This window comes from Lygodium microphyllum, chromosome 21 (assembly GCF_053477565.2).
Source record: "Lygodium microphyllum isolate KBCC chromosome 21, Lygodium_microphyllum_v1.1.10, whole genome shotgun sequence".
NCBI lineage: Eukaryota > Viridiplantae > Streptophyta > Polypodiopsida > Schizaeales > Lygodiaceae > Lygodium > Lygodium microphyllum.
In genome coordinates this window covers 76,732,460-76,804,548 of record NC_141155.1, presented here as the reverse complement: position 1 = coordinate 76,804,548, position 72,089 = coordinate 76,732,460, and the positions used below count along the sequence as shown (strand labels likewise).

General features: G+C 40.8%; 1 protein-coding gene and 1 non-coding gene across 3 annotated transcripts; one reads left to right on the top strand and one right to left on the bottom strand.

The window, feature by feature from the left end:
* Positions 1-33,601: 33,601 nt before the first annotated feature.
* On the bottom strand, positions 33,602-33,704 carry LOC148018172 (U6 spliceosomal RNA). Its single transcript, XR_015687802.1, has one exon. It is a non-coding gene; the product is annotated as a U6 spliceosomal RNA (small nuclear RNA).
* Positions 33,705-34,150: 446 nt separating this feature from the next.
* On the top strand, positions 34,151-51,537 carry YKT61 (SNARE-like superfamily protein). 2 transcript variants are annotated; one of them, XM_087661803.1, is made up of 7 exons: positions 34,151-34,308; positions 34,590-34,847; positions 36,023-36,120; positions 47,598-47,702; positions 50,849-50,914; positions 51,045-51,131; positions 51,214-51,537. In XM_087661803.1, the coding sequence occupies exons 2-7, from the start codon at positions 34,658-34,660 to the stop codon at positions 51,262-51,264; spliced, it is 597 nt and encodes a 198-aa protein (XP_087517929.1). In that variant the 5' UTR covers positions 34,151-34,308; positions 34,590-34,657; the 3' UTR covers positions 51,265-51,537. The 2 variants fall into 2 exon arrangements, with proteins under 2 accessions (XP_087517929.1, XP_087517930.1); XM_087661804.1 differs by lacking the exon at positions 47,598-47,702.
* The last annotated feature ends 20,552 nt before the right edge of the window (positions 51,538-72,089 follow it).

Here is a 72,089-nt window from a genome sequence, read left to right as displayed (position 1 = left end):
GAGGGGAATTTTTAAGAATTTTTGAGAAGTTTTTAAGAATTTTTTTACTATTTTTAAATGAATTTTTGACATTTGTTGGTAATTTGTAGGATCAATTAGGAAATATTTAATTTTCAGAAATTTTGGGGTTGGAAATTTCCAGCTGACAAATTCCCAAAAATTGGCAAAAACGAAGGGAATTTTGAGAAATTTTTCTGAATTTTTATGATGTGAAAATTAACTTACAAATTAATTAAATCAGGTAAATCATGTTAATCTGATAAGTAAGTTGAAAGTAAGTCAGTTAAGTCTTGTTAGTCTGTGTAAGTCATGTAAGTCTGACTAAGTCAAGTTAGGTTAGTCAGATGGAATTAGGTTAGTCTAGGTGAAGTTAGATAAGTCAGTTAGGGGGACTAAGTCAATGGAGACTAACCTAAAGGGGGTTAGTTAACCTAAGGTGGGTTAGGGTTAGGGTGGTAGGTTAGGTTAGTGGTAACTAAGGTGAGTGATAACTAACTAGGGTTAGGGTTAGGGAGCCTAACTAGGGTTAGTTAGGGTTAGGGTTAGGGGGGTAGGTTAGGTTAGTAGTTACTAAGCTTAGTGATAACTAACTAGGGTTAGGGTTAGGGTTAGGGGGGTAGGTTAGGTTAGTTATCCTAACTTAGGGTTAATTAGTGTGGAATTAATGTTAATTAACATAACTAATGTTAGGTTAGTCAGATGAGGGTTAGGTTAGTCTAACTAACCGTGGTTAGTTAGGGTGGAGGTGGAGGTGGAAGAGGAGGAGGACGGCGGCAGCTTCGGCGATCCGGCGGCAGCGGCGACGTCGGGCGGGCTGGCGGCAGCGGTTGCGTCGACTGGTGGCGGCATCGGCTCTGTGGCTCGGCTTGATGAGCAGCGGCACAAGGCGGAGGCGGCGACGTCCAGGCGCCAACGGGCGGACGACGAGCGGCTCCGCGGCTCAACTCGGCGGGCAGCGGGCGACTCTGCGGCGGCGACAGACTCCGGGCGGCCTGGGTGACTCTGCGGCGCAACGGGCGGACGACGGGCGGCGCCGCGGCTCAATGGGCGGACGACAGGCGGCTCCGCGGCTCAACTCGGCGGGCAGCAGGCGGCTCTGCGGCGGCGACAGACTCCAGGCAGCCTGGGCGACTCGGCGGCGGCGACAAGACGGAGGGAAAGGAGGGGAAGGAGAAGGGGAGGAAGAGGAAGAGGAGGAGGGGGAAGAGGAGAAGGCAGGGGAAGGGAGGGGACGTGGGAGAAGGAGGAGGCATGAGGTGGAGGAGAAGGAGCGGGAGAAGGGAGGGGACGTGGGAGAAGGAAGAGGGAGAGAGGGGATGGGAGGCGGTTGGGGTGGGGAGGGGCAGGGTAGGGGGGATAGGGAAGGGTGTGGGGGGGGTGGAAAGGGGGGAAGGGCCATGGGAAGGGGGGGTGGTCATAGGGGAATGGGCAGGGGCCCATAGGAGGAGGGTGCCCGAAGGGTGGGGCACCCAAGGGGGGGGTAGGGGTAGGGGGTAGGTTAGGGAGGGGCCCAAGGGAGGTGGGGGTAAAAGGGGGGGGTGCCTATAGGCGCCTGAGAAGAGGCCATGGGAAAGAATGGGCGGGGGGCCCATGAAAGGGAAAGGCGTACCCCCGTCCCATGCCCATGCGCGGGACGAGGTAAAAAAATTTATCGTGACGGGAGTGAAATAGCGTCAGAATGATAGCACGGGCCATGCAAACACGACCGGGGCGCGTGGAGACACGTAAAATCGAAAAAGTGCCCGTTCACGCGCAAGATGGAGCGCGTGAAAACACGTAAAATATAAGAAAATTTAAGATCTCCCAATCCGGACGTCAAAACGAAATAGCGTAAAAACAAAAAGTGGGCAGGACAGCAGACGGAAGACAAGAAAAATATGCGAGGGAGATTCTGGGATGGAGAAAGGGTGGTCACGTGCAAAAAACACAAAAAATAAACCAAAAAACGCAATTAAAAATTAATATCAAAAGATCCGTGTATCGAAACGAGGTGCAAGAAAAAGGAAAACTATGCAGAAAGATGTGCCTAACAATCCTATCACATCAAAACAGAGTTTTGACTCAGATAAGATGCGATCACATGGAAAAAACCCAAAAAACAGACCCAAAAATGGGATCGGAAATTCATATCGGACGAACCGTGCACCGGAATAACAGGCAGTAAGAAGGAAAAATGTCTGTAGGAAGGAGTGGCACAGGGTTATCACCTTAAACTGCAGTTCCAGGGGAAGTAGGAGGGGTTCACATGCGAAAAACTCCAAAAATACTCCCAAAAACTGATTTAAAAATTAATAAGTAAAAATCCAAAAGTCGAAAAAGGGTGGAGGAAAAAGAAAGAAGGCGAGGGAAGACACAAGGGACACGACTGTCAAAGCAAATTGGAATTCCGATTCAACAGGACAGGTTCACATGGAAAAATGTCAAAAAGACTCACGATAAGATCGTAAAAAACCGGAAAATTAATAATGGACAAACCGTGTATCGGAATGACAGGGCGTAAAAAGGAAAAATATCAGGGGGAAAGTGGGTGTCAAGGCTATGATGTCAGATCACGGTTGCGCAGCAAGAAAAGTGTGTTCATATGGAAAACCGGCTAATTTACGCAAAATACTTCAAAAATTAATAACTCAAAAACCGTGCACCGGAACAGGGGGTAGGTAAACATGAAAAATGGTTAGTTTAAAGAGAGGAACAGGGCTATGAGGTTGGATTTGGACTTCAGTGACCGTAGGATACATTCACATAGTAAGACCTTAAAATCAGGGAATGAAGGAAAACTGCAAGGGAACAGCCCCAAGGGTGGGTGGAAAATGAACGGGGGGTGGGAAGGGACCCCATCAGGGTAACAGCAAGGCATGACAGACATGCATGAGCAGGTTAAGGCATATGCAGAGGATATGCAATGTAGACGCGCAGGGATGCGTCCCCACACTTAAAACCTCAATGGATAGGGTTAACCAAGCAACAGGGACCTAGGACCACGCCACAAACCATCCACTAACGTCCCCACACTTAAAACATGACCGTCACAAAGAAACCAAAGTGGGAGGGTTAGAAAAACTTGGCCCATTTCGTCAAGAAGCAAGGTTGAGTGTCGATGGTACGTCCAGTGTTGTTGTCGGCGCTGGAGGTACCAAGGCATCTTCTCGGCACACGTCCGTCATGGAAGGGACCACGCAGCAGCATCCAGGGAGGTAGCTGATGGAAGGAAGCGCAGGAAATTGATCGATGATGAGGGATATTGCACTCAACTCACAGTCACTCAAGTGGAATGAAAGAACAGTCACGCGCTCCATGCTAATATCACTCGAAGAAGAATGATGGAACCCCATATCTCATACCCGATTGAGGAATCGACAAGGAAATGGTGCAGAGAGTTGTATGCCAGGGTGCATAGTTGATGGTGCATTAGTGCGTCCAACCCTGTCTGGCATAAGTGCAAGGAGGAAGGCAAGGGAGCCTTACAGTGCAGTGTACAGAACAGGGTGACGTGTCTTGTGTTGACGGTAAAGACCCATCCCGTGGGTGCATAGGAAAACGGGAACATACCTGACTCCAAGTGTCGTAACGTCCCTCAATCTCACCTCTCAATATTTGATTGAAGAAACTCCAGTCACACTCAGCCCACCCTCTGTCTCACTCTCGGTTGATAGACACAGGAGGGCAGCCTTTTCCTGAAACCCATTGATGTAATCCTCACAGTCACTTGTGCAAAGGTTGTATGCCTTGTGTGCATTTGATGGTGCAACGGTGCATCCCGCCCTGTGCCGGCATACGGTGCGAGAAGGAAGGCCAAGGAACCTTATGGTGCAGTGCACAGAACAATTTGGGCTTTGTGCATAGAGAGGCCCACCCCGTGCATGCAACACTTCATTCACACTTCTCACCTCTCATTTAATTTGAAGGGAAAAGACTGGTCACTCGCCCCACCCTCTGTCTCACTCGTTGTTGATAGTTACAGAGGGCAACCCATACTCACTTCCTCATCCGGTTAGGATGAAAGCTCACATCACTCGATTGTTTGTCGATGAAGATCGCGTCATCAGTTGTTGAAGAGGCGTACCCAGGGAGGTAGCCCTCAAATCGAACGTTGTGTTGGACTTGAATATGTCGTCTGCGAGAGGACAGTTAGGCGCTTGGCAGAGAGACCCATGACACAGCGTACCAAGGGAGGCAGCTTCGGAATTGGATCTTGGGAATATCAATTAATGAATCCACTTTCGGGACTACTGGGTGTTACCACCTTTTCCACAGCCAGCTTCCCGCCCAAGGGTGTTTACCACCTTTTCTTGGAACGAGGCCTGCTATGACAGGGAATTGCTTCCTTTTCTCTCATAACAGTTTTTTTTTTCTTTTTCTTTTTCTTGTTTTCCCCTATTCCCGAGGGTGTTTCCACCTTTTCTCGAAGAATAGGTCGGCATGACAGGGACCTAAGTCCTTGTCTCCCATGACCGATATGTATATTTTTCTTCTCTCTTTTTTTTTTTCGAATTGAGCAAGGGAATAGTAGAAAGACCATTTGTCAAGACCAACCTCGCCACTGTCACTGGTAGAAAATAGAGGATAAGAGATCAAGGCTGGAAGGGGGGTTTGAGGGGACAAAGGGTTGCGTCCATTTCATCAGGACTGACTGAAGAACGGCTATCAGAAGTAGCATCATAAGAAGGACAGTGCCGCGCCAACGAGGGAAAGGATCAAGTGTCCGTAATTGTCAAGATCCCTAAGGAGGGAAGTACTTCTTCAGGCGATATCCATTGATCAGAAAGGGATCATTAGAGGCATCAACGGTCTGCACTTGGACAGAGCCATTAGGGTTGACGGCAAGGACCTTATAGGGGCCCATCCACCGCTGTTGGAGCTTGCCAGGAAACTTGCCAAAGCGTGAATCATAGGCTAGGACCAAATCACCTTCTTTGAACTCCTTGTGCTTGATGAAGCTATCATGGTAAGCCTTACGTCGAGCTTGCGTGGCTTCCATGCACTGTAGAGCCATCCTACGAATTTCTTCCAAACATTCCAGGTGCAAGAGACGGCGTTGCAGTGAATCATCGTTTCCCAAACGCTCTTTGATGGCCACTCTCAAAGAGGGTAATTCCACTTCAACAGGGAAAACAGCTTCTGTACCATACACCAGCTGGAAGGGTGTCTGTCATGTTGCTGCTTTATGGGAGGTTCTGTACGCCCAGAGGGCCTCTGTAAGTCGATCATCCCAATCATGACAATGCGTGGCAATTGTTCTTGTCAGAATCGAGCAGAGGATGCGATTGGTGACTTCGACTTGGCCGTTGGCTCTAGGGTAATAAGGAGTGGACTTGCGATAGCGGATCTTATACAACTCTGTCAACTCTTCCATGACTTTGTTAAGGAAATAAGTGCCTCTATCACTTACCAGCTCTAAGGGACTGCCAAAACGGGTGATGATATTCTCATACATGAACAGGGCCACACTGTTACCATCGTCCCGCTTTAGGGCTTTAGCTTCACACCACTTTGTAACATAATCCGTACATACGAGGATGTATCGGTTCTGTTTCCTTCTGGTAGGAGGATCGATCGGACCTACGAAGTCGATGCCCCACTTCTCAAACGGCTTCAACGGAAGGATAGGTTGCAGTGGCATGGCACTTGTCTTGGTGGGTTTCCCCATTCTTTGACAAGCATCAGATCTTTTACAGTAATCATAGGCATCTTTGTGAATTGTAGGCCACCAATATCCTGCTAGCAGAGCCTTCCTGGCTGTAGCTTCTCCTGCAAAGTGACCTCCACATGGCTCGTCATGGCAAGCCTTCAGAACAATCCCAATCTCATTTCCTGCAACACATCTTCTGAGCACTTCATCTTTGCCTTGCTTGTACAGTGCGCCACCTAGCAGGGTGTATGGGGCTGATTCTAGCATAAGCTTCTTCCTCTCCCGACTAGAAATGCCAGGAGGGTACTGTTGGGTTGCTAACAGATTGGCAATGTCTGCATACCAGGGAGTTACAGTTTCTACCAAGAATAGGGAAGCATCAGGGAGGTCTGGATCATCCTACTCCTCGTCTGCAGTTTGTGGGATATGCGACAGATGATCAGCCATAACATGGGAACGACCGGGCTTAGTAATCACCTCAAAGTCGAACTCTTGGAATAAAAGGAGCCATCTCATCATTCGTCCTTTCACGTCCGCTTTGTTCATCAAGAAGGACAGGGCCTCATGATCCACATAAAATTTAAAGTGGGTAGATAGGAGGTAATGGCGGAACTTCTCTAGGGCAAACACCATTGCCAAGCACTCGAGCTCTGTCACTGTATAGTTTCGTTCCCTATCAGTGACTTTTCGGCTTGTGTAATAGATCGGTTGATCCAACTTCGAGGAGCCCTTCTGGCAGAGGACAGCACCTAAACCTTCAATTGATGCATCAGTGTGTACATGGAACTCTTTCGTCCAATCAGGAGGTTGCAGAATGGGTGCCTCAATCAGACACTGCTTCAGAGTGTAGAAAGCTTTGTCACATTCTTCCGTCCAAGTAAACTCTACATCTTTCCTCAGAAGCTTGTGCAAGGAGGTTGCCTTTGTTGCAAAATGGGCTATGAACCTTCTATAGTAACCCACATGCCCTAGGAATCCCCTCAACTGTTTGAGGTTGGTGGGTGCTGTGAGAGCTGCGATCTTTTCGATCTTTGCAGGGTCTGTTGATATCCCTTGTGCAGAGACAATGTGGCCCAACAAAACTCCGGAAGAGACCCCAAAGATGCATTTGTCAGGGTTGAGGGAAATCTCATACTCCCGGCATTGGTCAAAGCATTGTTCTAGGTGTTCCCAGTGTTCACGGATCAAACTATAGACACAGAAGTCATCCAAATATACCTCAATGAAGTTGTGTAGATGATTTTGAAATGCGGCCATCATGACTCATTGGAAAGTAGCAGGGGCATTGCAGAGTCCAAATGGCATCACTCGGTAAGCATAGGTCCCCCATTCTGTGGTGAAGGTTGTTTTGGATTGGTCTTCCTCCGCGATTTGGACTTGGTTATATCCACTGAATCCATCCAGAAGGAAATAAAGCTCATGTCCTGCCACTGTGTCCAACAGTTGGTCTGTGAAAGGGATAGGAAAGTGATCCTTCTTTGTTTTAGAATTGAGCTTTCGAAAATCCACACATATTCGCAATTTGCCATTCTTCTTGGGTACAACCACGATGGGTGAAACCCATTCACTATTTGCCACTGGATAGATGAACTCGGCTTCCAGAAGCTTCAGCAGCTCCGCTTTCACCAATGTGGAATAATTCGGGTTCATTCGCCTTTGTCGTTGCCGTACTGGCTTGGCATCAGGCTCCAAGTCAATATGATGTTGACATATTGTGGGATCAATCCCCTTTAGGTCTTTGTAAGACCATGCAAACACGTCCAAATTTTCTTTCAATAAGTTGTACAAGGTTGACAACTCCTCTTCTGGGAGACTGCTACCCACCTTCAAGTGGCATTCAGTGCCTTCTGCATCCACAAAGGTTAAATGCCTTTCACCTTCTACTTCACGGATGAAGGTCCCACGGACTGCTTCTGGATACAGATCTAACTCCTTCAAGGGAGTGATGTCCTCTTCTGATGTCCCACTAGAACCAACTTCTTCTTTTGGTGGAGATTTAGGTTGCTCCTTAAGATGTTGAAATGGAATTAGAGCCGTTCCGGGTTTGGTTTCAACATTAATTACCTCTTGGCTTGAAGACTCCTCTTCTGAACATGACACATCCAAGAACGTCACATAACAGGAACCCTCTGATGCCTGTTGGGTTGGTGGGATTGGTGCTTGTTGGCACGGTGCATCATCATCATCTTTCTTTGGCAAGGATGGGTTAGGACGGCATGAGCCATTGCTAAAAGACGGCTTGTTCTTCTTAATCCATTTCTTATAAAGATTTTGTAGATGAGAAGATCCATTTACCAGACCAAATGGTACCATCACCATCCTGTCCCATAGCATGAGCTCGTCTGTTTCTGATGCTTCTGGAACTTCTTCTTCAAATGTATCCTCTTCAGGTGGGATAGACTCTTCCGTTTCACTTTCATAATCTTCTTCGTCCATATCATATCAATCCTCTTCTATCTCTGTCTCTGTCTCTGTCTCTGCTTCTGCTTCTGTTTCTGTCTCTGCTTCTGTAGGAGCTCTGTAACAGAAGAACAGATTCTCTGTTTCCTCTTCTGCCTCTGTCTCTGTCTCTGCTATGGCCATGTAACAGGGAGAGCAGTACATCCATGCTTCTATCTCACTGTCAGAAGTGATTTCAGAAGTCATTCCTGGTTCAGGCAGGAAGTATTCACCCATTGATAATGGCTTTGCATCTTTTGGAAGTCGGCTTACAGTATCCACTGTTAAGGAATGTGCCACTGTTTTCTTGGGAAGGATCTGTTTGACAGCATCTTCCTCTGCTGATGTTCCATCTGTAGCCTCATTAGGGGAGTTAGAAGATAATTCCAAGGAGGTGGATCCATGTCCTTTTTGAGAACCATACAGTTTCAGCACCACTTTGTTGGGTCCTCTACCCAAGGTCAAGGTTCCTTTGAACCAATCCGTCCTTGCTCGAGCTTCAAAAAGCCATGGTCTGCCCAGTAACAGAGGATAGGATGTACCATAAGAGTTTGGCTTCACCACCAAATAGGTTAGCCAATAATCTTTTCCAGCCACTGTAGTCTTCACATATGGGAGAATGCCCAAAGGCTTGATTCTACTCTGATCCGCCAGTCTGATGAGCCATTGGGTGGATTGCACACCTTGTAGGCCTAGATCCTTCATTGTAACATCTGTAATAATATTCACTGATGAACCTCCATCAATCAGTGCATTTGCAATGAAGCAGCCTTCTATCCACACGCCAGTCTCCGGGGTACCCGGATCTAGGAAAGCGTTAGCTACGTCCACTTCGTTTACAGGCTCTGGAGCCTTGTTGGACTTTGTTGCTGTTGAGGAAGCAATCCTTAAGCCACGTCTTCTTGTCAGTATACTTTTGAACCTTTTCCGGCAACTGGGAGACAACATCAATAATTGTCGGAATGTGAGGTTTGGTTTAAAGATATCTAGATCTCTGACCAAATCATATTCCTTAATAGGATCCATTGGCTTCTCTAACCGGTTAAGGAATGGGGCAACACCCATTTTCATTTTTCCTCTTTTTTCCAACAGAGGAATTACCAGAACTTCTTCTGCCACTTGTGGCACTTCCTCCTCTTCTGTATCCTGGACCTCTGGTCCTGTCTCTGTAACTGTCTCTGTAACTGTCTCTGTAACTCTCTGTGGCACTGTAGTGCTCTGTACGGCACTGTTAGGCTCTGTTCTGTTCTGTTCTTCTGGTGGAAGATTGAACTTCACTGTTCTGGCAGGAGGGTTATTTTCTTTCTGGATAGGTGGTTCCTTCTGCTTTGCACGCGTGATGGCAGCAACTTCCAATTCCACCAAATTGGAGGTAGGCTCTTGAGCCTTGGCCGAACTATCAGTAGCACTGTTTTTCACTGGGGCTGGGCTTGGACAGTCTTTTGCAGTGTGGCCTTCTCCTTTGCATCGACTGCATAAGGGCTTGTAATCCACTGACCTTCGAGGATTTGGACAATTTGGTGAGATGTGTCCCTTTTCTCCGCATCTGTAACATTCCACTTCTGATCTCTGACCACAGCCAGACTGTCTTCCTCTGTAACTTTGAGAGGGAAATCTTCTGGGTCCGAAATTAAGACCAAACTCTCTAGGCTTGGGTCCAATATCCTGTGTTGTCATTTTGGTATCCAGCAAGTTGAATCTTGCGTCTTCTTCCTTCCTTCTCCTATCATGCATCTCCTTCAGAGAGCAAATGTCCTCTGTATGGTTCTTCCGCAAACAGTAGGAACAGAAGGCTCCAGGAATGGTTGGTTTTCGTGTACATTCAGTGGCTAAATGGCCTGCTTGATGACACTTACCACACCAAGTATTTGACCGCATCACATCTCTTCCTGCTCCTGCAATGTTGGATATGCTCGCGGTATTCACTTTCAACGTCTGTAGCTGCTCTGTAATCACATCCATCAACTCCTTTTTGATGTTTGCAACTGAGTTGGATAAGTAGTCCTTCAAGCTTTCACCTCCTGAGGCACTGGCAGTAGGGTTTTGAGGAGTCTCTGTAATCACTGCATAAACCGGTTGGGCTGGTACAGAGGGGTCTCTGTTCTGGTTCTGATTCAGAGCTCCTGTTTGAACTGTTGGCTATTGGCTCCAGTTGGTAGGGTTCCACTGTTGCTGCTGATTTGGCATGGAGGAAATTGGTTAGGACCATTGTTGTTGTGGTTGAACCACCATTTGAGGCATGGATGGTGGCCACTGTGGATTTGGTGCACTGTACTGTGATACTGGAGGCATCTGTTGGTAGGGATAGGGAACAGTCCCTGGAACTGCATTTGGTGGATACATCATTCCTGGCATCAGAGGAGGTAGGACTCCTCTTCCTGTATTCATCGCCAATCTAGCTTCCACTTCATCGTATAGTCTTGCACCTTCTGTTGCAGCTTGCAGGGTGGCTGGTCTTTGTAGCTCCACAAACTTACGGACTTCTGGTTGTAATCCTCTGAGAAACACCCCCTTTTGAATGCCATCATCTAGATTATGGTTAGTTCATCTCTTCAGGATGGATTCCATTCGTGAGACATAGGCTTCTACTCTTTCTCCAGAGGACTGAATTAAGTTCATAAATTCCTCTCTCATCCGCTCTTCAAAACCTTCACGCTTGAATTTAGTGAGGAAGGCCAACTTCAAGTCGTCCCATGTGCCAAAAGTTCCTGCTGCTTGTCTCTCATACCACTGAAATGCCGCGCCCTTGAAAGTGGCGGGGAATATTGCTAACCAATGCTCAGGGGTTCTGGCATTGTTAGCCACACATGCTACCATAAACTCTGCTACATGAAGATCGGGGTCTTCATTGTACTCTCCCTTAAAAACTGGCAATGGGACTACATTCGCTGGCCTGTCATCAATATTTCCAGGACGGATCTGGCTTGGAAGTGAACCTCCAGCAGGAGGAGGAAGGGCTTGATGTGCCATTGGGGCTTCTGTAAAGAGTTCCGCAAGGGCGTCAAAGGCGGCTTCTGCTGCGAGCTCGTTCTCAGCCTTGATTTTTGCTTTCTCTCTTCTCACGTACCTCTGGACTCGTTCTAATGCTTGCCTCTTTATTGCGTCATTCATCAGGGGGTTGGCTCCACTATGTTGTTAGTGCTCCATAGAGGGTTAACAGAAGGATTCAGTCTCTGGAGGACTCTTTTGCCAACATTTCTTCTACTTCTTTCTTTTCAACGTCCCTGAATTCTGCTTTCATTCCACTGCACAGAGGAAGGTATTCGGTTCTGAAGGTGTCAAAATGCATACGTCTGAGCATTGTGGTGGTGCCATCATCATAGTAATGCCAGCTTCTGATGGTTTCAACAATGTATGTTGTGAAAAACACTCTGTCTACTAACTTCCAGTGGGTTGCTAATTGAACCAACAGAAGATTATCAGTACACCAAGCATCCCATGTATCTTGCTGTTGAGCATCCACGAACAAATTCCAACTCTTTTCCTTCTTGTCTTTGTAAACCTCTATAGACCAAGACTCCTGAAGCTTCTTCACAATCTCCCACTTGATGTTATCTGGAAACTTATCAATGAATGCCAAATCTTCCATGGATGGTCATTCTCTCTCTTTCTGCTCTTCAGTTTGTTCCCAAACAGTTTACCACCAAGATGCAAGTTTCTGCTGCTTCAATAGGAAGAGAAAACTGTCCACCACATAGAGCATGCATCATGATGGTGATGTGTTTCCGCCATTGTGGGATGAACTTCTTGTGAAAAGTGGCTTTGATTATGAGAAATTCCAACTCTTCAGTAGAAGAAGGAACTTTACAAACATCTATTGAATTCTTCTCTTCTTGGCAATGCCATTTCCTTCATTTTCAGCCTCTTCTGGTGCTTTTTGATGGCAAGGTTCCCCGGCTGCGCACCAAAAACATGGAGCCCCGAAAGGAACACCAAGGAAAAGGGAATTATCTTGCAAGAAAATCTATCTTGTAACATCAACAAGCTTGTTTATCATGTTTCATATGATCACAATGAAGAAAAGAACACCAGGCACAACAAATCTTCATGCAGCATTATGTAGATCTCCCACGGATTTGGTAGAATCAACCATGTTCTTCAATATCTTCACAAAATCCATCAATAGAACAAAGAAAACAAATGAATACACCATCTTTGAATGGAAATACATCACATAGTATTCATCTTCAATATCTTCATAGTCTTCTCTCTCAATCTCTCATATACAATCACTCTGTTTCAGTAGAATTGGCTATCTCTGACTCTCTCTCTCTCTCTCTCCATCAATAATACATCATATCCTCACTACAATCTCTCAAAATCACTCTCAATAATCATTCTTAGGTCATGGATACCCCTCCCAAGAGGTATGTCTGATATGAAGAGTCATCAGAGCCACTACAGTGTCTTTTCATAGCTTACTACTGTCACTTCACTCTAGTCTTCACTTGAGTCTTCAGCAGCTACTTCTTCCACTTCTTTCAGCTCTTTTGCACTTGTATTCACCTCTTTCCAAGGCTAGAAAACTTTCCCAAGCTACACTCTCATCCATCAGAACACATACAGAAGCATACAGAACAGTCACAGAATAGTACCAGAACAGCTGCAGTACAGAATAGAACAGAACAGAGACAGAGGCTCTACAGAAGACCTACAGAAGGTTACAGAAGGTCATCAAAACCACATAACTCATACTCAAACCATTCCAAACTCTCACAAACCATTCAATAAGCTTTCACAAGATCTCAATCTTCATCAATCAATACTCCATCCCTCCTTATAGAAGACAATCAGAACAAAACAGACCAAAACAAAGCAAAACAGAAGGTATACAGAACCAATCAGAACCTATCAGAACATCACAGAACCACCAATAAACATCATGAACTTCCAAAACACAATCAATATCATCCAAAACACTCTCAAACCACTTCCAAATCAATCAATCATCTCATAAAATCAACCATTCAGCTCTCAAAAACAACAAAAATCAGCCAAAAAACAAGTCATTTCAACACTCAACACAATCTCAGAGGAGCGATTGGCCAAATGGCGGTCTCAACGAGACCCAACCTATGTGGCACCAACTTCCTTTCGAGTGCTGACTGCCATTCGAGGTATGGACTTAGCTGAACCTAGCCAAGAAAACTCTCTGTTTGATAAGGTTCTCACTGAGAAGGAGTTACATGTTGCCAGTAGACTCGGACAAGGTTCCATGCTACTCGATGTTGCAAAATACCTATCGGTATTGAATAAGCTGACACGAGTACTAGATGCGTGTGCCACACTCCAGTACAATCCGAAATTCTACAATTGGCTTTTACCCTCGTGATGTGACAAGGATTTGTAAATATGTACATAAATAAACAATAAATTTTGTGACCCTGTATAAACAATATCAACACACACAAGCAATGATAGTCAAGCGTAGGGAGAAGAGTTGGGTTCAACAGGCTAAGCTCCTCAAGTCCTCCTCTCACCACACATTTAGAAGTTGGGTGACCGTTCCCGCCTCCAAGTGGAAGGCATGCAACCCTCATTACCACCATAGGATGCCATGACCAAATCTATGAGGGTGTAGATAGGGTATTGTCCCTTCCTGTACACCTTTCCCCCTTTCCGATCTATCATTCCTAGGACAAGCCCTGCTCCACTCCATGACAACCAGTCCACGTAACTTAGCATAAGCCAAGATCTACTAATGGTTGGAGGCCAAACGAACATCATCACAAGGGCTATCCCTCTACCACAACCACTGCATGCCTCACCTCTTCCCTCCTCGTCATAAGCGCTTGATAACCCACACTATAATCCTCTCCATGTGAATGGTTTTATCATGTATCAAGGCCTAACCCTTGGTTCGCATTTTGCAGGCCCCCCTACGTGGAAGACATGGAGCACCCAGGGCAGCTAGCTTGCAAAGACGTTGTCCGCCGTCGAAGGGAACATGCAGCACAAGCTCCTCCGCGGGTGCGCTATGTGCCTAGCCTCAAAAGGTATGCAAAGAAACAAGGTCCCAAGCGACACCACCCCGGACGTAGGCCAAAAAATCCCCAAGCCAAGGGAATAGGAGCTCAAGGGAGCACACAAGGTATCGCAACACCGGTTGTGCGCACCCCCAACAAATGCTTGGGCACCAAGTGCTCGAAAGCAGAAAGGGTAGCTCGAGATAAGGAAGAATTTGATGTGTTGTTCCAAAGCATTTCAGAAACGGTTGTGGCCAGAGACTATGCCATTCAGGTCCCGGCCGACATCTTCCCTGCCAACCTCACAGGAGCCCCTCACCAGTAGAGTCTTAGCCGCCTGACCACCCGGACTCACCCCGCCTCGTGCAAATCGAGTAGCCACAATTATATATAAGCAACTTAGCAAAGGACATCCTGCCATAACTTTTTGTCTTTTGATGGTTAAAGGGGCAGGCTCCCCACTTGTACACACTTTCCTCACCTATTGCTAATATATGCCAAGTCTTTAACAAGCACTGGAATGGGCATCGCAATCAACATCATAGGATTTTGAAAAAGTAATATCTTGACATGATTGCATTTGTTTGTTGTACTTGATGCATGCGACTTGCATATACTCTCAAGAAGTGACAAGTGGATACAGGATGACACAGTGCGAATGTGTTCAATGCCCAAGTCACCACAAGACCACCAACCTCACAAAGAACCGCAACAAAACCACGCCGCCGAACACGAAGCATCACCCTTACGAGTGCCGACATTGCATGACCCAAAGCATAGTCATGGGCTATGCTCTCTTTCTAGGGTCAAGCTCTACAGTTGGCTCACGACAGTTGTTACCTCAATTATACCGACATCGCGTGTCGCAAAGAGGTTTGCAAGATCTCAAGTGTATCTCCCCATCTCAACAATTGCTTCTCTAACAACGAGGCTAGGGCGCAATCACCACTGTAATATCCATTTCCTGAGCCTTTGAAGCTTGACATTTTCCAACCCGTTGAAAGGCTGATAGCCTCAACATATTGCAATGGTTGTACTCAGGCAAGTCCAAAAAAAAAAGCATAAGAAAAAGAAACAAAAGAAGAAAACAGAAAAGGAAAAAAGAAAAGAAAAGAAAAGAAAGAGAAAAAAAAAAGAGAGAATGAAAAGATAACAAGCATCCACGATCACAGCACAGCACTTAGGGGTCCTCAAATTAGGTGCGTCTAGTGACCTTGGTCGACTGGCTCCGTCCCTAGTGCCCTAGCCCCTTAGCATCACCCACAATTGTTCAGGGCACACCAAGGTTAGGACATACCTAGGGAGCTTGTCTCGCCTATGATTAGACCTGTCACCTTGACCCATTCACACAATTCCCTCTTGCACTCTACCTTAATACCATTGCAATCAATTGTGGTAAGCACCACAAAAATGGCCATGAGAAGTACATTATCCTCATCACACAAATCTAATAGCTACTAGCTACCGATAGTGCAGTATCCCTGTGTTCAATTATGTTACGTCATGCAGTCACAATGCAAAGGATGTCGCATACACCTTCACCTGTATTTCTTCTCAACATGAACGACTTTGCTTCATCCACACATCGTTATGAGAAACCAACCCGCGGTCTTCTAACTACATAATATCTAAGTATGCACGAGCACTCACATGATATCTGCCCCAAAATATATACACAGTTTGGGTCCTCAAGTGTAGGACAATACTCTCAGCTTGCTTAGAGTTCGACCTATCTCCCAAACTAATTAAACTATGTCTTGTGCACGATAGAGAAGACTAGCACTACCCCTAGGGAGAGACCACTTAGGAGAGGTTTTCAATTGCAGGTATTGAAGACTCCAACGAAAGTGTCATTCGCTCTTCATCAACATAGCTTTGAATTCCTACCCTTTATCATCCTACAAGCCCACCAAGAATCGTCATGTGCAGAATCCCCAACAAACTGCCACTTGTACTCCATCAGTGCAATCCCCACAAAGAACATCCCTACCACCAACTCCAATAGCCCTACCACTAGCCACCTAGGTCCCCAACGACCTTCCTCCCCACCACTACCAACACTCCTCCATGGCAACCATAGATGTCCTTGCCACCCACGTCTTCGGTGCACGCTAAAGCCTGCTACCTACGACGGTGAGTGCCATGGGACTGGCGCTCGTCTAGGAGGGGGGTAGCGTTAACCCTCAGACGAACAAGGTGGAAAATCTGAAAAAGCTAAAGCTGAAGAAAAAGGCCAAGGCAAAGTGAAACGGAAGACAAAGACGCACAAGGAGAAGAGTCCTAAATAAGAGAGAAAGGCGCACAAGAAAAAGCGCAAGTCACTACTTTTGTAAAAGAGCGCAAGCGCATCATGATTTAATTTAAGGAGTGCTGGGCTCTCACCCGTGTAATTTGTAAATGAAGATGGGCGGTGGAAAGGAAGCTAGGAAGATAAAAGGACAATGGGAAAAAGGGCCTAGGCCACGACCGGCCATGTAAAAAAGGGGATAAGGGGATGACCGCCCAAAAGGGATTTAGGGTTTTGTATATAAAGTTGAAAAGTGAATGAGAAGCTCATTCTTGTGTGTGGCCAAAAGTGGCTCTCCTCTTCTTCTTCTTCTTCTTCTTCTTGCTTGCTTGCTTGAGCTTGTGCTTGAGAAAGGGAGTGTGAGAGTGTGAGGGAGTGAGTGTGTGAGGGTGAGGGACCGGGGAGGAGAAGCTCTCCATCTTCTCCTCTCTTCTTCTCTTCTCTTCTCTTCTCTTGTCTTGCTCGCGGCAATGGGGCTTGGAGCATGGAGCTTGTTTGAGGCTTGTACTTGGATCGTGGAGCTACCGGAGTGTGTGGGAGAGGAGGTAACTCGATCGGCATGGATGTAAGCTCACTACACCCGTAAGGTAGGCATTACACGTCGCCTATGTGAGAGGTAGCCATTAGTGCTCGGCTTGGAACGCTTGAACAATAAGCAGTCCGTGGGTCTTGGCGGTTGAGCGAAAGCTCCCACACTAGGAATATTCAAATGACTGTAGCAAAACAAATTATCATTGAATCTTTGACAAGTAATGGTTCAAAGGTGGAGGGAGAACAAGAGCTTACAAACTTTTTGGAGGAGTTGATGCCATTAGTTCAAAATCAAAGGTTAGTTTTGGTTATTCAAGTTTGCAAACTATGGTTTGTAGCATTGCTATTAGTTTAACAAACTTCCTTTTGTTGAGGTTACAGGTTCAATAGTATCGTGACATGCCAGAAAAAAAAGGAAACATGTATTGTTGGAGATGGCTTTGATAACATTTTGGAGTTGAAAAAAAGATGCATGTTTCCTTTTTTTCATGGCAGTAGATCTCCAAGGCAAGGAGGGGTGCATGAAAAAAGTTACATTTTCAAGATGTCTACTAAAGGACCTGGCTCTGGAGTGGAATTGGTAGGTCGAATGCGACGCTCAGGAAATGGAGACCTTTGTAAGTTTTGGGTTCACTTTGACTTTACACATAGAATAGATGACTGGGCAACAATGTCTTGTTTTGTGTACGATCCATGGTTTGTTTGGGAACCTTACTTGTTATCAATTTTCGTTGACATATTTTAATTGCTAATCACTACATTTTTTATTGTAGCTTGAAGGGGATCATGGTGATTGCTATTTGTGATACAAAGGAAGAGGATACAGAAACACAAATTCTCTTTTGGAGATGCCTTAATAATGTGATGCTCGAGTGTGGACACCCTCCTGCAGACTTTGCAGGTTTTATGGTGGATGAAGCAGGTGAAAATTGGATGGCAATCCGCACTATTTTCAATGGGGGACCTGAGAATGTATTGGAACGAAGAGAGCGATCATGTTTGTTTCACTAGGAACAAAGCTTACAAAAGCACACAATAAAAATCTTCGGAAGCATCACTTGAATTTATGTGAGAGGTGGCGCCTTTCAAAATCCATTGAAGAGGGCAAGAGGAATGCCACAACTATACAAAATTGGTGGCAGCAACAAGTAGGACTACCTCGAGATAGTGCAGTAGCATTGAAGAGATGGATCAAATGGTGGGAGAATAGGATAGACCATTGGGGTAGTACTACACATGTAAGTGTTTTTATTTGTTTCTATTTGTTACATGCACATGTACTAATATCATTGGGGTGGGAATACCCAAGTACAAGAACAAAATAGACATGTAAGAGGAATTGTTGACTCTTTTTTTGGGTTGCAGGCTTCCTTGAGTCCTTGGAAGAGGGCTTGTATTCCCAACACAAATCTTTCTAAGAGCGTGCATGCAAGTTGGTTGGCAGGGGAGGATGGAAAGAAGAAAATTGGTTTATATGATGCATGCATCACTGACTTATTTAACTCATATATTCAATGTTCAAGGCAACTGGCCTTCACAACTGGAAGATACTCTAGAAGTGGTCCCGACATGGATGCTCTTATTAATAGGGTGGTTGCAAGAAACACCCCTTCACCTGCGTTCATATCTCGAACAGTTCAAGGATCAGTTCTTGGCACCCCCATGTATGGAGAGCCTTTCATTTCTGGGAACAAAGAAACAGTTCAAAGGAAAAGAAGAGCTCTAGATGGTTGTAGCTCTCATAAACCTAGCTATGCAATGGAGTCAAGGGATAGAAAACAAAAAGGATGACCATGCAATATAAATTTTCAAAATAGAAATGACCAAGCTACAGAAGTAGGCTTGGACCATGAGGTGCATGCAATGCCAATTGAAATGGATCTCCCAACTAATATTGTCTCAGAGAAGGAAATGCATAGAAGTTTGTGGGCCATTTGAAGAATGCCCATTCATTGCAAACGAAAATGTTTTGGTATTATAAATAGAAAGAAGTGTTGCAATGTGATAGAAAGTAGATCACCTGGGTTACTATGTCCTTCATTTTGGTCAAAGAGGGAATTTCAAGGTAAGTCTATTGCACAATGGTTCTGGTTTTGTAGTCATAATGTGGAGCATACATGGGATGTTAATAAACAAGTTAAGCATGTGCCCTTGTGACCAAGGATTTGGTCTATTGACAAGGGCACCAATGCTTCTGCAGAGGAGATTTCAATTCTTATAAAAGGAGGTTTTTCATTCAAGCATGTTGGCATTCCACTTACCCCCAAAAATACTACAACCCATGGGACATGACCACTTACCTCTTTAAGTGGCAAGTGAAGCAAAAAATGGAGACATGGTATTTCTAAGGATGCAGAAAGAAAACACATTGGCCGAGGCATTGGATGTAGTTTTCATGGAAGAGAAAGTAGTGGTGAAAAATGAGAAAGTTATATTTTATGTTATGCCAAAGCATTTGTATGAGGTGCATGTCAATCCCGAGCCCTTCTGCACATGTCCTGACTTTCAAAAGAGAAAGTTGGAAAGTAAACCCTTCCTGGCTTGCAAGCACATGTATCATGTCTACATTTGTGTGCTTGGGATGGACAAAAATCAACATATGATGATGCATCGACCTTCCCTTAAGCAAATTGATTTAAATTTTATGCTTGCCCTTCCTCGACGCATAAAATGCAAATCAAAGACTTGAGAGGTTTATTTTGGCTACTATTCAATGAGATGGGAACCATGCACTAGTAAATGGAAGATTTAAAGGGCATATGAAGAAGTGGAGGTGGACATTCATTTTGGATACATGATGTGAAGGGACCACATATTTGGTATTTTTCTTTTTGAGCATAATGAGAACTCTAGTAAAAGTAGACATTATTAATCATGGACCAGTTGTCCATTTGTGGACATGATTGGACGAGAATCTAAAAGTGGAATTATTGATCATGCTTTTTTGATTCATTGAGGGGGCCATCTATTTATAGGTTAGGGATCTCTTTATAAACTATACTTATTTAGTATGCAAAGTAATTTTATTTTTCTTGATTTTGATGCTCCAACTTCATTTTTGTTTGAGCCAAATTTTTTTCAAGCTAATCTAGATCTTGCTCCTTTGCTCCTATTATGAAAAGCATGCAAGTTTATTGTTTGCCTTTTGCTATGAAGAATACATCCATAAAGCTTGGTATTCACTGAGGGGGCTACCTATCTGTAGGTGATGGATCTCATTATAAATTATGCTTATTTTGTGTACAAAGAATTTTTTTTTCCTTAGTTTTGATGCTCCAAGTTCATTTTTGTTAGTTGTGACAATTTTTTTCTCAAGGTAATCTTGATTTTGTTCCATAAAGCTTGTTGATCATTTTATTTTAATTCCCCTTAGAGGGTTGTCTATATCCCTTCTAGATATGTTAGAGTTAAAGCTCCCTACAACCATTGCATATATGAGAAGATTTGGAGTGATTAGTGAAGAAGATAAGGAAGATATTGACCTTTGTTGCTGCCAAGTCCACATGTTGATACTATATAATAGTTATATATAAGTGGCTTTCATAATTTACCTAAATAGTTGCAAGAGAAATAATTATATTTTCCTATATTGAGTTCTTTTTGTGTTTTGTTTAGATTGATTCATTATTTTAGAGATTAGTTTGATTGATAAGGGTACTTTTTGAGATGTGTGATAGCATCCCAATTTTGTTAATTTTCCTCTCTTCGGTATATTTTGAGAGTTTGGAAAACATGGTCCCTTGAATAGCTTGTTTAATACAAATTTTCAATATGGGTAACAAGATAATCCCTCATAAAGTTACAAATTTTGTGAAAAAACTCCAAGATTTGGCAAATACATTGAAAAACTCCAAGTTTTGGAAAATTTTGTGAAAAAACTCCAAATCGAGAGCTTGCTTTTTTAAATCCCCCACATTGAGGATTGTTTTAAATATCAAGGAATTCACACAAGATGAGATAAGCTGAACAAACCCAGTAGTAGGAGGAGACTCCTAGATATTGAATAGTGGCCAAGGACACCAATCATCGAATATTGAGAGACTTGAATTGTTGAGCTGCTTAAGGAGCAACGACATGCATGATTAGGAATACACCTCTACCCAACTTGATCAATCTAATGGATGCCCTAGTTGCTCAAGAAAACAGCAACATTTGAGGATCCAACACCAACCCCGAAAATGACGAGGTTGACTTTGGAGAATTCCCAGTCAACATCTAGCAAATGATAACCTGATATAACCTGCAAACCAAAATGGAGCATCATGGTAGACCAACAGAGGACATCACAACCAATCTTGAGGAAGAGAGGAAGTTGGCAAGGAAAGTGATGCAAGGCATACCTACCTACAACCAAGAGCAGAGAGCTTAAAAGCTGAGGCAAGATACAGAAATGCACAAAGTCCAATGCATCTTAATGCTCGCCAACCGAAATAGGACAAGACCAAACACTAAAAGAGAGAGAGAGAGAGAGAGAGAGAGAGAGAGAGAGTACTAGAGGCCAATCTAACGCTAAGAGAGCTTCTCATGAAGAAATGATTCTTAGACAACACAGTTGCAATAGAGCAGGGTAGCCCTAGAAACTTTGTTGCTAGCAGGACTAGGAATCACCCTGAATTCCAAATGCCAAACCAAGATACATGTGATTGCTAAGCAACTCGACAACTATCAGCCCAACAATGACCCATATAGCTTTATGGAGCAGTTTGAGTGAGCATGCAAGGCAAATGGCCTCACGGACCTTGCTCAACACGCACAAGATTTTGGACTTTGCTTGGGAGACACAAGATAGACATGGTACACTAGCCTAGACTATGTAGAATGCAATAACTTCAATATCCTCAAGAGTCTCTTCGTTAAGAGATTCTCTGATGCATGTACTCTAACAAACTCATCATCAGGCTGATGAATGCGTGCATTGTAGAGGAAACCACTTCCAACCAAGTGCATGGATCCTAGATCCAGACTTTGTGCCAATTGCAGTAGGTTTGACCATGATGCAATGCATTGTCGATTATCAAGGTGATTGCCACACTCATAGCCATACAATCAACCTTACTATACCTACAGAATAGATTGCCACATTTTGGAAGGGGAGCTCCACTAGCTCTCCCAACACCCAATGATTCAAAGCTAGTTGTTCTTAGGATGGATACCAACCCCACAAGGACACCTAGACAACCTCAACCCATCGTGACCCATCTAGCAGCGGCGAGCAATGCTCTGATATATTATGTAGAGGAGCGAAACGAGGCCAAAGTATATGTGAGCCCCTATGTCTCGTACAACAAAGAGGATAATCCCATCTTGATGGATTTCAGACTAATGTTGGTGATATCATTGGACAGGGGAAGAGATTGAGGTCTAGGAGGACAGTACCAAGAACCCATCGCATGTTGGACTTGCGGTCACCCAGGGCATATCTCATCTCGATGCCCTAAAAGGGAGCAAGCCAATTGAGACAAGGCCAACTTGAGATGCCCTAAGTGTGGGATCACACACTTGTACATTGAGTGTCCTAGGTGGAAACCTTCCACTAGTTCACCTATCATGTCATTCTGCCATTGAGGCTGTTTGGTGGTACTTGATGGTGAAGCCATGCCAATTCTATTGAGTGTCATGACCCGAGCCATGAGCACAGGCAAAGCAGACCGATATTTCATTACCCAGACCTAGCAACCTCTACGTAGCTTCAATAGGGAAGAAAAGCAATAGAAGAAGGAGAAAGAGGGCTGAGACAAAGATTACGCTTAAGATACATAATGCCACCATGTTACCAAAGGGGAAGCAAGTCACATATGCAAAAGTAGAGACATCTGCTTCTAAGACAGTAGAAAAGGGAAATGCCAAGATTGGATAATATCCCAGTTCAAGGCACTAATTAGAAGTGGTTGATAAGGTTAAGAAGTTGGTGAGAGAAGCCCAAGCACACCTAAAGGATGCGAAACCCATTATCGAAGACAAGATCAATGAGCTTTCTAGCGTGAGCACACCATTCTCACCTAATTTGGTTAAGATTAAGAGATGCATTTGCACCCCACATAGCATCACATAGATAAAGCCTAGATGCCACACGTGGGCATACTGCCTAAGATCATTGGCAAAATAATGTAGAGCCTAATGAAAAGCATGCATTTTGCAACTTGCTCAATCATGACATTGATATTGGCCCCTATGACTTTGCCTTTCGGAGAATTGCTTAGGTAGAACCCAACCTTATGGCAAGTGCTAAAGTAGTGGGTAGAAAGACCAAATGAGCTTGGAGCGACCAACTTGCTTCATGACGCAGCCACACAAATACCTAGCTTGATCCTAAACTTAGTGCCTAAGTTCTTATACATGAATGATTTCTGGGAAGGCATGAAAATGCATGCAGTCCTACATGTCATAGCATTAAGGGATGCCACAAGAAAGGGTGTGTGTGTGTGTGTGTGTGTGTGTGTGTGTGTGTGTGTGTGTAATAGATGTGTCTATTTGCGTGGTCTCGTAAAGATGTGTCCAACATGTGGGTCTCATCATTTTGATTTTCTCTTCTTTGTTTTTCTACTTTCTATCTCTCATATTTCTTCATCTCAAATGTGTGCATGTTGTGTCTGTATGTATCTATGTATGTTTATGTAAGTATGTATATAGATATATATACATATCTATATATGCATTACATGTATATATTTGTGTATGGATATATGTGTTTGCATATGTGGGTGTGTGAATGTTTGTAAGTGTATATTTAATAAGTGTATCCATTCTCTATTGTCAAGAAAGAGACTTGAGGGGAGAGTGCAGAGTGCAAGAGTACAAAAATTTTGGGGATTATAAAGAATTTTGGTTGAAATGAAGACTGAGAAATAGCCTCTTCAATGTACAACATCTAAATATCTTCAAAATGATTTCTTGGCCACAAAATCTTCTTGAAAAGATGCATGTAGCCAGTAGACAGCTTCTTGTCTAAAACAAACCTTGTTGGACAAAATATGAAATAACTTTTTATAGACTAATCTAAATGGGGCATGCTACATAGACTCTGAAAGGTGTTTGGGGCATTCTCAACCCAAATGGCATAAGCAAAATGTGATAAAGCCCTCAATGAACCCTGAATGCTATTTTGCTCTCATCACCCTCTCCTATGCAAATTTGGTGGTAGTTTGAACATCCTTTACTGTGATATTGTGAAGGTCCTTTATTGTGATATTGTGGAGGTTATTGTAATCAATGCACATCTTGAAGGAACCATCTTTCTTCTTAACCAACAAGATTGGTGAGGTGTAGGGTGAAGAACTAGGTTCAATGAATCCCTCTCTAATAATTCAGCAACTTCTTTGAGCTCACATTTAGATAACCTATAGGGTGGCTTGTTCACTAGTTCTAAGTGAGGCTCCAAATCTATAGGGGGTGATCAACAGCTCTCTTAGGAGGTAAAGCTATAGTAGGCACCTAAAATAAGTCTTTGTACTCTTAAGAGGCATTAGATCAACCTATGAAAAGTTATTTTATATTTTGTCCAATAGGGTCTCAAATATCTCAAAATAGACCTAGTTCTAAACAAAACATTTCAGACCTTACTAGACAAAAGATGTGAGGTATAGCTCTCAAACATTTATATTGCACTTAAATAAATAGGAGCCTTTTTTTGATTGATTTGGTACCTCTTTATTTAGGTGTAATACAAATAACTGAGAGCACTTTTTAAACTCCTCGAGCTACTTTCTAGTGATAAGCTAAAAACTAGATTTGTTATGAATTCCTTGCAAATAGATGAGCTATCCCTCACTAACAAACTCCATATAAAGTTGTGAGAAATCCTAGGGAGTAGACTAGCCGGTGGAGAATCCCTAGCATTAAAGTTAGAACAGAAAGAAAGAAACCTACCTCAAAATCTTCATTCATAGGGTTCGATGGGGCATTAACAACCCTCATCTATGAGGTAATGGGAGAGGTGGTAGGTGAAGAAGAAGTAGGAGAGACATCGGAGAGGACACCGCTTCAGGAGCAAGAATAATCTAGCGAGAGAATAGTAAGCAAGAAGGAAGAAAAAGAGACACAATCTAGCCAAGGATGGCTTAAAAAGCCAAAGAAGAAGACTCCTCATAAGCCAAGCAACAGCAAGAAGCCATGGAGAGAATGACAAAAAAAGAGAAGGCCAACTTGCAAAAGACACAAAAAGAGTCAAAGAAGGCTAAAAAAGAGAGACTAAGGAAAGAAGAAGCCAAACTGCAAAGGATCTAAGAGGAGTCTACTAAGAGAGCCGAAGAGGAAAGAAATATGAGAGCTAAAGAAGAGGCTGACAAGCTACGAAGAAAGGAAGGTGAAGACATGGCTCTAGCAACACACATGTCGGTAGAGCAGCCCTCTAGGTAGGAGGAGTTGGCTGCCATGAGCCCGCAAGGAGAAGAAGGCCCAACCACTAGTGCCCAAGTGCCAAAAACCGCAACACCACTAACAATAGAAGGCAAGGGCAAGAGCCCATTATATCCAATCCTAGCCGTTCTCATGCCTACTACCCCAACCATCACATCCACCCAAGGCACCTCAACCATGATGGATGGGAGCAATCTCATGGAGTGGGTGCAATTCCTAGTAAATAAGGTGCAAGAAGTAGCCCCAAATTCAAGTAGAGGAGCCTCGACAACTGGAACAAAAAGATTGGCAGTTGCACATGCCGAGTCAAGACAAGACCCAAAGAAGCTAAAAGCAGAGGTATCCACAATATCCATTCCTACAGCAGTGTTGCCATTAGTGAGCTATGATGAGTACATTAAAGAGCTCCTCTCTCAACTAAAGAGAGCTAAGTAAGGAAAAAAAATAGTAGTGGCCGAATTGGAAGTGGAAAGAGAGACACTAGCAGCCTTTCAATTGGAGAGGACTCACCAAGTGGTTGGTTATCAAAAAGAGATACAAGAGCTGAAGGCAACCAAAAAAAGAGATGAAGACAAGTGGCAAGAAAGGCTCATAGAAGAAGCACAATAGCTACTTGGATTACAAAGACAGTACAAGCTACTAACTGTGCAACACAAGGACTTGGCAGGGTAGATGAGAAGGGTTCAAGAAGCCATGGATAAGCTCGCATCAGGAGAAGCAGAGAGAGCTCAAGCAAGAGAAGAGCATCAAAGAGAGGTGGAGGAAATGAGATATAGACTACTAATGGAGATAGAGGAGCAAGGAAGGCTGGAAAGAGAAATTGAGTACTTGGAGGAGGAGAAGGAAAAGGTGACCCAACATTGGAGGGATCAAGAGCCAACGATAATGGCCTTAGCCCAAAGGCAGAGTGAGAGCCTAGAGGAGATGAAACAAAAGGCCAAAGCATGGGTGACCCTGAGTGAAGGAAGAGTAAAAGACCTAGCAAGCCGTCTAGCCCGTTCAGAAGGTGACAGAGCAATAGCTAAAAGTAACGCAGAGGTTGCAAAAACGAGATTGGAAGCCCAACAACATGCCTTTCTCAGTACCATCTTGGATGTCACACAATCAAAAGAGAAGGAGGCCATTGAAACTCTAAAGAGGAAGCTAGAGGTCACCCTTGTAGAGCCATAAAGCATGGAATGTGTGTCTAGCCCTGAGCCAACAGGAACAACGAGAGTATCTATTAAGGACAAGGTTGATGGTCCAAGAGGTGGAGTTGTTAAGCTTTAATGAGGAACAACGACCGCAAGAGCCAATGAGAGAGGAAGAGTGGCAGGTACTGCCAAAAGAAGAGGGGCAAGATTTTGAAGTAAGGCAACAAGATGAGGAATGGGTCCCCTAACCAACCTCTCCAAGATGACCGAAAGCCCAATAGGAAATACAACCTGAGGATGCAATCATTGTGCATGGCCTCCATGCAATTAAGCTTTACTTAAGGATTCTTTGAAATTATCAATTGTACCTTGGCTATGGATTTAGTGACATGTTCCATCTGTAGAGCATTTAATTCCTACTTGCCCTAGTTTCTTTTCAATATATCCTCTAAGAGCCATTTAAGGATCCTGGTTGAGTAGGTCAAGGTTTTGTTGTAGGTAAAGAGATGATGAATTAGCTATGCTATCACCCTCACCTCTTCTTCTAGAATCACTCTTAGGAGAACTCCTTCATTGACCACCGCCTTTACTAAGGCTCCATAAATTTTCATCATTGAAGTGGGGGGTTTTATGCACTTTGATGTTCTAATCTTAATGCCCAAGGTCTCTTCTACTAACTTTGGAGTGAACTCAATGCTTACTTCCTGTTCACTATAGCTCCTATTAGTTTTTAGGTTGTAAATAAATTTTCTTGATTTGGTGGTTGTGTCATAGTTTTGGATTAGTCTAGTGCAAGTTAGGAAGTGGATATGGATTAATGTGGCTCTCATGTAGTCACCAAGGCCATAGTTGGCTATGAGTTCCTTTGCAGTTTGGTATTTCTTAGTCAAATTTTTGAGGTTGGTTAGAACTTGGAATTGTAGGTAGCTCACTCCCCCCCTGGTTGGCTTCAAATTTAGTTCATGTCTCTATTGGGAAGAGCACCAGCTTATCCTCATTCAGTGGGTCTCTAATAGGTACGGATGTGTGGTTTCCATCTACAAAAAGAAAAGAGAATACACATTAAACATATTTGTAGAGAAAAAGTCACAAACCTTTAATTTACTAATCCCCTCTTTTACAAGTTTTAACCTTTACCACACAATTTTTACTTCGGTTAAGGTCAAGATTGGCATGATGGGCACTTTTCTCGTGTGACAAAGTTGATTGTCACTTCTCTTGTGTGGAGGAGTTGAAAGAATTGGAGAATGCTTGAAGCTCTCCTCTCCCTTTGCAAAAAAGAATGCAAATTTCCAAGCTTGGAAACTCAGTTACAGCATGTGTAAGATTTGTGAGGGTTTGATCAATTAGTAATGTTAGTTTTATTGATATTTATAGTAAGATGGTATTATTTCTATATAATGGGTTGTTGGGGGACCCACCAATCATTTTAAAATTCTAGATTGTATCCAAGCTCAGTGAGAGAGTCCAAATTTGTAGGCCAAACCATTAAGATAATTCATCTGCCACTTCATAACTTGAGTGGTAACATCATGGCATTTTTAAATTGCTCAAAGGAAGTGGCTTGCATGCATTGATCTTGAAGGGTAGCTTGTTCGGGTCATGTCCCAGAGGTGAATTGACTAAGGTCGATGGCATCGTTTGATCAGAGGATGTGAGGTTGCGAGGGTTGGGAGCTAATGTTGGTAAGAGGAGTTGAAATCAATGTAATCGATCTCTTGGGAGTGAACTTGACTGCAAAAGGCAAAGATGGATGTCTCTTTAATGATTTTACAGTCTTTAATTTTTCACCTCAAGTTGCTATGGTTATATCTTAGGATTATTGAGAAATATGTTGAAGGTTATGTTCATATCCTATGTATGCATCAAATAAAGTGAGGCTATGTGTAAAGTGACCTTAAAGTCAAAAGAGTATATATCCACTTTGTGAGATACTCATAGTGTAGCGTGTGGAGAATGGAAGGAGAGATTGAATAAAGAAGAAGATGGATTGAGCCTCCATTCCTTTCATTGCATGTCTATGTTGATTGTTTCCATTTGGTATCAAAGTACGGGTGAATTTTTGGATTGAAAAACATGTCGAATGAGGTCTACATTGAATGAAGCTTGGTGTCTACAACTAAATCAAGTACAAATCTTTATCTAATCAATCCAAAATAGGTGTTTGGATTGGAAGAGCCATTGTAGTTTGAATTTAGGGGCTCTAATATGACTATGGATTTAATTATCCAGGACAATCTCTAATTTTATTAGCTCCATTGAAGCAAGTATCTCTAATTATCCAGGACAACAACAATCTCTAATTTTATTAGCTCCATCGAAGCAAGTATAAGTGGCCTAATGAGTTGAAATTAACACCTCTAGAATTCCTAGACCACCCGGCTCAATCACCACTCATCCCCTAAGCAATGCACCTATCCATTATGTTGAGGAGACAATAGAGGATAAGAAATACACCAACCCCTTTGTATGTTGTTGTGATGAAGAAGGTTACACAATCCTGATGGATTCTAGACTTGTGCCTATTATGATGTTAGAATGGGAAAGAGGGCAAGGAATGATAAATTCTAGAGAGACATTCACTTGCTAGAATTGTGGACAGTTGGGAAACATATCCTTGCCTCATCCCTAAATGACAGCAACAACCTTAGGAAAATGAAGTAGATCAACAGTGCCCAAAGTGCAAAATCACTCATAAGTACTAAGAGATTGCCCAAGATGTAAAGCTAGCAATAGTAAGGCAATTGTACCCTTGGTACCATTGATTCTCTTTAGGATGATGATGGTATTCCTATTCCTATCAATGCCATCACCAAAGCATAGAGTAAGAAAGTTGTTATTTCCATTGAGGGACAACCATAGTAAATGGGTCAAAGAAAAATGCTAAGAAAAGGAGGAGGTGCACTAAACTCAAACTAAAAGGTGAAGGGCTAACCACTCCCCAAGGAAATGCTTGCATGGCTAATGCAAAGAGTGCCTGAATAGCACCAAGAGCCAAGAAAGTCACTTAGAAAATGATGAGAAATATCCCAATCTAGAGCAAAAATTGGCCACCATAGATAAAGTTAAGGAATGGTTCAAAGTAGCACAAGCGGAATTTTTATTAGCCAAGGTAGCAATGGAGACCCTTAGTCTCCTAACCTCTCCCATGCTTCACATGCAGCTTCTCTTGCTTTACCCCCTAGACCTTTGCAAATCTACCAATGAACCATTATATTTTGGGCAATACTCACGTGAACAAGAGCCTATACAACTGAATGATACATGATACTCTAAATTTCAATATTAAGAGATTGAATCTAGTGTCGTCTCAACCCTCACATTTGCAAATGTCTCGATTCCACTTGAACTCCCAATGAAAGGAAGTCTGGCCACATGGTAGACATTTAAACTGTGGATGGATAGAGTTGAATTTGTCCAATCACCACGAAACCCACAATCCAATCCCTCAATTCCACCAACCTTGGGAGCTTTGGGGGTCAATTCCACCAACCTTGGGAGCATGAGTCTAGTTGGTGGGCCTCCCCATCAATAGGGTATACCTAGTTAACAATGCTAATACTCAAAAGAAGCTGCAAGATCTCCCAAAATGATTTACATGATACAAAAAGGAGGCCAAGTTATTATATTGCTTAGTGCAAAAAGGGAAGGAAAAATTGGTGAGCCCATCAAGGGCCTAAAGAGGTTTACATTGTTGAACTAAGGAAAACTGCTAAGCCAATGTACATAGCTAAGGATCTTAGTATAGAAGATGAGCAATGATTAATCAGTCTACTCAAAGAGTATTGTGATGTATTCACTTGGAATTACTTTGACCTTAAGGTCATTCCACCTTAAGTCTCAACCCACACTATTCCATTGAAACTTGATGCCAAACCTAGTAAACAATGATCCTACTCAATGAATCCTTGCTATGTGCACTGTGTGAGAAGATATTGAGAAATTGCAAAAAAAAGGATTCATTTATGAGATCAAACATATGGACTAGGTATGACCCATCGTCGTGGTACTCAAGAAAAATGGCAAGATTCGAGTATGTATCGACTACAAGAAACATAATGCTACCATGAAATGAGACCATTATCCACTATCTTACACGAATCACATGATGAACATCTGGTAGGAAAAAAAGCCTATAGCTTCTTGGATAGTTTTTTGGGATATAACCAAGTGCAAGTACACTTGGACAATAGGCCTAATACTAAATTTGCCATTGAATGGGGTTGTTTGCCTACATTATCATGCCTTTTGATCTAACTAATGAAGCAACCACCTTCTAGAGACCCATTTGTATTATCTTTAAAGGCATTGTAAGATGTTGGCTTGGAGTCTTTGCGGAGAACCATCGTGTCCACTCCAGTTGGAATGAACACCTCGAAAAGCTTCAACTAGTCTTTAAGTGATATAGGTAGTATCACCTAACTCTAAATCCTTTGAAATGCCAATGCTTGGTTAAAGAAGGCATCATTTTGGGCCATATGGCATCTAGGAACAACATTGTAGTGGATACATAAAAGATTAAAGTAATATGGATCTTGCCCCGCCCACGAACCATAATCCAATGTTTTATTGGATATACTAGTTGTTATTGCTTGTGGAAGCTCTCGCTCGACCGCCAAGACCCATGGACCGCTTATTGTTTCAAGCGTTTCAAGCGAGCTCTAATGGCTATCTCTCACCTAGCCGACACGCCTCCAAACCTATGAATGTAGTGAGCTTACCTCGATGCCGAAATGAGTTGCCTCCTCCTTCGCACACACTGATAGCTCCAAGATCCTAGATGCTAGCTCAAGCATCCGCAAGCCTCCTCCTTCAAGCTCCATCCACCATAGCCATGCGCGAGCGAGAAAAGAGAAGAGAAGAGAATAAGAGAAGGGGGAATGGTGAAGACTTCACCCTCTTAATCCCTCACTCCCACGTGCTCACTCCCTCACCCTCTCAATCTCCCTCTCTCTATATCACACACACACACAAACAAGAGAAGAGAAGAAGTCAAGGAGAGAGGTCTCTTGTTAGCCACACACCAAAGAATGAGCTTCCATTCACGTTTTGAACTTTATATACAAGTCCTAAAATCCCATGGGTGCCCATCCCTTTTTACATGACCGGCCTTTGTGGCAAGGTCCTTTTTCATATTTCCCTTTTCTTGCCTCATGCCTTAAGTCTACACCCGTCTATTCTTTTACAAATGGCGCAAGAGGGAGCATGGCGCTCTTTTACAAGAGTTTTTAGAGTTTTTTGAGGTGCTTTTTATTTAAAATTGCACTTTTGCCTCGGCTTAGCTTTTAGGGACTGCCTCTGCGCCTTTGCTCTTTTTCTATTCCTTTTCCACTTTTTGTTTCATATTTTTGCCATCTTGAACTAAGGTTAACATTGCCACTTTGTGCTAAACTATGCAACCATAACTGAGGATTGCCAAGCATTATAGAAGACTCTTATGAGACGACACTAATTTTACAAGCCTTGAATTGGATAATCACCTTCCATGTGCATATCGATACATCCAATTTTGCAATTGGAGTTCTGTTGTGGCAAACCAACAAGCAAAATATAGACTTTTTGGTGAGCTTTGCTAGTAGATAACTCATTGAGGATGAAATGCCATTAGTCCATGATGGAACAAGAAGGGTTAACGATGGTGTTAGTTGTCAAGAACCTTTGACACTACTTGTTAGCTTGTCCATTCACATTCTTCGTAGACAATCAAACATTGCTTTATTTGGTCAACAAGTCTTGCACTATAGGTCATGTTGCTAGATGGCTTGTATGCTTGCTAGAATTTAATTCTTTTGTAGTCATATGCAAAGGAGAGCAATATTTTATTGCTAACCACATGTCTTGTGTCACCAAAAATAGTAGGAGAATAAGTAGTCATAATTAGTAGATAATCCACATTTTAGAAAATAGCTTATCGGAGCGGGCCATTGAAAAATTATGATTCACTTGTCTTCTATTCAAGACTCATCCCAATTAGATGATTGCCACTCAATAATATCACCAAGGGCAGGACAATTTTCTTCAAAGATGTGTAGGCTAACTCTCTTCGAAGACATGGCATGTTTCATTAAACATTGTGATGAGTGTGAACGTACCAAACTCCCCATTAGGAAGGATAAGATGGAACTTTCACGTGTCATCCCCCCCACGAACCCTTCAAGAAATGGCGAATAGATTCATGGGACCAATTAGCCCAATTTCCCAATATTCTTAGGCATGCTATGCTATTGTTGCCATAGACTACATGACTAGGTGGGTAGAGGCTAGGGCCACTACGAAGAAGGATGCTAGAATCATGGCAAAGTTATTATGGGAGTATGCCATTTCACATTTTGGATGCCCCATCAAGATTATTAATGATAAGGAACCCATTTTTTTAATGAGGTTATTAAGCATCTCTTGTCCACATTCCTCATCCTATATCGAAAGTCTAGCCCTTACTTCCCCCAAGGGAATAGCCAAGTAGAGGCGACTAACAAAATCCTTGTTAGCATCTTAACCAAAATAGTCTCAACCTCATGTTCAGACTAGGATTGTAAGCTCAATGCATCACTATGGACTTATTACATAGCATATAAGACCACCATAGGGAGCAAACTCCCTTTAGGTAGACCTATGGGATCAACACAATTATGTTGGTCATGTTCCTTATCTTGAGTTTCTGTATTGCAAATTGCGAGTAATTGGAATGCACTAAAGCTTGGGCCAAATGACTCATCACACTTGAATGCCTCAAGGAAATGTCTCTCCTTGCAATCATGCCCTCCTAGCTGAAAAAGCTAGATGAAAGGCTTGGTTGGATAAGCATGTTACACATCAATCTTTTGAGAAAGATGACCTCGTACTACTATATTTGATCAAAGGCCATAAGCATCCACTAAAACTTCAAGGCCTCTACCCCTACCACATTGACATCATCAGTAGAATCAGTAATGTAGAGTTAGAAACCTTGGGTAGGCGGAGTATCGGCCATTTTAACAGTTGTCATATCAAACGGTATCACCCTCCTAGCCATTATTTGCACGATCCATCATTGTGACTGAGCAAACATGGTATGAACAAATGGAGCAACATACACAACTCACTCTTTGTCACCAACCCATGACTAGTCTTCTACCTAGAACCTTTAATGTTAAAGTTGCTGCTATTAGTAGAGTAACATGGGAGCAGAGGATGATATTATCATTCCACCGGCTCTCCTTGAGGTGGAGACCTCCCTGGAAAGAGTGCAAGTTGGAAGTACGATTTGGATGTAGTAGTTCTAAAAAAATTGAACCATTTCTTGATTTGTGCATGTCATTCTTGCCCAGGGACCATGCTAATCTTCTCTATATTGTTCCAAATTTATTAGATGTCTCCAAAGAGACAAATTGACACGGCTTTGCCCCTCTCAAGGGGAGGCTATAGTGTTTGATTGTTGTAGGGGTTGAAGAATTTACGCATGAAGGAGATTGTTTTAGAAATTGGAGAATTTTGATTGGCCCTCCCATGTTAATAGCACAATGTTTGCGAGAGGTGGTTGTTTCTATCTCCTTCCCTTGATTTTCCAATTGCAAAAGGTTTCCTTTTCAGGTGCCACTTTTGTTGTTTTGATAACGAGCTGATAATAATAAATGTAGTTGCTAAGTCCGATTTAAGATTTAAGATTATTGTTATTAAGTAATTATACTCTCTCTCATTATGTGAGTATTCTAGAGAACGGGCAGGCATTTTGATAAAGCTTTTGGGGATAATTTGTTTTTTTGGTGTATTCCCCAAGTCAAGTCATGGCGAGAGACACAGAAACGAATGGCCAAAAGGAATAAAGTGACTAGAACACACGAATTGGGAATAAAGGGATTAGAAAACACATGGACTTAGTACGAGGCCTAGTTTGTTAAGTGTAATTTAGCAGAGGCTCGGAAGGAGGTCCGAGTTGTCTGAATCGCGGGAGCAAGAAGGAGGAGGACGAGCAGGGAGAAAGAGCAACAGGTAAACGATCGATGTTTCATTTGTGCCGTCATCATTCCCTGGATCGCACTCTGTGCAGATCGATCGTAGAATGGCTGTTTAGGTTTTCCCTGTTTGGCATTCCTTGCTCTGTACATCCCCCCCCCCATTAAAGGTTGTTTCGGTTTTCCTGTTTGGTGTCATTGACATCAGACCCGCTTTGCGTACTCTGTTGCGTTTTGATCACATTAACGCCTGGTGTCATCCATTCTTCCTGTGGTGCTTGATCCTGCCATTGATTCTGTTTGCTGGCTGTTTTATAGAAAACAAAGGCGCAGAAAAGCTTGTGCCCTGCAGAGCGTTCCCCCTCCCTTCCTGAAAGGGGCATCCGATGAAGATTACTGCGATATTGGTGTTCAAGTGCGATGGCGGATCGGAGGCGAAACTTCTGGCCAATGCATCTGACGTGAGCCACTTTGGTTATTTTCAACGATCCAGTGCCAAGGAATTCATTCTCTTTGTTGGACGCACCATTGCACAACGCACCACAGGCAGACAACGTCAATCTGTGAAACAAGATGGTGTGTATGGGGTTGATTATGCATTCACTTCCTGGATGTCAGTCATGATATAATGTGGGTACTCCTAGATTTTGTAACATCATCTGTGCACAAGTTGTTTTTACTTCTGCCCATGCAGTTTTTGTGACCTATCCCAAATTGCCAGTGAAAGGAAAGGAGATTATTATTTTTTGCAAGCCATTAGAGTTGACCAATGTTCCTGAACAGGCTCCATGATTAAGTGGTTTGGCTGAAGAGCCATATAGCTGCAAATTTGAAGTTTTCGGCTAGTGTTGCGAAGTTATATGGTAGAACAAGACTGTCAATGGGCCTAGTACATCACTAGCTGGAGGAATTTGTGATGCCAAATTTAAGTAAATTTGGAATCTCTTTCGTCTGCAATACTTTGAGTAAACATGATATCTGCTGTTGATAGAGGTAATATGCCTGAGAGATAAGCTACTTACTGCATATATAGCCAACCATCACATGTGTAACTATACTTATCTTGCAACTAGTGACGATAGTATGGTGTAAGACTTTTGGAAATCCAACCTATATTTCTAGATTAGATCTCCAAAAAGAAAAATCAAATCAACAAATAAAGACATTGCTTCATAGGTGGCGCCATTGGGCAGTATATAATCAACCAAGATCCAGATTGGTGCTAGAAAGATGATGAGATTTATAATTAATTTAGCAGCTTACCCAGCATAAAATTATTGAGAAGGCATTGTTGCAGTAAACTAGTGAGCATCCGATTGGGGATGAATATCAGCATATCATAAGGCATAATACAGTCACTTGTGTCAGTTTGGAAGACCACCTTGCCTGCTTGCTGCATGACATTTGCAGCTTAATTAGCATTTTGATCAGTCAAGTTTCCTACTGCTGCATTTTGGCCGGCTGTCCTGCTCTGTGCTAAATTTTCCTGAGTTCTTGGTTGGTCCGCACCTGTCATTCTGAACTTCACTGTTGTTTTTCCTCGTGTTTCATCTTTTTCTTTCTATCCACATCATGATTTCCTTTATTTGTGTGTCTATACTCTCTTTGTGCTTCATAGGAACTAGGCAGATGGTTGTGAGATGTACACCTTGTTTGATCATTTTAGTCAGTTATTGCATGATATTAGATTCCATCATCATGATGGTGTTTGTATCATAACTTTATTTTATTTATTTTTGGGCTGATTGCAGATTATATGGTTCATTGCTACAATCGCAACGGACTTTGTGGGGTGGCATTTGTGGATGCACAATATCCAATGAGAAGTGCCTTCTCAGTCATTAATAAGGTATGCTACTTCTGAGACATGGACCATGCGTGACGTTTGGCAAAATGTATCTTTTGACATGCAATAGAAGCAGCCTCTTGTAGTGGTGCTACTGAAATGCCTACTCTAAAGCTCTGAGAGGTTTTGATAGCCATGTTTGAACTTTATAGGTTAGGTTAGATAACACATATACAGATCTTTCATCTTAATAGACTCATGACTTAACATCAAACTAATTATTAGTTGGAGTTTTCTCTGAAATCACTTCAGCCAATGGAAGTATCCACATTAAGTGGCCATTATTGAGGAGCAACTCAAATTAGACATTTTAACTAATTCACCATTTTAGAGTACATTTGAACAGCGATTATTTTACAATGGTCACAATAAAATACAAAGAGGAGAGGTTGTCGACACACAAAGGGTCGTGGTTTTGGGAATGTCCCAAGGCTAGATAGGCTTTGTTGCTATGGGGAAAGATCAATAATTATACAATGATTGCCATTGTATTCTAGTTTTATTTTCTTTATAATCCTAGGAAGTTCATACCACTAAACATTGATTAGTACACACAAAAAGGAAACCATGCTCATCTCCCAAGTGTATTTTCAGATTTGCTCAGCTCCAAAAGATGCTTGCTGTCCTAAAATTGCTATAATGTTACAATAAGTAGATGAGGAACATTAGTACCACAAAGCTTGCTCCAATTCATATATATTTACTTGTTTGTTGATGTGCAACGAGTTATGTAGCTTAATTTTTGTAAACACGTATAGATATGATTGGAATTTCATACCATAACAAAATCCGTACAATGGTATTTACCAATTTGACAATGCTCTTTCACATAGTGTCATGTGTGCTGCTATGTGGTGTGCTATGTATCATATGCCTCCCATATGTCACCTACCAAGAATGCTAATGTTTTGGTAGATGGGTCTCATTTTTTGATGTCCTGATTGTAGCCTTGTAATCCATTGCACCATTTGAGCATGGATAAATTGTCAAAGGTACTCATTTCCTTGTTTACTTCAATTGTAAAGTTACTACATGTCCCCTTAGGATTTAGTTATGAATGCCTTGTAGTTCTAATTCTGCACATACTTCAGAGGATGTGATAGCATATATAGCAAGAAGACTAATAGAGTGCTCAAAAGAGTAGGAACATTGCAAATAACAAATGTATGCTAAGATGAATGGAATGGAAATTGAATAAATGCACAAGTGAAGCACTACGAAAGCTCAAGGAATGTTGATGAAGGGGAGTTGACAATTGCAAAATAGCTGGAGTGAGAAGGGAGGCTTGAAGCGAGAAACTTACATAGGCCCTTTGAGACTCGAGATTGGGCTATGTAGTGTGGAAGGTAGAGTGGAAGATGCCATGAATCAACACATTGGATCATATTGTCACTTGTGAGAATCCTAGAGAGGAGCAGTGAGCTAACACTTGATATCAGAATAAAGGAAAAGCTGCTGGAAAGCTGGGAATGTTGAAATTAGAGTCTTAATTCACGAGAGCATCAGTGGTGTGCTCTCAGCTATGGTTTTTGGTTGTGCTTGCTGCCTTGTCCTCAATAGCAAGAAAGGATGATTGAGTGTCAAGTTTAGCTCATCTTTGAGAAGTTCGATAAAACAAATTTCAAGCTAGAGCTACTAGTTTCCTTATGGACTAAGGCTCATGTTAGTATGTCATGAGAAGCGCAATGCATAGTTAGTGGGTATTGTACGTGCAATGCCAACATATTTCAGCACACAACTAAGATCATGTGTGGTGACAACAAGGACAGTGATATATTTTGTTAAGTCATCATTCTAGTGTAAGTATTATGATGGTCATTGCATGTAGGCTCCCAAGGTCACCATGAATTTGTTGTATATTTGACATTAGCTTACCTACCTAAGAAAAGCTTTGGACTTTGATGTGCACAATTGCTTCTTGAATCTTATGGTGATATCACTAGATATTTCCATGTTTTGGTACCATAGGTATGGCCATCTCTCTTTTACAATTGAGCCATTATACAAGGGGGACATTTAGACCGTGCCACATGCTGGTTTTTGGTAAAGGTTGTTGGCATTGTGCACCATCCTTTGAGCTACAATGCAACTTCAGCCATTGGGGATATTCCTTTAGAGGAGTGGATTTTTTGGGAAAAGTTGCTAGCATTGTGCGCCATCCTTTGAGCTGTAGTCCCAACTCTAGCAATTGAGGATATCCCTTTAGAGGATCTTTCATAGATTTATGGCCTTGTGTTTGTAGCTTTGGATGTGATACCCCTGTGCATGTCCTAGATTGGGAGAGGAGGAATTCAATGCGGCATGCCATACACGAGACATTTTTTCATCGGCTACAATACCAATTCCAAGGTCTATTGACTTTGGATTTGGAGATTGGTTGTTGTTAAGGCAAGATCTGTTTTAACTTTTGTTTAATGAGTACCCTTTAGAGGCAGCTGATTTTGAGGCCTCTACTTTCTCATCTTGACATTCATTAGATTCAGCTACAACACACTCTCTCTCTCTCATTGACTACATTCCTCGTCTCTTTTACCTCATTTTGGCACCCTCATTGATAGTGTGCAAGGGGCTGATTGTAGCAGCCTTGTGTTCATCATTTTAACCATTGCAGATTTGTTCATTCTCTTTGCATTCACTCTCTCTCTTCCCTTCTCTCTCCATGTTCATGATTTGCTTTTGTTGTGCACTCTCACATGGTATCATTGCCAAAGGAGAGGAACTGAAGTTGCTACAAAGAGGAGACTATTGAATTGCTGTGATTGACACCAGATTGCAGCATTTGCAGCCTTCTGTGGTCATCCTACTACTAGGTGATATTAGAACAACTCATTTTGGGTGATTGTCTCAACTTCCCTGGCTCCAAAAACTCCTACAGCAGGTCGCCTTCTTTCTTGGCCATTGTAGCAAGCCACTTGGGCGATTTTCGTGACCTCTTCAGCTCCAAAGACTATTACTACAACAGGGTGTGTGAAGAAACATTGTGGAGTCATTGCTAGGGTTTGTACTGAGGAAACACAAAGTGTATGACCACGGCTGAAGCACAATGAGACAGATAGACACAAAAAGCAAAACTCAAACCCTAAACGCAAAACTCGAAACTCAAACACAAATAGAAGAAGGGTGAGAGAGAACACAACTTTGAATGCTGTAAATGAATGTAAGAGTGTATAGTGTGCTCAAGGGTAGAGCAATGTCGGAGTGTGACATCCATTGGAGACAGAACCTGAGTCTTTGACCATCGGTGAGAGTGTTTGAGGAGGTAGATGCTGTAAATGCAAGTGACAGCAGATGCTGATCAGCAAAGCAAACAGTAGGAGTGTGTGTGATGGTTGGCGGCTGTCCCAGACAGCAAACGCAGATCTGAATATGTTGCAGGATGATGAACAGTTGACGCCTAGGCTGAATAGGTGCAAATGCAGGCTGAAACAATGTTTGATGTGGATGGTGATGACTGGATGATCAAATTGTAGAAGATGATGATGTTGCCAGCAGCTGATGTCAGCACGGATGAAGGTGCCGACAGCAAGAACAAACACAAATGGAGTGGCAGCAATCACGAGGGCTGGACAGCCACGTGGGAGGAGGCTGATGGCTGAAAGCTGCACGTGGAGTGAGAAACCTGCACACAAGGGATGGGGTGAATGGGGGCAGCCTTCCTATTTATAGATGTTGAAGGGTGCCCCAAAGAATTAGGGTGGACTGCTCCTCTTTTTAGGGTTTTTCATTAATTAAGTGTGTTTTAGGGCTGTTTAAGAATGCGAATCAGCTGAAAAGCGTGTTTTAGCTCAACAGGGTGTTCTCTTTCTCAACCATTGTAGCAGGTCTCTCAACTTCACGGAACCTCTCTGACATCAAAATACAGCTTTTCTTTCTGTTTTTTGCAGTTTTTTGAAGGATGTGACAAGAGTGGCATGGAATATTAGCTTGATGGAGAGTGTGAGAAGTGTGAGAAGTGACAATAGAGATAATGATGATTGGTGTCGTGACCGTCAAGATCAAGGGGATTGATGTGAAGACTGTTGTGATTGTACATATTGAGAGGATCATCATAAACAGGGTAGTTTCATATGATTCATATAATACATTTAGTGTGCAAATATGGTATGGAACATATGCAATTTTTTTAAAAATAACATATGTTTCATACATTCATTAAGAAATACATATAAAATTATATGTAAAATCAGCTTACACATGTAAAATATGCAATTTAAACATAGATCATGGGAAGTACAAAGTGTCAGGAACGAGAGAGAGAGAGAGAGAGAGAGAGAGAGAGAGTTGGTTAAAGTGGGATAGGAAGAGGGAGAGGGAAAGGGTGTGGGTGAATGTGGGAGAGGGAGAGGGAGAGGGAGAGGAAGAGAGGGAGTGTAGGTTAAAGTGGGATAGGAAGAGGGAGGGGGAGAGGGAGAGGGAGTGTAGGTTAAAGTGGAAGAGGAAGAGAGAGGGGGAGAGTAGGTTATATGAGATGGTTGAGTAGCCAAAGCACGAGAGCTGTATGAATTTGTATGAAACGGACGTATGGAATGATACAGTATAGAATGTTCCGTACAAGCATAGAATGCAACCTAGATCATAAAGATCACAAAGATTGTGATGTAGAATGTGGTTTGGACGGTGATTAGCCTCCTTAACCACCATCTCATGTTGCTAGCATGACACCCTCTATATAGGTCCCTATTATTCCTTCCCTCCCCTAGAAAGAAAAGGTGGATGCCTCCAATTATTTGTGATTATGCGAGGTGGATTGCATCCTTGAAATGTTGGTCATTCCCTCCTCAAAGTGGATGCCCACATCAGATCCACAATTGTTCAGGAAGTTGTTTGGGATTGCCTCAACTCCAAAGCCTAGTCATTTTTGTTTATGAGCTGCCATGACTCTGTACATTTCGCAAGATTTGCTCCGCAACCACTCTTTGTATCGGACTTACTTCTCTTTTCTAGGTTTGAACTTTCACACATCACATGACCCTCGAGATGCAACTTAGTTAGCTTTCTGTGATTGATGCATTGACCATGAACAACCATATCGATAAGATGGAGAAGATTCAAGATAAGCTTGGATCCTTGGAAAAAAGGTCTCATCATAGGATGCGGTTGTGACTTTGTTGTTACATCTTTCATTCCCCAAATACATAATCTTCTACACTAGTCTTCTCACCTTGAGGGTTTAGGATACCATTAGGTGTGGAGATCTTGTGCTGATGATTTTAGAGCAAGATGCTTGGCATAAGGAGAAAACTTCAGGTGGTGCAAGGCCCTTGTCTCATTTGGTTCTTGTTCCCAAAATGTTATTGGGAGGGGGTGTTGTGAGCTAAGGTCCAACTTCATTTTGGGGACTTTTTAGGTAATTTTTTTTGGCCTTGTTTGGGCCTTGTTTTTGGTCTCTTGAACTAGGTCAGCCCATTTTGTAGTTCGCGAGTTTCCATGTCAATTCCGGCATTTGCTCCTACTCTAGGGAGCCTGTTGTATAGTTCACATGAACTTCAGTTCAATTTTGTCTTGGCTGTTCAATTCTCTACCCCTGTGTTTCCATCATAAGAGGCATGTACATCTTTCCAAGAGTCCTGTAGACAATGGCAGGACATTGTCATCTTTATCTTCCCTTTCATTTGCCCCCTACTTTAGGGAGCCTGTTGTATAGTACACTTGAACTTTTGTCTTGGCTGTTCAAATCTCTATGCCTCTGTCTCCATCATAAGAGGCATGTACTGTTAGAGATAATTCATTCCTTGGATTAGCATTTCTTAGGTAGTCAGTTCTCTTGGAGGGCATTATTCATTATTCATGCAGTTAGTGGGCATTTTCAGTAGACACAATGTGTGATGAAAGTACAAATGTGCTAAGGGTGTATTCACACTTGTGCACATATAAAAGGCACGATAGTCCTTAATTCAGCAGTTTGTCAGGCGATGGTGCCATGTGGCAGCTGGGGCACTAATCATTGATTATTTTATTCATTTATGTTGTAGTCGGCAGTTTTTGATCAGGTCAGCTAGTTTTTTGCTGGTTGATTGCATTATTTTATTGCATTCTTTTCTCTTGTTTAACCCACTTGGCAGCCTATTCCACACACTTGGTTTTAGGTACTAGTGGGAGAGATTTGGCTTGAGTAGATATGTCTATAGCCCTTGTATATGTGCCGTCTTCATTTCAACATTCATAGGATGTTTTCCATATATGCAATCATTACAAAAGTCGAGACAAGAGCCTTTTACATCAAATCTCCCTAAAGTGGAGAGAAATTGAAGGCCTTTTTGGATCAAATGGCCAAGTCTTTTGTGCCAAAGTTCCATCTGTGTGAATGAACTTCAGCCACAGTCAAAAACTTGATAGGAAATGCTTTACAATGCAAATAGTACAAAGTCCCCTTTTTGCTACTCTTAACAATCAATGTAGAGCCCTTGTGGACCTTCCAAGATCCACCACCAAAGGTAGTAGAATATCCTCTTGCATCAAGCTGCCCACCTGACAATAGACTTTTCTTTATGCTAGGTACATATTAGAAATCTTGTAAATCAGCTCTTGGCCGTGTTCAAGGGCCAAGTGAATGGTACCTACGCCCTCCATCTCACATGCATAGTTATTTCCCAAGTAAACCTTGTCTAGGCAACCTCTAGTGTATTCTGAAAATGACTCCAAAGAGGGAGTAACATGAAAAGAGTCATCGCTGTCCACTATCCATGATTGGGACAGTCCATCATGAGCTGAAAGTAAAGCATCAATGACCTCCTTTTTGGTGATGTGCATATCACTTGTTGCTATTGTAATATCTACATCATTGCATGAGGCTACAACAATTATCTCTCCAGTGTCAGAGAGCTCTTCAATGAACTCACTAGATGCAACATTTGCCTTTGCAACTTCTTTTGAGGGAGAGCTGTCATCGTCTCTCTTGTTATCTTTCTTTTTCTTTCCTTTTGGTTTCTTTCTTTCTTGCTCTTTCTTGTAGTACCAACAATTGGGCTTTTTATGCCCTTTACGCCCACACTGATAGCAAGTAACATCTTGTTGTTTGCCCTTTCTTTTACTTCTACTGTTGCCTTTATTTGCTGCATTACCCCTCTTCTTTGACTTGCCTGTAAGATGATAGATTGAAGCATTGCTTTCTCCACTGGACTTTCTTTTGATCTCCTCATTGAGAATAGAGCCCCTGACACCATCAAAGGTTAAACTAGGGGTGTTGCTAAGTGAAACAACCAAAGACTCCCAGCTGTTAGGCAAAGTCATCAACAAGAAAATAGCCTTCAGGTTATCATTGAAGGGTTGCAAACCAGAGTCCTGCAAGTGACTCAAAATTCTTGTGAAAGCACTTAAATGCTCAGATATTGGCTTAGAATCATCCAACTCCATGTTCACAGGCTTGCACATGAGATGCCCTTGATTCACTGGAGTTGTATTTTCATAAGTATCCGTTAACTTTTTCCATATGGCATAAGCCATATCAAGATGCTTAATGGCTGTAAGTACATAATCAAATATAACCATTTTAATGTATGCAATGGCTGTCTTGTTGAGTGTAGAGAGCATCATGATAGTCCTTGAGAGACAAAATGCCTTGCATCCTGTCCTTCCACAGATCAAAGCTAGTGTCATCAAACCTCTTGATTTCAAGAAGGGATTTAGTGTCATTGCTACTAGAAGCATTAGTGGCCATTATTTACCAATGCTGTATTTTATGACACTAAATAACATGCTGAATATTCAGCTAATTTCAGCCCAAAATTTCAGGAAATAAGAGCAAGATTTGATCCAATTACACGCACAGCAGTAGAAAAACGACTTTTATTAATATAACTGAGATTTCAGCATACATTCCATGTCTACATCATTGCAAGTTGACTCCCACTTCAGCAATATTACCAAAAATACAAATGCAATAATCCTAGATCTATAAATGATCACTAAGACTGCTGCACTATGAATATTCAGCAATACATTGACTCAATAGGAGCTGCCTAACATGTATATTGCATACATATGTGCCCAAGTCAACTTCTGATACACAAAGAACCACCAAAATTCTTTGCAATTCCTCCAAAATCTTACGAGTGGGAGATAATAAACTCAAATTACACTGCTTACAACACCAAGATTGCTTTAGTAATGTCCCCAAAGTGCATTTCGCACATCAATTTTGCCAAAATTTGCAAATTTCAGCAAAAAACCGAGAATTTCATTGACCAATTTGCCTCGATTGCATTAATAGATGTTCCCTAGAGCATAAAACATGCAAATTTAGAAAAAACTTGCAAAAGCCCCAAATTTCTCGGGTCCAAATGTGCACAAATGTTAGTAAATTGGCTTGCTGAGCAAAATTTCACTGATACATGAAAAGTCCCCAAATTTTCAAAGCCAATTTGCACAATTTTTGCATTTTCTGGGTCGAATCTCATTGTTTTGCATGAACAACATCAAATCTAGGAAAAGCCCTAAATTTTCGAGCACAAATTTGCACAAATTTGAGAACTGTGCTTACACGCGGGAATCCCCATCAGTGAACAAGGGAGTTGCTTGCAGAAATTAAGAGAAATTTGACAAAAACTGCCCAAAACGCGACGAAGAACAACCGTTCACCTACCATGAGCAATCGTTTGGTTCAAAAAATTGAAGAGATTGCCTTGTGTGGTTGTGTGCAGCTGATTGTGACTTGTGCTGCCTGTGCTTGACCAGGCTGACCCGTTGCTTGCCTAGAAACACTATTGCGAGGTCAAAACTGACCTATTACTTGCCTGCCTAGTACACGTGTCTGAAAAGTGACAACTTGACTTGTGCTGACTTGGAAAGGTTGTGCTTGACCTGTTTGAGCAGAAAACAAGCATGAAACATTGTCACTTGCACAAAATGAGACTTGGGAGCTATCGCTTGTCTCATCTGAGCAAAAAGAAAAACGTGATGTTTCTTCGCGCTTGTGAGCTGAAATGCTCAATATTAGAGATAACAGCTGTAGCACATGAGAGAAATAAAAATGAGCGAATGAGAGCATTGAGTTTATCCCAATGTGCTTGAGCCTTTACTAACTCCACCTTATCATTGGAAGAGAGTTTGGACTCGTCTTGCAAAGAAGGACGATGAATAGCATCCGTAACAAGCTTTGCCAAATCATAGGACTCCAGAATGGCAAGCATCATGACCCTCCAGCGGTAATTCTCGCCATCGAGCTTTTGATTTGATGGAAGAACTGGTAAGACGGGTGCCTTCCGGTCCATGATTGCTTGAAACTTTGTCTCGACCTCAAAAGACATCTTCACCTATAGTGCTTGCACAAAACACAAAAAGCAGCCCCCTCTGATTGTGAGAATACAGCTTGCTAGGGCTCTTGTGTGCTTGTCTCGCTCCTTCTTCACTCATCGGAGGCGATAAAAAGGTAAAATCTGCACTTGAAGGCCCAAAACTCAGCCTTCTTCTTTCTCTAACAGCAAAATCCAGCAGTAGCTGCAGCAAATCTTCTCCTTTCTCGCATGCCCATGCTTGCCTCAGCCTTGTTTTGATGCGCAGCCCTCTTGCTCACACTTGAACGCTGAAAATGCAGCCTTGTGTCACGCTGAAATCTCCTCTTCAGATGGGTCCACCCTAGGTCAGCAATCCTTCAATACTCTAATACCATGCTAGAGTGAAGCAATGCAGAAGTGAATGACCAAGACAAAGAGTGGACACAGAGAGAGAGAGAGAGAGAGAGAGAGAGAGAGAGAGAGAGAGATGCAGAAAATCTACAGTGAAGAATGCTGTATAAGGATGCAGAAATATACATGGGTATAGAGAGAATATCTGTGTATGTCTCCACCTCGAAGATCTCAAAACTCCTTCAGCCTCAAGGGCTGTCTCCATGGTCTGCAGCCTAAAATGTGTGAAAACAACTGTTTGAGACTGCTGAAATTAGGGCCAATAAATAGGCCAGAAAAAATGCCAAAAATAATGCAGGTCAGCTGCATTTAATGCAGCCGGCTGGACAGCAGCAGTCTGACTGCAACAATCTGGCCAACTGCCACATGGCACTTGCGCTCCCTGATGCCTGCTGTATGGACTGAATCCACGTGGACTGCCTAGAGAACCTGCTGCAAAACTGCTCAGATCTGAAACTGTGTGTAGAGGGAATGCCACTCATCCCTTGGACTAGCATTTCTCAGGTTACCATTGGTGCAGTAAGTTCTCTCGAAGGACATTATTCATTATTCTTGTTAGTTAGTGGGCATTTTCAGTAGACACAATGTACGGGCAGTTTGTTAGGTGGGCAATGGTGTCACATGGCAGCTGGAGGTTTGATTGCTGATTATTTTATTCATTTGTGCTGTAGTCAGCAGTTTTTGATCAGGTCGGCCAGTTTTTGGCTGGCCACCTGCATTATTTTATTGCATTCTTTTCTCCTATTTAGCCCACTTGGCAGCTTGCCCCACACACTTGGCTTGAGGAGATATGTCTACAGCCCTTGTATATCTGCCCTCTTCATTTCAGCATTCATAGACTGCAGATTTCTGCGTTCTTGGGTCTTTTTTCTCTCCCTTTCTCTCTTGTTCATTTTCTTTCTGTCTTGTCCATACGTTTCCACATTTGCTGCACTCTGACATGTACGTCTATCCAAGAGTCCTACAGACAATGGCAGGATTTTGTGGCATCTTTATCTTCCCTTTTCTGCCTTTGTCATGTCTATGTAACAACCATGGTTTATCTTTTAACATTCTGTATAGCCTGATCTTGAGGACTGTGCTTCAGAATCTGGTTAAAAGCTGTATTAAGTATGATAGCAATGTTCAATAAGCTGAGGCACCCTTGGGGTATCTGGAGGTGAAGTACACATCACTACTGCTATATGCTAAGGCTTTAGATTGCTGCAAACTGAGATTAACAACTTTATCCTAGATCTACCATTGTGATTATTCTGTCAGACTATCTTGAAGTGTAAAGGAAGCTGCAGCAAGTAAAATGATGATCTGAACTACAATCTGGGGCAGATTATCCAATTGACACTGGCTTCTTTTGCAGCCTACACCTTCTTGTGGAAAGGTACTATCAGCATTGTGGCCTGATTATGTTTAGTGCTTAAGGATAGTCTTTGGGTGTGCTAGCAACTTTTTTCCCAGATCTACCATTGTACTGTGTCAGAATACCTTGAAGTGTAAAGGAAACTAGAGCAAGTAAATTGATGATCTGAACTACAATCTGGGTCAGACTATCCTATTAACCTTGGCCTCTTTTGCAGCCTGCACCTTCCTGGGGAAAGGCACTCTCAGCACAGTGGTCTGATTGTGTTTAGTGCTTAGAGGATAGGCTTTGGGTGTGCTGGTGAATGCCATTCAGTCATTGTACAAAAGCGGAATTTTGCTCGTTGCTTTCAATTAAGTGATTTGTTGTTCTAAGAGTAAATGACTTCTGCTTCCTTCATTGTTCACTGCTCTCATAGAGCAAGGGTGCTGTTGTATATTTGCAGTAAGGCCTCTATTTTCTACAGAGCCACTCCTGAACCTGTTTTTGTTTTGGGATAGGTACTGGATGAATATCAACAAGCATTTGGAACATCTTGGCAAAGTGTACAGGCTGACAACAACGAGACATGGCCATACTTGAATCAAGCCTTGACCAAATACCAGGTTCGTGAGAACTCCAGTTTAGTTTCTTGATAATCTCCTGGAGATCCAAAGCGGGAAGAATATACATTGGATTTTGAGAAAAAAGACACAATAATGTTTTGATGCCTACAAAAGGCTGTGAGACAAAATGTACTGATTATGATGGGTGTCATGTATTGGAAAACAAAGGAGATGAAAGCAATCTCTCTGCCAAGTAACAAAGTACATGATATGACTGTCACAGGGTACGAGGAGTTCATTGAATGGAGATGGAGATTCCCTTGGTGAGATATGGTTTCATTGTAGTGTATTCCTTGAAGGCTTGTGACTTCCATGAAGTGCATGGACTCTGTCAAGCATCACTCCTTTGTGGTCACAATGGTCAATCTCAAGGGCTTTGTGAATTTTAATCTTGTGCACGGGAGAAATTGGTGATCCTCCTATTGCTGGGGAGGCTGGTGTGAATTTCATATGTCCCACGTTGGAACTTGGGCTATGGAACATGGGTCTAGTGCTACATTAGACACATTAGAGGCACAATTGCAGTAGAATTGACCTAGGCTAGTGGTTGCCATTAACCACTGGCAGTTGGCCAAGTTGTCATTGTGACCCACTTGGAGTTAGGTTCTATTTGGAGGGGTGTCCAAGTCCTAAGAGTTGCATTTATTGTTCGTGCTTTTAATGAAGTGGTTTGTCGGCTGATTTGATATGTAAGGGCTCATAATGTTGAGACTTGGACCACTGAGTCTATCTTTAGACAGTTCTTTTGTGTTTACTGCCACCTCCAGTTTTTTCTGCCTTCCTGCAGGTTGCTTGCTGTTAGTTGATGAAGTTTGCTTTCCAGATTTATGGTTGCCATATTCACCTAGCTCAAAGGAAGGATTGCTGCAATCATACTACTGCTCATCTGGAGTGTTGTTTCATCTGTTGTGTTTTGACTGATATTACCAGGCTCGCTTCCACTTTTCCCGTCTGTTTACCTGCACAGAACCCTGCCAGTGCTGCAGGTAGTCTTCTGTCAGTTACCTTTCACTTGTGGGTAAGTTTTGCCCTAGAATGTTTAGCTCTCTTGTTAGCCTTGTATGTATTTAGAAACAGGGTAGACTTTGTACATCTGATTGAGGGGATACCAGATTTTGTGACATGCCTGTTGGCACCCTGTTTCAATTGCCTATAAAGCAAGCATTGTAGAGAGAGTTTCCCACAGAAGGCATCTTGCAGAGCCACTGCCCACCTTGAGCTTGTGCACGTGGACCTATGTGACCCCATACACTCTCCATTGTTGGCCATGATGATTACTTGTCATTTTTATTGTTGAAGACTTTTGCAGAGATGTTTAGGCTTTCTTTTTGAGGGCCAAGTCAAAGGCATTTCAATGGAGGAGTATGGTAGAGGGGCAGGCCACTCAAAGGGTTTGGACAGTTATTGTAGACTAGTATGATGAACTCATGTCCCATAATTATTGATGGTTTTGTGCATTCAATGTCATTCAGGTGATCTGTGCTAGTGTCTACCCACCCAGAGAACAGTGTGGTAGAGGGACAGAACAAGACGATGCATGAGATGGCTTGCTTGGTGCTTGCATGGAGGGCCACCTCATTTGCTTTGGGCTGAGGCAGTTGCCACTGTGATACATATCTGCAACCACGCAACCACTCTCCTAGGTACAAGGCTTATTTTGGGTGTAAGCTAAGTCCCTTATTTCAGGGAATATTGATGTGATGCCTATGTACACATTCTGAAGAAGATGAGCAAGCTGGATGCTAAAGTTCATGTGCCACAATTTTCATTGTGTTATAACCAAACTACTGGAGGATATTGGCTCCCTTGCAGGTTTTGGCTTTACCTTTGGATTAGGTGCTATTGCTTGGAGCAACAAGAGAGAACCTACTGTTGCTCTCTTTCAATATAGGCCGGGTATAGAGCTGCTTGTTTGGTAGCCTAGGATGCTGAATGGTTGATGTGGACGTTAGCGTGGATTATCCTTCAACAGAGATAGCTGACAACTGTTTGTTGCAACAGTCAGAGTTGCTTGGCCATAGCTAGGAAATCAATGCTTCAATTTCAGATGAAGCACATTGAGGTTCAGTAGTATTTGTGTGTGTGAGTGGATGTTGAATCAAGAGTTGCAGCTGGGGTACCATCCTTTGACAGCCAATTTTGTGGACATCTTTACGGAGGCCCTTGCCTTCTCTTTATCTCATTTGCACTCCTTGCGAGTTCAGCCATGCCCAAGACCCAAGAGGGTATGTTAGCAGTCACAGCCATTTCCTTGTGACTTGTGAGACCTCCCCTGAGTTACTGAGGCCCATTAGGAGCTTTGTGTCCCTTGAGTCAGTTGATCTATTTTAGTGGTTTTGGGGCTAGTGTTGTTATTTTTGGGCCTGCCCGTGACTTTGAACCATAGACACATTTTGTGCTTGATAGAAGGTTAATAGTGCTTGCTGTTATGCATAGAAATTAGGGTTTGGCAGGTTGTTTAGATAGTAGAAAAGTGGGTGAAATCTGTCTTGATTCGCCTCCTAGTTTCACATGAGCATTATTTATTGATTATACCTTAATCCTTAGTAACATAATGCAGGCCTGCCACATCACCAACTTACTTGCCTTGTTCACACACATTAATTGGCTTAAAGCTAATAACTGTTGAGCCTTGGTATGTATTTACTTGAATAACGTACTTGTGCATAATAGTTCTGTCCCTGGAACACTTGCAATACATGAATGTCTGTAGGTTTCCAGTGTTTCCCTGTTGTATCACTTTGATCCACGTGATGCTGTTCATTAAGGTTGTGTGTGCCTATCAGTGCCTTCATGATCAGTCAGAATGCTTCATATTGCCTTCACCTTTACTTGTCAATATTCTTGTGTTGTGAGTTCCGTCTTCCACTGCTATCATGACGTTTTTTTGTAAAAGTGATTTGATACTACTGTTTGGCCAAGTTTGCATGCTAGTTCTAGTTGGAAGTGACATGGTCCATAGAGCTGCTTTTGTTACTTCTTTATCTTGAGATAGTGCATAAGAAAATTCAACTTCCTCATTGTAATTGACATTACAAGTTCTTTGGTGAGAGTGCTACTGACTTTGCGATACTTTGAATTGCTATGTTGATTGCATTTTTCATGTCAAAAGAGTTATCTTTAGCCATTGTCTTGCACACATGCAGGATCCAACTGAAGCTGACAAGCTCTTGAAAATTCAGAAGGAGCTGGATGAAACCAAACACATTTTGGTAGGTCTACTTTCTTCTACCAAAAGCAAGAATGATAATTTCTGAACCTGTTTGCAAGCTGGGGTTTCATGGTAGATGCTTGCCATAACTTCGGCAGAGCTGAACATATTGACTTTAATTTTGTTTTCAGCACAAAACAATTGATGGTGTTCTGGCCAGAGGAGAGAGGTTGGATTCACTAGTGGAAAAGAGTAGTGACTTGAGTATGGCATCACAGGTGTGTGATTGAATAGAAGTTCTAGTTAAGGGATTGATATGAGGGAAGTAATTCTAACTAATCTGGGTACTTCTATTGGCAGGTCTTTTATAAACAGGCAAAGAAGACAAACCAGTGCTGCACCCTCTATTAGGGGGTAAAACTTCTTGTCGAGTCCTGTCTAACTGGCTGGCCATGTGCGTAAGGAATACCATGGGCCATGTGCCATGTGCCACTTCATTATATATTCTTTCTCAATAACTGGGCGGGGATATCTTTAATTTTATTCTACCCAGGTGGGATGTGTTCATTTTGTGCTTCCTGGACGGAAGCATGGTGCTGTATGATTTAGTTTTTAATAGGTGTAGGGTGTATGTTGTATTGCTTTTGTAAATGACAAGAAAATACAAGTACATGTTGAAACTTCCATCTGTCATAACTCTTCTGCTACTGGCTCTGGTATTAATATGGTCAACTATTTGCTAAAAGACAGTTTGTATGTGTAATATCATAATGAGAAACCACTGCAGGCCGTAAAGGTCATGTTAAACTTTATATGTTTTCAAGTGACTCATCTAGGGAAAGATGCATTATCCATGTGGTTGTTGGAACACACACATGTATGCTCTCTTTTGTGTTTGGTCATACATGTGGTCTGTGGTTAGTTCCCTTTTACATTTGTTGTGAAAAGACAAGGCTTATTTTCCTATCTGTCTGCAACATTCTTCTTTACACGATGTCTTAAGAAGCTAATTCTTTTTGGTTTAGCTTGCTAATTATTAACATTCTGATTATTTTGTGTACATAATTGGACCCTGTTTTGAGTCCAGAGTCAAAAGTTATGCCCAAATCAGAGTAAGCTTTCAGCTTGACCTTGAGGTTACCCTTTTCATTGAGAGGTAATCAAAATTTCCCCATTGTCCTAAATATTTATCCCAAGGTCAGATTTTCATCCCAAGATCCTAGGTTTTTGTCTTGAGATAGTTCTTCACCGCAAGGTCCTTTTCATCCCATGGTACATGGGTGATTGATTTAATACCACGGTGCCTCTGTGGGATCTTGGAAAACTTCAATCTTTGCATTTGAAAGGCTCGAGTATTTTGGGTATTTGATAGTGTAGTATTCATTTACACTAGTTAGTTCTATTGGCTTTATTTTGGTGCTTGTGTGTGTGTTCTATTTGGGAGTTTTTTTCGACTTTGTACAATGCTTTATTGTCCACAATGGTATCAAGCATGGAATTGTGGATTGTACTAGGGCTTTGTGACTTTCTCTAAGCGTCTTGGTCAATTAGTGAGTGTGAAATATGCGACTTTCTAATACAAACATGTAGTAGATAGTGTGAGATATGAGATGCTCTGACACAAAGAATGCATTGTTTTAAGTGAATAGCAATGTGGAGCTCTTCTTGTGTAAGGGCTTTGTCAAGAAGCAAGTGGTTCGAGTGCTCATCCAAAATAGTGAAATCATCCCTATGGAATATTATCCTTCCAAAATGCGGGATGCGTGGGTTGGATTGTACAATCATCATCTTTGATGCCATCCAAGTCGCGCATTAGATATCCAATTATTGCTTAGTTGGTGTTGGCCAATGTGAGAGCACATCTGAGAGCACATCAATTTTTCACAAATGGTTTCTCAATTTTTGATTTTGCCATGATTGGGGCACTTGTAGGTTGAGTAGATGAGTTGTGTTAGCTGAGTCACCCACCCCATGTTATTAGGCTTATAAGTTCATGCCAATAAGCCAAACATGGATTCTAATCAATTCAAGAGTTTAGAGGTTGGTTGTTTTGATGTTTTTGTTAAGACCTTCAATAAACTCACTTGTAGAGCACTTTTTATAGTTAGGTTTACTGGTAAATGGATTGGGTTTATAGAAGTGTACTTGATAATTACTCGTGGTCACCAAGTTCTCGTAAAGTTTACTTGCCTTCAATTAGTTGAATCCTTAGTTGGTAGTTTCTTGGACTCATTGTCTTTTGCTTATCCATCCACATGCTTTGGTTGATGGCTTACCTTGGAGGTAGGTTTAGGCGGAGTTCCTTTACCTTTCCTTGTTGTATATTTTGAGGGCTTTTTGGACTTCAATGCCTTTTGTCTCTAGATTTTGAAGTAGGTATTGATTGTGTTTCTTGTATTAAGAGTGAAGTTGGAGGCTTTTGCTTGTAGATAACCATTGCTCTTGGGATGGTGCCTTTTTTTTCTTGCGCTTTGGAGCAATGTTTGGTAACACAATTTTTGATGGAAAACTTGGCATTCAATCTTGCTTGTCACTTTGTTTTATATTGGTTTGTGTGCTAGGGGTACTTTGTTAGTGGTATGAGTTGTTGGTTCTAGTTGGGTAACCAAAGGTATGGTTGCCTTTGTAAAATGAGCTTGTAGTAGAGTTTTGGATACACGTCTTGGTGTTTGTGATTATTTAGTTGTAGTGTCATCTAGACTTGTTTTGTCTCTTTGAAGGTTATCTTCTTTGTGTAGATTATCATTGGGGTTGCATTATCATCAAGGCTTTGCAACCCTTTGGTTATTTTACTATTTTTTGAATTTCATTAGGGTAGTGATTTGGGTTACAACTTTCTTATCCTTCCCCAATGAGTCTAGTAGAGCCTTCACTAGATCTCTACTCCCCTTGCTTGTTGAAGTATTAGTTTAGCATCGAGAGGGGTTTTCTTGTCCTTTGGATGATGGTGGCCTTCCAAACTAAAGGTTGCAATGATTTTTTCTCTTGGTAGGTGTAAATGTATTTTTCTTGACCATATTGTAGTTTGGTGCTAAAATTGCCTCGTAAGCATACTTCCTTTCTTATGTCTTGTTGGTTAGGCAAGATACAACATTGATCTAGTTCTAGTTACACTTGATATGATGATTTTGCATTTGCCTAACAAAAAATATGTTTTCCCCATACTGTTTGATTTTTGCATTCATGGGCAATAGATTAGGTTGCCCCACTTCGGTAACTTGCGGCAATTGCATGGAAACACAACACACCAACCAAAATAATTTAGTTTCAGGCATTGCATGATATGTACATGCCATCACATCCTCACTTCAATTATTAATCTTCCATTGTCATAGACTCCTCTACTTTCCTTTATTTTATGAAGCATCTCTTGACGCTAATCACATGAATTGTGGGTGGCATACGTGAGTGACTTTGCCATTCTCCTTTTAGGCCAATCTTTTTGTCTCACAAATCTTTCAAGGTCTTCATTATCCATCGTTCATGGATGTGCTAAGAAGGGCTAGCTCATCCACTATGTGCACTACTAGATGCATCTATATTTTTGTGGGATGTGTGAAGATGTGTTTCTCAAGGTTGCACACATTCAATATAGCTTGCACCTTTACCTTGGCAATGGTATTCATATATATCTCCTTGCTTGATACCCACTTGCATTACCTTGTCAATGATATTCATATATATCTCCTTTCTTGATACCCACTTGCATTATGGACAAGATAATTGAGTTCTTAGATTCATATTGGTGTTCGAGCTAAGTAGGCTCATGCTTGTACCTCACAAGACCAACTATCATAAATATGCATGGTCTTATTTCCTTGATTGAGCATCCATTGATAGAAACACGTAAATTAAACTGCCATGAACTAAAAAACGATTTAGAGTCTATGTTTCATAGCTAGTAAGATCAACTATGCTTATCTACTAAGTAGTGTACATGCAAGAAGTTATGCCAATCATAGGACTTTAATTCGAACAAATCATCATCATTTGTGAAGTCGTCCTTCAAAGAATTCATGTACTCAAAGGTGTGCATAATGATGATATTATGTAATTTACATGCCTCTTCTCTTCCCTTGAAGGGTTAGCAATAGTAGTGTGTCATCCATCCAAATTCTTGCATTCTCCCAACATGTTGTAGATTATCCCTTACCGCTTCCATTTCCTTGTTGCCACTAATACAAGTTCATGTAAATGTCTACATTTTCAAGGCCATGCATTTGGATCGAACCTATGGTTTATAAGAAGATCATTGAAGTATGGAAATTTCTAAAAGATAGCAAGTCTCTGCATGTTAGTTGGACACTCCCCCTCATTTGTCACCCATGCATCATGCCATTCCCTTGTACATCACACATTAGAAATACGAGCTATGTACAAATGATATTGTGGATGATCTTGAAGTATATATTTCTCATGCTCCTCATATACAACATTCCTAAGATATAAAGAGTTGCATGCTTGAAGTGAGGGCTTGCATGTTGGGCATGCATGATATCCATCAAAGGATAGGCTAGAACACTCTCCCAACCATCACAGTCATGCATTGTTCACAACAAGATTGCCTTCATTGCTAGTTAATTTTGTAGGCATCCACTAAATCAACATCTTGGAACTATTTATCATATCAACACCTTATCAATGAATTTGAAGCTTCTCTACCAATGCTACCAAATACACATTCAAATTCTTTGGGTTATTTCTAGGGAACGAGTAATCGAAAATTCAAATGAACGTCCTTGATGCTTAATCATGGTGGGATGTTGCAAGGACAATTGATTGTGTGGACCATTTTGTAGATTGCAATCCAAATGGATCCATATTGTCAATAGCTAATCCCACCTACACAAGTTGGGCACCGGGGGGGGGGGGGAACTCATTGAGAAATGTAGAGCATTTGTCCTTCACTTACTTCCATGTAGTGCATTAGCAAGAACACACAATATACCATCATCGCTTTGATTAGGTTTGTGTCAAGACAAAAGTGGAGCTATGGATTTGCATTGAAAGATGTGCCTCGTCATGGAAATGTCTCAAAACCTTGCAAGTCACTTTGCTCAATTGCATGTCTTGCTTGTTTCAAGAGGCTGCACCATGGCAAATTTAATATTGCTAACTCCAAGTCCCCTCTTAAGCTCCTTTGGCCTCAGCGCAAACTAAAGCGCACTTTACCTTAGGCAATAATAACTTCCCTAACAAATGTAAGTGACATTGTCACATGGACCATCCAAATGATGCTTGAAGATTCATTAGGGCTCACAAAGCTCTTGACTTCAACCCATATGCACCCTCATAAAGTGGCTCCCCAACAACCTTACACCCCTCCTTGGTTCTCCTTGCCCTTTCCGTAATCCTAGACATCAATACACAATGCATTTAGCCAACTCCTCCATGCTTTCTTAGGGACACCATACTCCATCCTCGATACATGATCATGTTCCTTTGTCCCTATATGTGGTTGTATGTCGGTCTACTTGACATGTAAATACATCTATTGAATGGTGCTGTGAGATATATTAGAGTAGCCACAAATCGACCATCAACAAATTTGCATAATATTGAAGACATGAAAACACATGCTATGAGCTCCTTCGACAAGGGATTATTGCAACAATGGTGGGAAGAAAGAAAGTTTGCTTCGATTTTCCGTTCTATTTATTGCTTTCTAATGTTGGAGTATGCTTCTTTCTTATTGCTAAGTGCATGCAATATGAGGCATTTGGTGTCACATATGTAGATACTAAGACCCATTAAAAATTTTGGCATGTAATCAAGTGCCATTTTTAAGTGATGCCAATAAATCGATGGTAACTCTATACTTGTATCACAATTCATAGTATTTTCAAGCGAAAATAGTTGGGTTCAAAATAATAAGGTACACCCATGGATTGGCTAGTTCCTACTTGGATCATCTAAAGAGGGCAAATAAGATGATGTAGATATATCTTTTGCATTAGATCTATATTTGCGATTCTATATTGTACATTAAGGTTTACATATAATTATTTTAGATTACATGTCCTTTTAAGCCTTCCAATGTGTGGATACTTCAAGCTCCATTTGTTTGATTTTTTAGATTAGTTCTTATAAATGTTTTGACCAAGTTATGGGGTAAATCTCAATATAGTCTCTGGACCACCAATAAACAGGAGGAAAATTGCTCACTTTAATGTTTGATGCAAATGTATTTTGACATAAGAGATCAAAGTATTAGGGTTTTTGTTAAAATTGGCACCATCTTAGATGATGATGGAAAATGTGGGTACATATGTGTGAACCAAAATTGGCAACAATATAATGATCAATTTTGGTAAAGATGAACAATCAACTTTTAGGCTCTCTCAAGCCAAGGGAGGGTAATTTTTGATATAAATAGGTAAAACCAAAGCATGTAGGAATCAATGATTTGTAAGTTTTTATATAAATGGGCATAACTGGAAGCATTGTCAATTGTGTAACTATACCCTTATTCAATATTATGGATAAGGTATAACTCATTTGATAGTCTTGTCTAGCCAAACATGCCATTTATGTCCCTATTCCTCTTCTGCCCACTCATCCAATCAAAACAAGCCATTTTTGTTCTTATCACTCTTTCCCCTTGCATATTCTATTGTAATGACATTTGGTTATGGCTATTTCAAGTTCCATATTCAATAATGACACTTTCTCAAGAGACTCGATAGTGAGTTTTCCATTCCCATGAATTGTATCCAAACATTTTGGCATAGCACCCATCTACCCCTACCCCCATTATTGTACCATCATTGATCAAATTCCACACGCTCATCATGATCACCATTGCTTACATTACAATCTTGATCAGATGCCTTTATGTCTCATATCTTATCTACCACCAAATCATGTACAAGCTCTTGTAGCTTTTATTTTCCTTTTAATTGTGCCTTTTGTTAAAATTGACCTTTTACTTTCAAACCTTCATGGTGGACTCATTAAGAGCTCTTGTTATTATATTAACCTTGTGCATGCCCAATTAATCTTTCTATTCAACATTTTGTAGATGTATCCTCACAAACAATCATGTATATTATATATGCCCCCTTTAGTGTTCAATTATAATTGAGGTTTGCTAAGTTGTACATTTATATGATACTTTGATGGCAACAATTGAGTTTTGACACACCCACATCATGCATTGATTTGGACCCAAATATCCCATTGAGTACCTTTATGTTTAAAAACAAGGTGATCCAAGTAGAGCCTTTTTGAGAGCTTCTTTGGAGGGCATTTGTAGGTGTGTTCTTTAATAAAGTAATACAAAACATGTTTGAAAAGAAGTAAATATGGATTGAATCCAAGCTTGTTGTTGTAGATTCCCCTATATTGTAGCATATGGTCTATGGTTTGACCAATATTAGTGCTTATTGTTGTAGCTCACCTATGAATATTACTTTTTAATGAAAAGAAATACAAAGGAAAGCTCTTGTACAAGTGCAGGTACTTGTTCGTATTGTGATATGGTATGGCATTAGATATCAATCTTTAGATTGTGCTAACTCCTTATTTTACTTTTTGATATGATCCACTTTCTATAGGGTTGGTGCTTTGTTCCTCATTAACTATGACTATGGCTTTAGCACGTTGAATTTCCTTATGGCTTCTTTTTTCCCCTTAAGTTCTTCTTTTGTCTTGTCAATCAAGTCTATGTTTGATATGCCATTTGGAAGTTGATGGAGTATCTAATTGACGGGTCCATGTTAGGGATAATTGCATATATAAGATGCTCTACTTTTTTTGTGAGACTTTCAATAGGATTTTCCTCTTAGGAGAGGTTAGGGAAGTTTTGGTTAGCTCTAAAACTAGGAGGCTTAGAAAGTTTAGGTGAATTGGTTTTTCTAAACCCACTCCATAATCGAAATATATTACTGTAAGTTGGATTCTTAATACTTTTCTTGAAGCTATTTCATATTACTTTTCATTTAACTCAATTGTGTTGTACATATTCTATGTGCTAGTTTTGGATAATGCAGGATTCTCTATACTCTTATACACAACTATGGTACTTGTCCTTGACATTCAATGCATATGCCCTAAGACATTTTAGATCAAAAGCTAAGAACATGTAGCGACACTCATGTTTCGTCTAAAAGTACAAGTTCTATTTGGTGGTGGGTAGAGTTTAAAATTAGCTATTTCTAGCCTAAGGTGAAATCAAACCAATAATTGGAGATTTTTTTAGCTCAAGTTTGGTTTTCATATCTCTATTATTACACAACTTAGTTGTAAGTCCTCCGGGGAAGCAAGTGCTTAGTTAAGTTCAATAGAAACTTGTGAGTGGGTCTAGATGAATTTTAGGGTATTTGATTAAGTTTTACGGAAAAAGAATTTGAACTTGATATGACAATCAATAATTTTCATCTCCTTATGGATATACCTAGAAGACTATGTATATATAGTTTTAATATTGTATTGGGATTGTAGCTTTGGCCTTTTTGCTTTGAAATTTGATGTCCTTCCAATAGTCGATTAGGATTTGGGAGCAATGTCTAATGGTTGGTAGAGTAGTTGGGTCAAGGAAGAAAACATTAAACAATTTTCCTCAAAGTGAAAATTGGCATATTTTTAACTTGAAACAATTTTTCTAACTCAAAAAGAGGTTTGAAAACTCCAATCAAACACTCCCTAATGCAAACTGTGTCTACTATAGCTAGCCTTATGTTGTGTAGTTTTTTTTGTGTTAGATATAACAATTTTGTTATTAATTTGTACTTGGTTCTTAAAACATAGGTAAGAGCCAATTTTTTAATGTGATACTAAAATTGAATTTCTTGTATTATTAAAATTAAAATTTATGATAATAATAGTAATATTAATACTTGTGCTAACATTAACAATAAACTTAACATTAAAATTAGTTGTAACACTACTATTAAAATTAGCACTCACATTTACAAAAAAACTTAAAAGTAAAAGTAATGTTATATTACTAATGTTAATAGTATTAACACTAACATATGTAATAATAGTATTAGATATGTTAATGTCAATATATGATATGTGATTGTAATATAATTAATGTACACAATATATGATATTATAATATAATTAGTTAAAAAATATTTAATTAGGTAATAAAGTAGTTTGATAAATTTGTTAACTAATAATTATTAAGTTGATTGGTAATTAGTTAATAATAAGTAAGATAATCAGTAATAATTATTCATTAATAATTGATTAATGGTTATTACTCAATTAATTATTAACTATTAATAGTAAGTTAATTATTAATTACTAGCTAATTGATTGTTATTTAATTTAAAATTATTAAGTTGATTGGTAATTAGCTAATAATAATTGAGATAATTAATGAGTAAGTTAATAATTATTTATTAATAATGAGTTAATTTTTAATAATTAATTAGTAATTAGTTATTAATAGTAAGTTAAATAAATTAGTTAATTATTAAATAAAAACATTAATTTTTATTTAAGTATTAGTGAAATAGGTAATCATCAAGCTAATTGATAATTAGTTAATAATAATTAACTTATTAATAAAAAGTTATAATCTTTAGCTAGTTAGTACTTAGTTATTAATATTTGATTATTAATAATCGATTACTACGTTGTTTACTAATGATTGACTACTTTTAATTAGTTATTAATAGTCAATTAATAGTTAATTATTAATAAATAACTAATGATTAATAAAAAGTCATTAATAATTATTTAATGATTTTTAAATAATTAGTCATTAATATGTAGTTAATAATTAGTCTCACACACACACACACATACGCACAGAGAGAGAGAGAGAGAGAGAGAGAGAGAGAGAGAGAGAGAGAGAGAGAGAGAGAGAGAGAGAGAGAGAGAGAGAGAGAGAGAGAACACTAGCGTGCCGACAATCCCCTTCATGGTGATTTCTCTTTGTCTCTATCTCTATATTTGTCTCTTTCCTAGTCTCTCTATAGCTCTCTGTGCATATTTTAAAATTTTCTAAAAATTAGAAAGGGGTTGATGGCAACTCCCTTTTTGACAATAAAATTTCAAAGCAAGCACTCTCTTCTTGAGGGAGAAACTCGAGTGAGAGCATGAGCAAGCAAAAGAAATGGAGGAGTGAGCTATGGTGGATGGAGCAAGAGAGCAAGAGAAAAAGAGACTCAAGATGTAGGACCTCCAATAGTTACATGTGTGACTAGCCTTCCCTTATTCAAATGTCAGTGAAAGAATAAAGATTGAAGTGACAATGATGATGGATGCCGACCGCATACAATGTATAGGTGTGTTGGTACTATCAGTGTGGTAATACATGGATATGCACAGGTGCCTTTACCCTCCCAATAACCTCCCACTTAAATGCAAATGTATCCCTAGTGAGGAGAGAACAAGAAAATATAAAGTATAATAGGACGAGGAAAGATGTTATCTCATCCAACCCCATCAGTTTCCTAAGGAAGGTAAAACACTCTACTGAGAGACTTTTAGTGAGCACGTTTGAAGAGTCTTGATCAGTTGAGATCATGACAAGCTTGATGGACTTGTCCTCAATGATCTCTCGGATAAAGAAGTAATGCGTCTCAATATACTTTGTCTTTGCATGGAAGACCAAATTCTTGGCCACTTGAGTAGTACTAATAGAATCAGAATGCAGTGTAGGGACCACATTAGTAACACCAAGGTTTGCGACTAGAGGGCCTAATAAAAAAGCCTCCTTACAAGCCTCAGTGGTGGCTGTGCTATACTCTTCCTCTATAGTAGATAGGGATGTGCATTTCTACACCCTCAACATTCAAGAAACAACACCCCCAATAAAGATGAAGACAAAGCTAGGGGTGGACTTCTATTGTCTGCATGTCTTGCATAATCAGAGTCACTATATCCCATGACTCTTGTATCCTAGCCACCATAACATATACACATATCTATAGTACCCTTAAGGTACCTCATGATACCCTTCATAGCATTACAATTTTGCTTCTTAGGTGTAGCCATATAGCATATCGCAAATCGCAGTGCAAATGCTATGTTAGGATGAGTGGTTATCATGGCATATATTAAATTTCCCGCTGCAAATGCATAAGGGATCTTGGCCATTTTAGCCTTGTGCTCATCAAGTTATGGACAATTGGCTTGAATAACCTTCACATGAGAAGGTAGAGGATAACCAATAGGCTTAACATCTTGCATATGAAACTGCTAAAGGACCTTTTAGATGTACTCCTTCTATGACAAGTAAAGGAGCCTCTTAAAGTGATCATGTGTGATGTACATCCCTAGAATATACAAGTTCTATCCCATGTCCTTCATCTCAAAGCTCTTCTTGAGCTAACTTTTCAAGGCGTCCAACTCATCATCAGTGCTCTTAGCAATCAACACATCATCCACATAGAGTAGCAAAATCATAAGGCTACCATTACTGGCCTTCTTAATGTATAAACATGAATCTATATCACTGTGGGTATATTCTTGTGAATGCATGAAAGCATCAAACTTGTGGAAACATTCCCTAGGTGCCTATTTAAGGCCCTAAAGACTCTTTCTCAAGTTGCACACTAGGTATTTCCTGCCTTTTGCATCAAATCCCTTAGGCTGTTGCACTTAAATCTAATCATGCATGTCCCCATGTAAGAAAGCCATCTTGACATCCATCTGGTAAAGGTCTAGATCTAGCTATGCAACTAAAGAAAATACTAAGCATAGGATATTCATATTGATGATAGGAGAGAAGAGTTCACTGAAGTCAACACCATGCTCCTATTTAAAACTCTTAGCAACTAATCTGGCCTTATAGGTGGGCTTGGGGTGTCTAGGGGTATTTTTCAACCCGAGCATCCAGTTGCATAGCAAAGCACACTTTTCACTAGGCAAAGGAACCAAACCCCAAATATGATTTTTCTATAGTGATTCATACTCTGACTACATGGCTCTCTCCCAAGAGTGACTATTGCCTTTGTGCATGGCCTCATCATAGGTAAGAGGTTCACTAGCATTAATCACCATAACATAATCCATAGAGGATGTAAACTGATCAAGTTGATGTCTATCTCTAGTAGACCACTACAAAATAGGTTATGGGGCTAGTACCTCTCATCTAACATCATGGTTTTAGGTCATGGGAGCATCAGTTGCTACAGGTTGTCTAGCTAGCTATACAGTAATAGGAGGCTCCTCTCAAAATATCACCTTACATACCTCAACAACTTGCCCAGGCTGCTTATGCATTTTCTCCTCATGGAAAAGAACATCATGGCTATGGATGACCTTTTGAGCATGTGGATCCCATTGGCAATAGCCCATCTAACATGTATCCCCATAACCAAGAATGATACATTTCATAGGCTTAGGTTCTAGAGCTTCTTGTGCTTGTCCTTGGGAACATGGCAGAAAGCATCACAACCAAAGATACTAAAGTACCTGAATAGTATCAAATGGAAAGAGGCATAATCTTCATCTTGGCAAAGCTTGGTATCCCATTCATTATACTAGTCGATATTTTTGCATAACTTAAGCCATTTCAAGTCAAAACAACTCATAAAGTATCTAAGACATCACCCAACCATCGTTGAAGAATCCTAGCACCAAAGAAGCATCAAATGGAGTGAGCATCTATAGATGTTTAACACTGAGAGTAGGCTATCCCAAACTTGTGAGTAGCAAGTATAATGCTATATACAATAGATAATAGAGGTTTATGAGCTCCAATCAATGTCCAAACTCATACCAAAGGTGCTAAATACAATGCCTGAGTGATTTCCCAAGGATAAGAGCAAGTGTTACGAGTTGGAGATGAGGTAGAATGGATCAATAATGAGGTAGCAAACAACAATAGGCACAAATCACATAGCTATTGTTGTTGTTGTTGCTATTTGTGCTATAACAAATGGCCACTATGGAGCCTCAAGAAAGGCTTAACTGCTTGACACAATTGTAAGAAGGCTGGGAAGAAGAGGAGCACCAATGGTTACCTTTGAAGCTAAAGCCATGGCTGCCATGAATGAAGAATTGAAGCTTTGCAAATCCACGCTGAAGTAAACTGAGGAGAAGATCCTTGAACCAATGCTCTAATATTAGTTGAAGGGAGAATCTTGAGTGAGAGTACGAGCAAGCGGAAGCAATGGAGGAGTGAGCTATGGTGGATGGAGCAAGAGAGCAAGAGAGAGAAAGACTCAAGATGTGGGAACCCCAAAAGTCACAATGTCTTTTTTACAAGAAAAATGTTAGGAGTTTTAGAACTTTGTTATAGTTATCTAAGGAAAGTTTGTTTGGCCATGATTTTCCTGCCAAGAAGTTCAAGCATTATATCTTGTATGAGAGCGTAATATTTTTCACAAAGGCCAATGGGTTACATCTCTTGTTGAATAAGTTTCACAAAGGCCGAGGTGTTACATCTCTTGTTGAATAAGCTTCAAGCTCTTAACCACTTGGCCAAATGGTTGATCTCTTACAAGAATTTGATTATGAGATTTGGAGTAATCCATCAAAGTTGCAAGGGATTGTTGAATGTTTAGTGAACCTCAGTGAGCCAAAAGATGAGTGGGTTGATATTAGTGATTTTGAGGATTTGTATAAGGTCAATGCAACCTCTTTTCCTTCATGGTATGCCTCTATTATGCATTACAAGCAACCAATCAAAAATTTATCTCAGTTAAAAGAGAGGAAGATTAAGAACAAGAGAATGCCACAATTTAGTAAAAGTGGAGGTCATTTTGTTGGACCCCTCAATGCCTAGAAGGTCTTATGTACTAGATACTGGTGGCCAATAGTATTCTAGGATTCTTTTGAATGTGTAAAGCATTGTGATGTTTGTCAAAGAACTGACACTTGGGAGAATCATAAATGGCCTCTTAACCCCATACCAATGACATTGCCCTTTGAAAAATGGGGCATTGATTTTGTGGGGTGGTGTATCCTTTTTCAATGACATATAAAAGGTAAAACATTGTGCTAGAAGACTACTTCATGAAGTGGTCTCAAGCCCATGCTAGTATGTAGATAATGCCAAGAAACAAGTAGTATCATCTTAGAAAAAGTGATAACCATTTCATTCCACCAAAGGAGATTTTTTTTTACCATAGCCTTGAATGAAAGTTTAAGATTAAACATAATAAAACTACTCCTTATACCCTTTGAGCAAATGAACAAGTTGACAACACCAATAAACAACTTACTGCGGATTTTGTAAAAGATCATGTGTTCGAAGGTAAGCATTATTGGGACAATAAATTATTTACGGCTATCCAGGCATATAATATGGCTTTTAAGCAAGTGACAGGCCGCACCCCATTCAAGTATAGGAAGAAATGTGACTTGCACTTAGAAATCAAGTTGCCTACAATGAGGTTTTCCATGAATCACTCTTTAGTTGATAAGGAGGTTCTATAAGAAGGGTAGACTTCTTTTGTGCATTTGGATGAAATTAAGCTACAAGCTTTACTACATCAAGAGGTAGGGAAAAAGTGAATGAAAGCACTTCCACGATTTGCATGATAAGAAGTATACATTTGCAAAGGCATAGTTGATTACATTTGCAAAGGCATAGTTGATTCTTTATTATGATGCATGTCAAGAATTGTTTCCAAGAAAAGTAGAGCCCAAGTGGGATGGGCCCTACAAAATAGTGTGTATATAGAAAAGAATGACTTTATGACCCTCGTGGATTTGCAACAAGTAGTAGTGTTTTTAAAAAAAGTGAATTTCAATAAACTTAAGCCCTACTATGTATAAGAGGGCTGACATGAAGTGTGGTGCCTTATAGATGTTTAATGTCACAACCCAAACTTGTGGAGGATACCAAGGTTCTTGAATGGGCCAACTAATTTTGTATTTGGAGCATATGTACTTAGAACAATAGTATCACCAATGAAGAGTCATCTTGTGGACTAAAGGTTATCATATTGCTGAGTGGCTACATGTTTCTTTCATGTGGGATATTAAGGTCTGTTGCCACGATTGTGAAAGGGTTCTTCTTAGCATTCCTATTGAGTTTTGTGAGGAAGGAGGCATTGTGCTAGTGACACATCCCCCATCACGGTTAGTTTTTAATTACCATAAGTACGAATAGCTATATCTACATGGCATAGCATATTGATGAGGCTCTAATTTACACTCTATACTTTGATGGAGAAACCAATCAAGTATGTGAGTATTAAGACCCCTATTGGTGAGTCATTATGAAGATTGGTGTCTATCTAGGTGCCAATTTCCCTATTAATAGGTTAGAATATAAGGCCTTATTGATGGGGATAAATAATTCTAGACATGGTGAAATACATCATTTGTTAGTGAAAGGAAACTCACAATTGGTCATCAGTAAATCTATTGGGAGTTATAGTGTACGTGATCCCATTTTGCATATGTACTATCATGTTGCTCTAGACATGTGTGAGACATTTGAGTGTAACCTACTAGTTAATACCCTATTGGTGGAATTGCTTTATAGATTCATTGGAAAACTATGCTTATATTGAGGATGCGTTCTTTAACCATGGTCTCAAGGGTTATTGATGATATCACCTTTGGGCTACTTTGGGGTTTACTTGTTAAAATGTCATTTTTTGATCATCAATGGTTAGTGTGGGTGAGGAGCCGGATAGCTCTAGACTAGTTGCCAATTCTATCGTCGATACAAAGGATGGTTCAATGTCATATTTGTCAGACACCCCTTGGTATTTATGCAAGACGGTTGGCCAATAGCTTGATGCCTTTAGTGTGGAGGCCTGAATGGACCATCCCATGGTTTAGAAATTATGCATTATGTGAGATTTGTAAGGACAAAGAGAGTGTTTTTCAGTATAGTGTTCATGAATATTGTGCTATCTTAATATTTTTCGTTAGGCCAAGAGGGCCATTCCATGTTCTTTCTTAGGTGCACGTTCTTTTGACCTGTGTTTTGTTGTTAAGCTTTTTTGTGTAGGTTGCTTGGTTCTCATTCAAGGAGGGGCCCAAGAGTTGTGATGTGGATTCTTTTTGATACTAAGTATCTCTATCACCTTGTCCTTGCTTTGATTATCATTTTGTTTTTAGATAAGGGGAGGGGATTATTTGTGATGTGTTATATGGATTTGATGTTAAGATTTGGGCTAGGGATTGGGTGGTCTTCACGAGACGGATGTGTTTGCTACTTTTTTCTTTCTTAGCGGTGCTCATAAGTCAAATGTGAGAGTCATGTTAGCCAGCTTGATTCTCAATAGGTATCATCCTCACTTCTATAGGATAGCTAGCTTAGGTGCGATTTCTTGGCAAGGTTCTTGTCACGATTGATAAAGCCCCATAGTCAGTGAGGGGCTAGGGTTTGAGTGATTGTCTATAGGGTAAAAGTTACTTAAAAGTCACATCATGAATAAGAAAAAAGGGCTAGAAGATACTTATTTCCTTCTTGCGAGGGCTTGGTAGGTTCCTAGGTTTGAGATGATGCCCTTGGGATGATATCTAGGCGTGGGGAATAAACTAAGAAAGAAGAAAAAGAAGTCACCTTGCAAGAACTTGGTAGGTTCCTAGGTGTGAGACAACTCATAGATTGATGCCTTGTTCTCCTTGGACCTCGGTAGACAATAGAATGAAAGAGAAAAATAATAAGGGAAATTTTATGTTTTTCACTAGAGGGTCCTAAGTGGTAGGGAGTTGGCCTAGTGTTTCTCCTTATGTTAGTGTCTTCTGTGGGGGCAGGATGACTCCTAGGTGCCTATCTAGATAATCTGGGATGTGATCTAGGTTGACTTAAGTTCACCTAAGACTCAGGGAGTTCAGTCTTTGTGAATGAGACACATCACATGTGGCCGAAGAATCTTGGAAAACCCCCCATCTATGGCTTGTGCAAGAGTCATACGACCCCCCTTTTTACACTTACACGATGAAGAAAAAAATACTATCCAAATTTTTAGACATAAGATTTTGTTTTTTTGTTTAGATAGAAAAATTTGTATTTGGTTTAGCATATATGTATAGATGTGCGTAATTGATGGGCTCAACTTATCTAGCATTATTTTTATTTTCACAAATTAAAAAGTACAAGTTTCAAACCAGTTAAGTTAGATGCATGACTACAATGCCAAGTCAGGTGAGGACGTGGGACCTAGATACCATGCATAGTGTAGTATAAGAAAAGCCTTGTATCGTGTGCCAAGCGAGCCTCATACATTGATATAAAGAAAAAAGTACAAGCTATAAACTAGTTAATTTAGATGAATGACTACACTAAGCAAAAGTTAGGTGATCAAGAAGAAGTAGACACAAAGTAGAAAGTACAAGACACAAACCACTAAAGTTAGATTCATGATTACATTAATCATGGTATCCCTTTAGTGCCAAGCCATATTTGACTATTATTTTAAATATTAGATATGGTAAGTAAATCATCATTTCACGGATTGGTAAAGAAAAATTGCATCCGCAAGAGTAGAAAATTTCCATATAATCACATGCATATAAAAATTTCTAGAGAAAAAATATTAATTGCAAATTCAAAGGATTAATTTGGATTGCACAAGATGTACTAGGAATAGGACGTAGGGAAGTTACTGCACTACATAAGGATGTGGAACCTAGGCACCATACTTAGTGCAGGCATAAGGAAAGCCTTTGTCTTTGTGTTCCAAGTGAGCCTAAAATACCTACACAAAGCACAAAGTGCAAGTTACAAAAATCACTAAAGTCAGATGCATGAATATACATGGCCCAATTCATAAAGGACTCTTTGGATAATCTAATGGCTCAAATCTCACAACTTGTGGAAATGCAAATGGTTGATAAATAGAGGAGGAATGAAATTGAAGCAAGATAACCATTTCAACCTCAAAATTTGAATTATTAGATAGCCATGTATAATTGGATGTAAAGGAATCCTAATAGTAGTTATGAAGTTGAAGAACCAGCCCATAGAAGCGAGAAGCCCATTGCTAGTATCCATGAAATAAATCCTCAAGGAACAAGGGTATAGCCAACTATGCAAAATGACTTTAGACTACATATCGAAGAAGTTTCTCAAATAATTCACTCCCCTATGATTTACATGCAGGGAAAAATCCATTGCTGACAAATGCAATTACAAGAAAGCAAAAGTTGACAACATGTTTATTATAGAGGAGTTAGGTGATCAAGAAGAAGTACCATTCATGATTGAGAATGCTGAAAATGATGACTTTGAAGATGACACTAGGATAAGATCCTCAAGAGGGGTTTGCTTTTGATCCATGTGGTCATATTCCTTTTGATCCTGGTGGAAAAAAGAGTAGTGAGATGTTGCCTTCTGTCACTTCATCCTATTTGATCTCCATGGATACATGGACAAGATCTAGAAGTCCATATACATTGAGGATACACAAGGATATCCATGGAAATAATTTGTACATTTTGATGGATAGTGATAGTATGCACAGCTTTGTAAATAGACAATAGATCGTTCGCAATATCTTCCTATTGATTTACAACAATCCACTAAGGCTTAGGTAGCTAATGGAAAAGAAAAAATTAGCACCCAAATGTGCTCACAAATCCCTCTACATTTGGCCAAAAATTATGAGACAATTGGAATTAATTGATTCAGAGATAGGCCCTATAGATGTGGTACTAGGCTATGATTGGCTAATGAAATTGGGCAAGATTGCTATGGATTTCTCACAACTTTATATGGAGTTTGTTAGTGAGGGATAGCTCATTTGTTTGCAAGGAATTCATAACAAATCTAATTTTTAGCTTACAAAGTAGCTCTAGGAGCTTAAAAAGTGCTCTCAGTTATTTGTATTGCACCTAAATAAAGAGGTATCAAATCAATCCAAAAAATTAACAAATAATTCATCATTTAAGGATCCTATTTATTTAGGTGCAATATAAATGTTTGAGAGCTATACCTCATATCTTTTGTATAGCAAGGTCTGAAATATTTTGTCTAGAACTGGGTCTATTTTGAGATATTTGAGACCCTATTGGACAAAATATAAAATAACTTTTCATGGGTTGACCTAATGCCTCTTAAGAGTACAAAGACTTATTTTAGGTGCCTACTATAGCTTTACCTCCTAAGAGAGTTGTTGATCGCCCTATAGATTTGGAGCCTCACTTAGAACTGGTGAACAAGCCACCCTATAGGTTATCTAAATGTGAGCTTGAAGAAGTTGCTGAATTATTAGAGAGGGATTCATTGAACCTAGTTCTTCACCCTACACCTCACCAATCTTGTTGGTTAAGAAGAAAGATGGTTCCTTCATGATGTGCATTGATTACAAGGACCTCCACAATATCACAATAAAGGACCTTCACAATATCACAGTAAAGGATGTTCAAACTACCACCAAATTCGCATAAGAGAGGGTGATGAGAGCAAAATAGCATTCAGGGTTGATTGAGGGCTTTATCACTTTTTGCTTATGCCATTTGGGTTGAGAATGCCCCAGACACCTTCCAAAGTCTATGTAGCATGCCCCATTTGGACCAGTCTATGAAAAGTTATTTCATATTTTGTCCAATGAGGTCAGTTTTAGACAACAAGCTATCTACTAACTACATGCATCTTTTCAAGACGATTATGTGGCCAAGAAATCATTTTGAAGATATTTAGATGTTGTACATTGAAGAGGCTATTTCTTAGTCTTCATTTCAACCAAAATTCCTCATAATCCCCTAAATTTTTGTACTCTTGCACTTTGCACTCTCCCCTCAAGTCTCTTTCTTGACAAGAGAGAATGGATGTCAAGATTGTGGGAGAGAAGGAAGGAGTCTCACTTGTAGCTTTCTTGCTTGCACAATGGGGGAATACACACAAAGGTGGAGGCTGAAAACAGTTTTCCTCTTCTTAGTTGTGTAAGCCAAAAGAACTCAAGTACATAGAAATAGAAGAACCCTATATATGGGTCTCAAACCAAACTCAACTAACTAAGGTGGCATACTAACTGAGCCACAAACTAGAGTAGATAAGGATAGCTGTCATCTAGCTATTATTCATGGGCGGTGTACCAACCACATCTGTAACTGACAAGTCGGTGACATAAATGTACAACGGTCACCCTGGCATATCACGAGTGGAGCTCGATATCTCAACACTCCCCCTCGAGCTCAATCCCAATTCCTGCACACCAAGCAGGTCTTTGAACTTGCGCAGCTTCTCTATGCCCAATGCCTTCGTAAATATGTCAGCTACCTGATCCTCTGTGCTGACATAAACTAGATCAATAAGACCTAGTAAAACCCTCTCCCACACATAGTGATAATGCACCTCAATGTGCTTTGTTCTAGCATGATAGACTGGGTTATTTGCCAAGTGTATACTACTCATGTTGTCACAATAAATGACAACTGGCCCATCTGTAGGCTGATGCATATCATAAAGTAGCTTATGCAACCAAGCTACCTCACATGCAACCATTGGTGCGCCCTTGTACTCAGCCTCTGTGCTCGACAAGGCAACTATAGGCCGTTTCTTGTTGCTCCAAGTGACTGCAACACTCCCAAAAGAGAACACATATCCATTGGTAGATCGTCTATCAGAAATACTACCAGCCCAATCAGCATCAGTGTATCCATGCAACTGTATCTGAACCCCAGTCTCATAAAATAGTCCATACTGCAATGTGGACTTCACATATCTGAGTATGCGTCTAGCCGCATCCAAATGTGGTTTCCTTGGAGCCTGCATAAACTGACTTACCAATCCAACAGCATAGCTCAAATCTGGCCTGGTAATAGTAATATAAATCAAACTTCCTACTATGCGTCTGTACATAGTAGGGTCTTCGAGAAGCTCACCTGCATCTGCGCTCAACTTCACATTCTGCTCCAAAGGAACTGAAATAGGCTTACAGCCTGTCATCCCATATTTGGATAGCATGTCCAATCCATACTACCTCTGCAAGAGCCATATCCCACTTGGTGATCTAATCATCTCAATGCCCAAGAAATAACGCAGCTCTCCCAAATCCTTCATCTCAAACTTTTGCTTCAATAGCATTTTCACATGAAGGATATCTTCATCACACTCACCTGTGATAATCAAATCATCAACATAAATGACAAGTAGCATAATACATTTCTTTGTTTTTCTTACATAAAGTGAGAAATCCGCCTTGGAAATCTGAAAGCCAATAGTGACAAGATACTGTCCTATCTTGTCAGACCATGCTTTAGGTGCTTGGTTCAAGCCATACAATGCTATCTTTAACCTGCAAACAAACTCAGGATGAACAACATGCACATAACCAGGTGGCTGTTTCATATAGACCTCTTCTTGCAAATCACCATGCAAGAAGACATTCTTTACATCCATCTGATGTAAAGACCATCCCTTT

What these genes read in the sequence shown, in the direction of transcription:
- YKT61 (XM_087661803.1), top strand. Translation starts at nt 34,658, where the DNA reads ATGAAGATTACTGCGATATTGGTGTTCAAGTGCGATGGCGGATCGGAG. An exon ending in CCTTCTCAGTCATTAATAAG is followed by an intron (nt 36,121 to 47,597) that starts GTATGCTACTTC and finishes GTTTTGGGATAG; the next exon opens with GTACTGGATGAATATCAACA. An exon ending in AAGCCTTGACCAAATACCAG is followed by an intron (nt 47,703 to 50,848) that starts GTTCGTGAGAAC and finishes GCACACATGCAG; the next exon opens with GATCCAACTGAAGCTGACAA.